This window comes from Aythya fuligula, chromosome 2, assembly GCF_009819795.1.
Source record: "Aythya fuligula isolate bAytFul2 chromosome 2, bAytFul2.pri, whole genome shotgun sequence".
Classification (NCBI taxonomy): Eukaryota; Metazoa; Chordata; class Aves; order Anseriformes; family Anatidae; genus Aythya; species Aythya fuligula.
Genome location: NC_045560.1, coordinates 67,669,194 through 67,741,282, shown reverse-complemented (window position 1 = coordinate 67,741,282; position 72,089 = coordinate 67,669,194). Strand labels below are relative to the sequence as shown.

The 72,089-nt window shown below is 40.0% G+C and overlaps 1 protein-coding gene across 2 annotated transcripts; it reads left to right on the top strand.

The window, feature by feature from the left end:
* The first annotated feature begins 29,092 nt into the window (after positions 1 to 29,092).
* PDCD6IP (programmed cell death 6 interacting protein) lies at positions 29,093 to 61,966 on the top strand. 2 transcript variants are annotated; one of them, XM_032180922.1, is made up of 18 exons: positions 29,093 to 29,383; positions 38,913 to 38,967; positions 40,726 to 40,795; positions 42,282 to 42,409; positions 42,954 to 43,107; positions 45,850 to 45,950; positions 48,384 to 48,515; positions 50,444 to 50,666; positions 51,427 to 51,550; positions 52,249 to 52,426; positions 52,894 to 53,005; positions 53,781 to 53,950; positions 54,784 to 55,032; positions 56,307 to 56,441; positions 57,337 to 57,431; positions 59,810 to 59,942; positions 60,327 to 60,538; positions 61,312 to 61,966. In XM_032180922.1, exons 1-18 carry the CDS (start codon positions 29,178 to 29,180, stop codon positions 61,478 to 61,480), a joined length of 2,646 nt encoding a protein of 881 aa, XP_032036813.1. In that variant the 5' UTR covers positions 29,093 to 29,177; the 3' UTR covers positions 61,481 to 61,966. The 2 variants fall into 2 exon arrangements, with proteins under 2 accessions (XP_032036813.1, XP_032036814.1); XM_032180923.1 differs by having other exon boundaries at positions 29,094 to 29,383; positions 48,399 to 48,515.
* Positions 61,967 to 72,089: the final 10,123 nt, after the last annotated feature.

Below are 72,089 nucleotides of genomic sequence, written 5' to 3'. Positions count from 1 at the left end.
CAACAAACCTTTAATCTGATTGTAAAACAAGTCCTTACCTATAAGTCAGACTTAATTCTGAAAGTGCAAGAGGAATGAGTACTGATAGCCATCTTCCTTCTGAAACCAAGCAGTCCAGTGTGACCCCTCTGAAAACCCAGTACTGATCAGCACTGTAATCTAGATGAAAATATGCAAGTACAGCTCATTAAGAGATTGTTGCCCCTAACTTTGGAAGTCCACATGAGATAAGGAGATGGTCTCTGCTAGTGAAGTCTCAGAGTTAGTGAAACAGTGAGCCTCATCCAACTATGAACACATATATTTGAGTCTTCAAAGAGTATCTTTGCTGTTTGGTAAAGTGGCTATTAGGAATTTTAACCTAAAAGTATGCAAGATGCCCCCTAGTGTAAGGCTTCCTCAGGCTTTGTTTCTGCAAATTTTCCTCAAAGTGTTTGACATTGGTCTCCCTTGGCTAATAAAGATTCAAGCTACTGATTTCACTCTACACCTAAATAAAGTATTTAGGACTGAATATATAATAGCCCCATGGGGGAAAAAAAAAAAAAGCAAAACCATGGAGATGGTGCTGCACCTTTGTGAAACTATTAGTGTATTAGTGACTGTAACGCTGTTTGCCCTATTACTTCATCTGAATAATAGATGGATCATAAGCAGGTTATATCATCTGATCTTTTCAGCTACTCTTCCGTAATTGTCAGGAAACTTTTCTCTCCAGGGTCGGTTTCACAAACATGCAATTTAATAGGGGCATGGTCAGATTGCTCGGCTTGTACTGTTACATGAAAGTGATGGCTGAGAGTTTATGTAAGTCTCAAGACCCTAAGAGCATGCACCATTGGGAGGATGGGTTTGGAAGGTCATAGCATTTGCATCTAGAACATTGTGTAGAAGAGCCTTGCTAAAAGTGAACTGGATGTTAGTTTTGTTCCTTTCCCTGGCGGTAAATACTTTAAAATCTCCGCAGTGCTTGCATAGTCTCTGCTCTTTTGTAAACAGCACAGGGTCCTAAAAGGCTGATAAAGCTTTAGAACAGCTTTATGAGTAGCTTGCTTCTCAGTACTTTCGATTAACTAATAAAGTGTCACTCTATTGTCTTGTCATTCACAGGTTGTTGTGGCTATTGCAGCAGCACTGCAGGAAGGCTGTAATTTACCTGCACTGGTCTCTATTCCTATCTGGTTCTTCTGTCATTCTGTAACTTCCTTGTTACAGTGAGTATAATATTAAGTAAGAATATGGGATGTATTTCTTTCATTTCTGTAGTCAGCTGAGGTATACAGGTACAAAACTGCTCTAGGCATGCACTGTCTCATATGCATACTTACTAAGGTAATACAAGCTGGAGTGAAGGCATAATTCCTCATTAGTACTGGTCTCTCAACACACAAGTGCAATCAGAAGCACAATGTAATTAAGAATCCTGGAATGTTCTTCCTTTCCTCAGTTCCCAGAAGGGCACTATGGGCTGTGCTTCTCCTGTTAAATCTCAAGCTGCAACCCGTATTTTGTACATGAATGCTAGAATTTTGTCTATCATACTCGTAAAGGTGGTTTGTTTTGGTCTCCTGTTCCTTCCCCCTCCTCTCCTGCAGGGTACTTGGCCAGTGAGCCAGAATAAATAATTAACAAATAAATAATTAACAACAAATAAATACTTGCTGCAGCCATTTCATGATCTGTTTGTTTGCACAGACTAGTCACTGAACAATGGCTAATAATAATAATAATTAAAAAAAAGTATCTTGGGCTGTCTTGTACTCAATTTATGAGCAACAGTAAAGGGACTACTTATCTACAAAAGGCAATACAATGCCTAAATGAAAAGGGTAAGACGCCCAATTTGAAGAGATGGGTTTAATCTTTGCAGCTAGTGGTTAACACTACATCCAGACAAGTAGTTATTTGTAATATACAGCAAAACAACTTGTTTGCCACCTCCCTTATTTTGTCATTTACATTATTTTCAATACACTGTGAAAGCATGAATGTTTTCTGCGTATTTTGTTTTTAACCAGTTAAAGAATCTTACAGCTACTTTCTGCTATCATTTTCTTTAGGGTTAGGTTAGTCCCTCTCAAAATCCCTAACTTGCCTGGTTTATTTTCAAAACATTGAAAGAAGTAACAAAACTTGCAAAAATCTTTCATATTCCTTGAGACCACAGATGTCTAAAGGAGCACTGCTTTGCAGGGACTCTTGCAGCTTTTGAGTCCTCAGGAACGTGACACATTGTTATTGCAGTTGCCTAGGAATATTTTAGTTGCAGGTTTATCTCATACATGAACTACTTCCCTGGAGACCACACTGCATTCTTGATTTGCATGGTGTCTCATTGCTAGCCAGCACTGTTAAATTCCTGTCCTTTTGGGATCCTGTCTTGGAGACTGACTTTCTACTTTCCCTTAGTAGCCATTAAGTTGCTATTGAAAAAATGCTTGCTGTTCAGAAAGGTGCACAGTGGTGTCTGGCATGGGAAAACAGCACTGTAGTCTACAAAGTTTCAGTGATGCATACACATATATACTGACAGTCATCTCAGGAAAAGCAGAGATGTTTTTGTTCCTGTCTTTGAAATCACAGAATCATAGAATATCCCAAGTTGGAAGGGACCCATAAGGATCATCAAGTCCAACTCCTGGCACCACACAGGTCTACCCAAAAGTTTAGACCATGTGACTAAGAAAGCGATTGGACTGTGTGCTAAATTCAGACAGGCTTGGTGCAGTGACTATGTCCCTGGGGAGCCTGTTCCAGTGTGCAACCACCCTCTCGGTGAAGAACCTCTTCCTGATGTCCAGCCTAAACTTCCCCGCCTCAGCTTAAAACCATTCCTGTGGGTCCTATCACTGGTGTTTATAGAGAATAGGTCACCTGCCTCTCCGCTCCCTCTCATGAGGAAGCTGTAGACCACAATGAGGTCCCCCCTCAGCCTCCTCTTCTCCAGGCTGAACAGGTCCAGTGCCCTCAGCCGTTCCTCATACATGTACATGTACATCTTACTCTCTAAGCCCTTTACCAGCTTCATCGCCCTCCTCTGGACACTCTCCAACAGTTTAATGTCATTTTTGTACTGTGGTGCCCAGAACTGCACACAGTACTTGAGGTGAGGCCACACCAGCACAAAATAGACCTCCCTCAACTGACTAGCGATGCCGTGCTTGATGCACCCCAGGACACGGTTGGCCCTCCCGGCTGTCAGGCCACACTGCTGGCTCATATTCAACTTGCTGTCTACCACGACCCCCAGATCCCTCTCTGCAGGGCTGCTCTCCAGTGTCTCATCGCCCAGTCTGTACATACAGCCAGGGTTGCCCCATCCCAGGTGCAGGACCTGGCACTTGCTCTGGTTAAACCTCATTTGGTTGGTGATCACCCAGCTCTCCAATATGTCCAGGTCTCTCTGCAAGGCCTTTCCACCCCTCATCCGAGTCCGCAACTAAAGAATACAGAAAAATTCCAAATGTGTACAGTATAAGACAGGTACAGAGGAATGCAGTGGCACACACAAAAACAACACGTAAAACCCCAGCTTCCAAAGCACTTGCTGGATTTATACTTCGTGAAGTGCCAAGTCATAATTTGTTTCCAACATACGTTTAGGCAGATGCCGGTGTGTGGTGGTTTTTGTTTTTTTTTTTTTTATTATTTATTTATTTTATTTTTGTCTCTTTTCATTTTTAGTTTTTTAAATCATTTGTTTCTGAGATGAAGAAAACTCTCTTTTTGGAAATACACTGCCAAACAGTCAAGGTTTCTTGCAGTTCTTAAACAGTAGTAGTGTAGACCTTAATTAAGACACTTGTAGGATCGCTGTAGAACAACACTTTTAATCCAGTGTGAACTTTATTTTAATTGAGGACATGGGTAAAGCTGCATTACACGTTTGGAAACAGGTGCACACCATCTCTGCATAGAGGAGTGACCCTCTGAAAGTTATGCTGTTAGGAAAAACTCTTATATTCGCAAGCACCTCAGAAAAAGTGTACAAACTGCAATTTTTCACGCAGGAGAGTTTTTATAACTAGCACAAAAAAAAACATTTATTTTAATCTTGCATTCATTAAGCTGTCATTCCAAACTAACCATACAGTCCTGCTTGAAAAAGTAGAACAAATTTCTATGACAAGGTGATACTCTTAGTGGATGAGGGAAAGGCTGTAGATATTGTCTAAATTTATGTAATGTCTAAATTCCAAACCATATTTTTTTTTCCAGCTATTTATCTTCAACACTGACACTGCCTATACCAAGAGCCAGAGGCTTATATACTCAGTTATGTATTTTTTCAGTCCTCTGTCTCTGCAAGTTTTACAGCTAAATGGCACCTTGATGCTGGTGGCCAGTTTTGCGGGTGGGAAAGACTTTTAAACTGCAAAACCTTTCCCTGTTTTAAGAACTGGAGGGCTCCCAGCATTACTTTTAAACTGTTTTTCATATTATTACTAGCTCTTTGCTTCAGGTACTAAAAGGCAGCAGTGTAGTTTGCATACAATTGGACATGGTTGTATCCTCACATGCTGACTTCTATGTTAATCCTCTGTTTTTGGTTTAACCATGTAGGTTTATGCTAATAATAAACTCTTAAGATAGGAAGGCTGTATCTAAAGGTCAACTATCAACACTTTAGTACTTGGTAGTGGTTGCTCTGACAGGTACCCAAAACGTACTATTCAAACAAAGCAGTTCTACTTTCTCATTATTGAAAATAAAACAATAAATTGTCAGTAATTCCCTTTTCCCTCTCAGGAAGCGCTTAATGGATGTGAGTTGAAGTTTGCTTTTAATGCCATGACATTTTTGTGCTTGTTAAGTAGAAAACTGTAAGCAAAAAGCTTAAATATAATGTTGCTGAAAACTTCTGGTAACAATTTTGATATTTAAAAAAAAAAATGTTTATTATTTGAGAATTAAGCAAAAATCAAAATATTTTTCCAAAAATTTTTATACTAAAAGCTTTTCAGAAGAAAGCATATAAATATTTTCATACTACTTGATTTTTAAGTAATATTAACAATAGGAGTTCAGTCTGCCCTAATTATTACTACAGCCATTGATTTATTTTTTTTTGGGGGGGGGGGAGGTAAGTGGGGACAAGCATACTCAGTGAAGAGAATATCCGAAACATATTGCAATTCCTTTCTAAATGAACTTCTATATAGTAATGAAACAATTAAAAAAAAAAAAAAAAAAAAACAGTTGATCTGAACTTGTGAGGTCCATTGGTAATTAGGAAGATAAAACTAGCTGATATCAATCACCTCGATTACACTGGGAAACTGCTGATGGTAATTTAAAAACAAAACAATAAATACCCAACTGGACTAATCCTGGCTCTGTGTACAGTAACTCTGCATTCCTGACTAGTTAGATGATCTTTCCTGGAGCAATTTTACGTTCATCTCCCCAGGGACCCATGTCCTCATGTAAGTGTTAACACACGTTCCTCCCTAGAAGTTTTTGGGCATGACCAGCTGAGGTCATGGTAATCAGAGATAAAAAGACCCTTTGGATCACCATGTCTTTCCCCCTGCCAATACAATTCTTTTTTTTTTCTTTTTTTTTTTTTTTTTTCTCCAGAGATCTATTTTTCCAAACTTTTGTTTTGTGAAAATAGTTCTCAACTGCTTAGAGGCAGTTCTGTGTGTGGGTCTACTTCTCTCAGCTTCCTTTCAGCAGCTTGAGCTTCCTTTCAGCTTGCTGAGTTTGGCCAAACCTGTATCTTCATGAGGTGATCAGTGTCCCTGTTCCTGCTCATTCGTTTTTTTCTTCAAGCCGCTGCTCCATTAGCCTGTGCCTGTTAGTTCGTTTTCTCTTCAAGCCCCTGTTCAGGTGCCATTTGTGGCATAATGACCACATACACACCAGGGTTTCTTTAACGATCAATAACTTTTATTGAGGACAGGCTCCCTTCTTATACCATTAGCTAGACAAGCGGTACTTTCCCACTAGCTATTCATTGGTTAACGAATTTGTCCAGCAACAGCAAACATTTAGCCACTTCCGTGTCTTAAGGGTTGGAGAACAAGCAGTTTGAGACAGCAAGGGTCTCGTGTATTGCCCTTCTTTGTTCCTTCTAGCTTGCTTACATCCCTCATGGGTTCATCATCAGGAATCCGATGTCATCATCAACCACGGGGCTTGTCGATCCCCATGGTGATACTCCCACATCCATGCTTGTTTCAGATGAAATAGGAATTTTAGATGCCAACCATAGTTCTCCAGAATATTCTTAATTTTTATTTGGAAACATCAGATGCCGACCAATACTATCATAGACAGGGACACTGATCGCAAACAAACCATCCAAGACTTTATGCTGTTGCCATTAACACTGCGTATACAATATGCTTTCAAATGCAGTTTTGTATGTATAAAGAGCCACCACTAGGTGACATGCAGAAAAGGAGACTGTAATATAGTAAGAACTATAAGAATGGCTATAACCCTATAAATAGATTTCTATGGCTTATAATAGTTATTAATAATTATAATTCCTATATTATAACAAGATTTTATAATAACCTCGTTTTGACTGAGGCTTGTGAAGGTTATCTGGCCTATTTAATGTACACACCTCCTTTGTTGTACAGTCCTAACAGCCAACATCACTGTCACCATGCATCAACGGTGAGCAGAATGACTTGCTTTACAAAGATAAAAAGAAACAACCACCACAGCACCTTGAAATTTCCTTCTTAGTTCCTACTTTCATCAGTTTAGAAGTGCAGGAAACAACTTTTATGTTGTCCTACTGAGGTAAGTAACCAACCAGTCCCTCTTTACACCAAAGGGTGTTTTAAAATAACTTGCCTAACTTTGACATTTATCAACTGCCAACAACTATCCTCAGATTAAGAATTCAAAAACAAGTACATCATCTTTATCCAACCCATACAGGGAGTTAGTTACTCCCTGTAACTAACCTGACCTTTAGGAACAAATTTGCTCAAAAAAAAAAAAAAAAAAAAAAAAAAGTGAGATACATGCAAATACAGCTGAGCCTGATCACTTTCAGGCCTCAAACTTAGAAGTGCTATGTGCAGACACTGCCAAGTACACAGCATTGTCAAATCTAAGGAGTAAAAATAAGTATTTCACGAACACACTGCCTTTGCAAGGTGTTCCTTTGTTTTCCTCCAGAGATTACAGAAATAGGAAAAAAAAAAATACCATAACCTCCATGCACTAAGTCTAGAGGTCCTAAGGACAACTGTCTTAGGAGACAAGACAGCAACTCTGGGACCCTGCGCAGCAGGAAGGGTGGCTCTTGCCCTGCTGCCAGACCCGAGCTCAGCAGTACAGATCAACACTGCCACCAGATGACGAGAGCGCAGACCAGCGACAGTTACATACAGCAGGAAAAAAAAAAAAAGAAACAAACAAACAAACAAACAAACAAAAACACGCAAAGACGAATGCGATCGCGTTTGGTAATAAAGCTACATTGTCTATCGTTATCGGCTGACCAACAGCAGAAAAATTGACAAATATTACTCCCCCCACGTGTCCACCGTAAATACTGTTTTCCTGTATGTCAGCCAAAAGTGCACCAGGAAAAAAAGCCAAACATGAGTCATCATCGGGTAGCTATAAAAATACCGTGTAACTTCTCGTCTATGACAAAGTCACCTAAAGGCGATAGAAAAACTTTAAATTTACAACTGGAACCCGAAGAAGCAATTCAGTCATTAAGCAGAGAGAAATACGAACACAGTGAAACAGCACTCTTTAGGGCCTGCAGGAAATCCTGGGAATCCCAGGAAACGTTACACCAAGCAGAGAGCCCAGCACGGGAAGGGAATGGGAGGGGTAGCAAAAAAAGAATTACTAGCTATGTTATAGCTATGCTATTTCAGGCTAAGGGAACAGTTGGGGGGGTGTCCCCCAAGAGGGAATGTGCTGCCATGTTCAGGCAACGATAAAAGGAACAGAAAGCGAGAAGCGTTAGTCAAAGCCAGGCCAGATTCCCGACTCTCCGGGGGAGGAAGGGCTGGAGGCCGGGCCAGACGCCGGCCTGTCCGTGTGGCCAAGGAGCGCCCCGGCCCCTCCCCGCCCCGCACCTTGAAGTTGCTGGAGTTGACCCACGCCGCCAGCTCGTCGATCACTTTGTCGAGCCGCTGCGGGTCCTGCTCCACGTCCGGGGACGCCGCGGGGTCGCGCAGGTACTCGAGCAGCTCCTGCCCGACCTGCAGCCTGCGGCCCACGTCCTTCTGCTGCACCTGCTGACAGAAATGATCCATCCCGGGCGGCTCCGGGCCGGCGGGACGGGGCGGGACGGGGCGGGGCGGGGCGGGACGGGACGGGACGGGGCTCCAGCTCCTCAGCGCCGCAGGGCCCGGCCCGACCTCCCCCGCGCCACGCCGCGGCGGGGCCGGCCCGCAGCTCGCATCCCCTCGGACCCCGGCAGCCCCCGGTCCCCTCCGCGGGGGAGCTCCGTGCCAACGGCCGTCCCCCCCTCCCCGCGGGCCGGGCTGGGCCGGGCCGAACCGAGCCCCGCAGAGCCGCCGCCGCCGCCGTCCCGGGCAACTTGCGGCCCCGCCGCGGGCCGGCGCCGGACTGACGGGGCGGGGCCCGGCACTGGGCGGGGCCCGGCACGGGGCGGGGGCTCCTCATAGCCCCGCCCCCTCAGCGAGCCCGCCCTCTCCCGCCCCGCCCACCGCCTCCACGCGGGTGGTGGCCCGCCGGAGGAGGCGCAGGCGCAGCCCGCCCGCCCCGCTGTCCCCGAGGCGCTGAGGGGAGGGGCCGGGGGCTCTGAGGGGGTTTGGCGGCCGCAAGGGGGGCGGGGGCCTCAGGGAGGGTGCGCGGAGCACGCCTGTGGGTTGGGTGCCATAAGCTCCGTAGCGGCTGGAATTGCTGTTTCGGTATCAGTTTTAAATCACAGACCCACAGAACCATAAAGCTTGCAAAAGACCTCCAAGATTGCCTACTCCAACCACCACCCTCCCACCACTGTCACACACTAAACCATGTCCCTAAGCACCACGTCCGACCTTTCCTTGAACACCCCCAGGACACCCCCAGGGACACCCCTGGGCAACCTGTTCCAATGCCTGACTGCTCTGCTCTTTCTAAGAAGAAATGTTTCCTGATTTCCAACCTAAATGGCACAACTTGAGGCCATTCCCTCTAGTCCTATTGCTAGTTATCTGCGAGAAGAGGCTGACCCCCAGCTCCCCACACCTTCCTTTCAGGTAGTTGTAGAGAGCGATAAGGTTTTCCCTGAGCCTCCTCCAGACTGAACAACCCCAGTTCCCTCAGATACTCCTCATAGGACTTGTGTTCTACGCCCTTCACCAGCCTCAGCCCTTCTCTGGACACGCACCAGGGCCTCCATGTCCTTCCTGTATTGAGGGGCCCAAAGGTGAACAAAGTACTCAAGGAGCAGCCTCACCAGAGCAGAGTTCAGGGTCTAGGTCCCACCAGTGTTGTTCTGCTTAGGCCCAGTCTGTAGCCTGTGCCAGCTCCTGCGCTTACAGACAGGATTAATTAACAGGTTGAATTAACAAGCTGAGTGACCATTGGTGCCAGCGAGCTGGGCTGGCCACAAGTCCTGAGGGCAAAAGCAAAAGACTCAGTAGGTTGGAAGTAGAGCAACTCCTTTCAGTGGCAGAAAAGGGTGCCATCCCTCCAGTGCTTGGAGACATCACATTACACTAAAATGCAAGCTGCTGTTTGTATAGGCCATCCTTTTCTTCCCGTACTATCACATATAAGGTCCTTCCCTTGTTTTTACACCCCAGTTGGTGTTTATTTGGCCTTACGTAAACAAGGTCAGGGAAGTAATATTTTCCTTTTCAATGATAGTCGTTGTGTCATGAAAGCCCAACTTAGTTTCAAGACTACACAGTCTGGCTGTCTAGCTTGCCTCATTCGTGCTAATACTGGGGAGGGGTGAGACTGCAGGAGAAAGAGGTACTCCCTTCATTTGGCTGCAGGATTTAGACAGGTAAAAAACAAGTTTATAGCAACCACACCTCCAAGCTGAGGAGCCACATCTCCAAGCTGCAGTTTCACAGCAGTTTAAACCAAACTAAATTGGTGCTACAGTGGTCCCACTTGCTTGCATCTCACAAATCCCATTTTCAGGAATGTTGCACATCTGTTCTGTCCCATGCGCTGACATCTGCATGACCTCACAGAATAGAGATCTACATCCACAAGCACAACAGAAGGCAAGACTACAAGCAAGCAACCCTTTGCTGATTTTGGTGCGATCTAGCACATTTGGGATCCCTTCCCTGATTGGACCCTAGGCATTGAAATAATAAAGACGAAGGCATTGAAATAGTAGATACATTTAAAACAGAAATGTATGTGTTATGCTTTGAGCCTATTGTAATTACACCAAAAGATTATCAGTCCCTCAGTTTGCTTTCACAGCTAGATTTCCCCATGCACATATAAAGAACTATAATTTTGGATGCAACTGAATAGTTCTTGTCTTGTGTGTGCAATGCCATTTTCTAAGAAGGGCTGTAAAATGTTTGCATATATTTATGAATTTCTTTTATTGAAAATGTGACCTGTGAAACAAATAGAAATATAAAAACAAACAGCAAAGAATAAATGTCTGTATTGTCATTTTTTTTCAGTGCATTAGAAATCTGATTCTGCGGTATTGTCAGTTTAAAGAGTAACTTTCTCACTGTGATTTTCAAAAGTAACTGCCGATTTAATAAGCTTAACTAAACAGAAAATAACTGAATAGATTGTACTGGCCTCTTAGAATATCAAGAGCTGTAAACAGTTTCAGTCCACCAGATGAACTTTGCAGAAAAACAGTGAAAACAACAAAATGCCCCCCCAAAACAAACAAACAAACAAAAACCCTTTCTTGTCATCCAAGTTAATGTCAGTCTCTTAAGATAGAAAATCCTGACCAAAAAAAGTGGTGGAAAGCTCATGGCAGTAGCTTCTCTGAACTTCTCTTGATTCAAAGCAAATAAATTGATTAGATAATCTAATAATCCGTGAATGGCACTGAAGCTGAGGGGGAGGGTAAAGTATAATCAGGTACACGCTTGAAATGTGTCAGACCAAAGACAACATCGCACATCTATGTTAAGGGTAAAAAGCCATGCTGGGATATGTGGCTTTTGTTTTTCTCCATTTTACAGCCTTGCTGTAAAATCAGAAGATTAAACTACTGCATTTCATCAACAGCACCCATGCCTTTAGATACTGGATAGATGTTGATATAACACAAGAAAAATGGTAGCCCTTTTACTGCTGAGGTACTCTGGTACAATTGTGACATTTTCCTTTGAAACCCAAACATTGGATAGATTTTTTTATTATTTTTTTTTTTTGGTGGGTGGGGGGAACAAAAAAATGTTGGTTCATTTCTTTCTCTGCAAACAAACGGTATTTTCAATAGAACTTCTGGTTTTGCTTCTGGTACACATTTGCTTTTTTGGCAAGGCATGAGCAGCACTCTAACTCTGCATCTAGAGCAGAACTCCACGTTGGACAAAGAACATGGTTTTGTTGTTTGATATTCTCACAAAGTCCTAGTGGACTTTATACACAGGGATGTGGGCTAGGCTCCAAGAAGAAGGCATTTTTTCATTCAAGCCAAAGATCTTTTAAAGCCTCTTATTTGCAGTTAGGGGGATTGCTTCTTTTGGAACGCAATCTTCTTTTTGATATACAAGCATGTGAGGGTAACTCCACTATTCTGGTGTATTTGTAACAATGCATAATATTTTGTAAAGCAATTAAGCCCCGTAACTGAATGCTGAATTGAAATTTATTTCAATCTTCTGAGTATGACTGGCTAGCAACAAGAGCAATTACATTGGGAGCTGAGGTAAATGACACTAATTCACTGAGGCACATTTCCAAGCTGAACTGCACACCAAACCTGTTTCTACGCCCCCACCTCATACAAGCATGCTGCACAATTATTGCATGTAATGTACTGTTCTGAAAAGGGCAAGAATTATCAAGAGAAATAGGCTGAGGAGGAAGAGCGCTGTGCTCTTCATTCCTACGGCTGATAAGAAAGTGTGTCTCATAGTCTGTCTCTGCCCTTTCTTTTCCTAGCAGTAGCTTCAACAGGCCAGGACCTCTTGCAAGCCAGTTGTTGAACTCCTTTTGTGTGCCTGTTGGTCATTCTGACAGTCAAGATACTTCCACGCATTGACATCTTCTGAAAAACCATTCCTATACAGAAGATGTAATCCCATCAGTGAAAGAACCATAAAAATCCTTTGAAAATCCCTGTGATTTAAAGTTCTCTGTCAAAAATAGGAAGTGCAGGCCATAATTATAAAAATAGAGTAAATTTAAATATGAGTCATTGAAAAAGTTCCTGTAAATTACAGTTGACGTGGTCTCAGTTTGCACTGAATATGTCTATGAGAAAGTTGTCCTTACATTCCCGGCAGATTCGTCAGCAGCTGTGACAGAGCTTCTGCACCATGTTCCAGCCCCGGGGGGCTTGAGGTCGACGTTGGGATTGGGTCTTGAGTGGAGTCCTTTCATTGTAAACTCCCTTCTCTTAGTGGATGTATTCTGGAGCCACCACATGCTTTTACCTGTGTATAGGTCAGAGATCATTTCATCGAGGTTTGTCTTAGTGCTCTCAGGAGGTAAAACGGTGCCATATTGTGCACTTCGAATCTCAAATATGTCATTTTTTGCTGTCCATGTTGTACAGGTATTTATTTCACACCTTTTCTTACATTAATTTTAAAATGATGATGTGTTACTTTTAAAGGTGAATTTATCACTGTTGATTACTTCTAAGAATCATTTGAATTCCCCCCTCCAAGATGAAGAATATCAGAATAATAAAGTAATAAATATCTTCTGAATACCATTCAATCAATGCACTATGGAAAGTTCTTCTCGTGATGCCATATCTGTAGCAAGCTAGTTAAAGTATTAAAGCCCATTTTTGTCACAAGGCCTTAATGGTGAAATCAGTTGTATCTGTGCTAAAACTGTATTCAGTGCCTTCTAACTTTTGCTACATTTTGGGCTGTGCCACAGATGTTTTTGAAATTACACATTTAGTATAGATCATTTTCATTTGCCTGTTTATGAAAGAGTCAGAAGTTTCAACTAGAAGTCTGGTATTTTTCTTATATATCCTAAGTCAATTTGATTGCAGAAATAGGAGGTGAGGGCATGCAGGCTGATGCCTGATTACTGGATTACTCGAAGACATTAGTTTGTTCTTTTTTGTTAAATATGTTTTAACACATAGATGCTGCAATTATATAATTCAACCTGATAAATCTTTTATGATTCATTTGCTAATTTTCTAGGTATGTGTGATACAGAGAAGGGAGAATAAATTAAAAGACACAGGTAATGAAAAAAATAATAACATAGATCAAGATAATAGTGTCAGAGTTAACCTGTAAGTGGCCATTTCTCTATTATCGTGTCAGTCTGTGACATCTTCGGTAATCACCCAAAGTACTGCTACATAACTTAGTGTCCTGTATTTCCTTTCTGTACAGTGGCAGAGATATTTGTCTCTAGTGGTAGGGATACCTAGCTGTTGTTTGTCAAGAGTTGTTTGTCAACATGCCTCTGCTGTGTCTAATACATTTGTGTAATGTTGCTCTATAGTAGTTGCTGGAAAAAAAAAAAAAAAAAAAGGTGATGCAATAGCTCATCACAGTGGTCCATCAATATAAAATTTTCTATCTTGTTAAGCTAAAGAAATTGTTGCAGGAAGCACAGCCAAAAGCACGACAGACACCAGTAGAGTCAGATCATGCTCCATTTTATTGCCCGAATAGCCTAACTTTTATAGTGAACTTAACAGGGGCGGACAGTGTTTCACACAAGATTATTGGTCAAAAGCACTCAGACGAACAACTACAAGAAAACAACCCCACCTGCAAGAAAAGAACCCCCTTGTGATTAGCAGTCACATAGACCTTGTCCTTGAAGCCAGCTACTGGTAACAATATTTTTCTGAATTCCTCAATTGGGTGATGTGGGAACACTGTCATGGGAACTTCTCATAGTTGCCCTGGTAGCTTGGTTTGCTCAGCTACAGCAAGCCATGGGATTTTTGCTGTTTCAAAAAATCCTTCAACAAGAAATTAATTAAACTTTTAGTTAAAATACTTACAAGAGCTTTTTCAAATAGATGCAATTACCTTAATACTGAAATATTACTGTTTCAACAGCAGTACGAAAGAACTGGAAAGGGATCCAAAGCACTTGATTCATCTGACCTGAAAAGTAAAAAGTAGCCAGCACACAGTGTACTGCACAGCAGTATCAAAGGACATATATAGCTGGGTATATTTTGGCCTTGGACTGGCAAAATCTCTATTCTTGCAAAACAAGTCGTGGCATTTTTATTATCTACATGAAACTTGCAAGACAGCAAATGTGCTAAACAATATGAAAAAAATAGTGTGTTGACACTCATCCTGATGACACCAACACGGCTGCAGACTGTACTCACATTTACACAAAGCAACCACTTCTCACTGCATGGGAATTAGAAGAGAAAGGGGAAAAAAAATATCTGCTTTCGCTTTCTTCTCACCCTACTCCCCCCATTATTTGTTTTTCCATCATGCAAGCCCTGCTGTAAACAGAACCAGGTCCAGCAATCACTTATTACTTGAGTAATTCCTACGTTACAAGGATTGATCAAGAGAGTTTTTGTTACACAAGTAGCCTGCAGCGTTCTTCCTCAGTAAGAGAAAGTTTTCCTTACATACATATAGTTTGATGAATACCTAAAGTTTCAAGCATATAGCTTGTTTGTCTGTTTGTTTGCCATAATGGATTGTATGCATTTAGATTTTGGAACGAATGTGAGCTAGATGAATTTTTTGGCAGTCGCATAATTTAGTAGGCTTTTTCTTTAGTAGGTTGAAGAACCTTGTCTGGTTGCTGGAGAGCTCCCTCTAGTGGTGAATTTTCCAGGTAGCTCTTAGCAAGCATTCCTGTCCAGAGGCACGCAGTTGAAACTTTACCTACCCTATCTGTTACTGATAATGATGTGCAGAAAAGGGAAGAAGCCACGATAGCAGTTGCTAGAAATATTTTTTTATTGGCTGTTCACCCTTCTCACATAGAAACCTATTAGGTTTGCATGGATGCAAATATAAATTGGTATTTTGGGGGGATATCTGTAAATGAGCCTGCATAAGAAAAATTTTAAGCACTAGAAGTTCTAGAAAAAAAAAAAAGTTCATTTGCTGTGACCAAATGCATGATATGAAGGATCTATGCAATAGAAGGGTGTGTGTTTACTAAATCACTTTACAGTTCAGAACTCAGGTTGTCTCCCACGCTACAGGAGCACAAATGGCTTGAAAAAATAAGTTCAGAACATCCTCCCTTCCCCCAAGTCCCTACATTTTGTTCCTCACCTGTGAAAAAATGCAGATCTACAGCATCAGGGACTGAAGCAGCAGCAACAAATCCTGCAAACCTCTTTTGCAACGTGGTGGAGTCACTGGAACCAGCTCTGTATGTCTCCTAGGAGAGAGGCTGAGTCACACTTTTTGGTACCTCTGCATCAAAGGAGTGTGGAGGTTGCTTCTAAACATACAGCCAGTGCACTGATTTCCTGTGGTTGAAGTTAAAAGGCTGAAGATGGCTTGTCCAGATCTTCCAAGCTAAAGTAAATCATACTGTTTTAGAATAAAAATTAAAATGAGGTAATAGCCATAAAGTGCAGCTATAAAATAACAGTGCCATGAATCAGGTAAAATAGTCAGAAAAGTAAGGTGGGTTACAGGGGAATATAGTAAAATTGGTTTTGTGTATGTGTCTTGTGCATTCTGAAATACTGTTTAAATATAGTTGGACTCATAGAGTTGCAATGATCAGATGAACAGATAGCTTGCTTCATCAATAAAATATTTAGTCCTAATAAAGTATTTAGTCATATATCATCAGAAACAGGTAACAGAATACTTGAATACAAACAACTCAGATTCAGGCAATTTTTGAAAACTAGGGCTGGATTCAGATCCTATGGTGCTGACCAATATCAAGATTTGGGTTTGTTATTTTCTGATCTTTTTTTAGAAGAGGTTGAAGTAATGCTGTGGTATGTACTTATGTGACCTTTTAATAAAAGTATGTGCAAATATTTATTAAATGAAATAACAAAAATGAGTAAGAGTAATATAATTGTCAGAACGTAAATGATATATTTTTTATATACATGCAAATTACCTTAAAAACAACCTGTTTCAAACAACTGTTAATAACAACAACTGACTTTTCTTTGAAATTTTCTAAATCTATGTAGATCCTCAGTTTGCTTTCCAGTAAAATCTACAGCCACTAATTTATTTGATGTTTGCAGGTGCCTTTTGACACCCACATATAAGGAATTTGATATTCATTTACCTTAATGCATAAAGTTGCAGTTCTGAGATTCATAAAACATTTAGATGCCAATTTAGCTGTATTTTAACAATAAGTTTAGGTATTTTACCATTCCTATACTTTATAAGAGAAATGAAGATACAGATTTGATACATAGGCACTTTGAGCAAACAAGATTTCTTAAAGTCAAATTATGAATAAGATTTCTGTTCCTCTTTTAAAGCCTCTATCTTTCCAATGAGAAAAGTCACTTGTCGTCAGTCCAGGGCTGGGGAATTATTTCATTATAGACAAATCAAGAAAAATATATGATAATACTTTTTGTGTAAAATCCCAAGTAATATCATACAAATTCATGGCAGCAGAAGTAGACTCTTTTTAATCTGCTTTAATTGAGTAACCATAGTGTCTGTGATGCCTCAATGAAAAATTAACTTTTGTTCTCTTTTTAGGAGTTTATGATTCATAGCAGAAACATTCTTGTATTCACTACCAGTGTTTAAACATAATAACTGGACTATTTAGAAGTAAATTCCTATGGAAATAAAAATTATTGCATGCCAATGTATCCTGTGTGCTCTGGGTTTTCCAGAACACATGCCCAGTGCATAAGTGAGCATGGGTGTATCAGTTGTCAGAATGTCAACAGATACGCAGCACTGTCTATCTCCAGCACACTGCATGTCCACCTATGCAGCAGATGCCTAAACCTTCCAGTCTATTCATTCTCACTGATGTCATACCAAGCACTCAAAAAGAATTGAGGCTGTATGAAAATGGGAGTGATTAGCCAACTGTGGAGGAATGGTTAAGTGAAGTAGGTCATGTGAATGTTGAGCAGCTAGGAGGTCGCGAGCTAACAAAGTATCAAACACAGCTCATATGAGCCTGAGAAAGTACGTAAATGCGGCCTGGGAAGGAATGTACGTTCTGGGAGGTTTCAGGGAGGTTTCAGGTACAAGGACATGATATCTGTTGGTGGTCTGGGAAAGTACTAACTGTGTTATTTCGGTTGATGGGAGTGAGAAACTAGCTGATAAAATAGAGAAATGTACTAACCAATCATGAGCTTAGCTTTTGCAATATGTATGAGCTAATTATATTGAATTAGATAAAAGACGACTGAGCTATCCAATAAATCGAAGTTCACTGATCACTCATATTGAGCGTCTGTGTCTTCCTTCCGTCGACAACAAATGTCCTCGCAACAAGCCAACCATCATCTACAACCAGACTTAAACTTAACCCAGTTTAGATACCTGCTTGTTTTAAACACATCGGCTGATTTTAAACTAGTTTATATGGCAGTCTACAGCCCAATCTTTCAGGAAGGAAAAGACTACAGAGCCTAAGCTAAAATAATAGCAATTTGGAGACAGGGGCCAGTTTGTGTAATAAACCATCTTTTAATTCTCCATTTTGATTTTAATTAATTTTATTTCTCCTTTTTTAGGTCTCAATAACATACCAAGCATCCTCATACCAAGCAGATGCTCCTCTAGGTTGACCAATGGCAAAGCTACGCAGGCCCATGTGATGGAGCAGTATAAGCAAAGCAGGTCCCGTGGCAACACCCAGATACATCCACAGCCAGACAAGTCTGTAGTCACAAAGCAGTGCTGAGGTCAAGCCAGTTGGCTGGCACAAATACACAACTGGGGCGCTGTCCTGGTTTCAGTTAGAACAGAGTTAATTTTCTTCCTAGTAGGTGGTAGAATGCTATGTTTTGGCTTAGGATGAGAAGAGTGCTGATAACACCCCGATGTTTTAATTGTTGCAGAGCAGTGCTTACACCAAGCCAAGGATGTCTCAGCTTCTTGCTCTGTCCTGCCAATGGGCAGGCTGGGGGTGCAGTAAGAGCTGGGAGGGGACAGACCCAGGACAGGTGACCCAAACTAGCCAAAGGGGTATTCCATACCATCTGACGTCATGCTAAACAATATATAGGGGTGGCTAGCCGGGGGAGGGGGCCGGACTGCTCGGGGTTAGGCTGGGCATCGGTCAGCAGGTGGTAAGCAATTGCATTGTGCATCGCTTGTTTGTACATATTATTAGTAGTACTATTATCATCATTGTTATTATTAATGGTTATTATTATTATTATTGTTATTATTATTTTCCTGTCTTATTAAACTGTCTTTATCTCAACTCACGGGCTTCACTTTCCCATTTCTCTGCCCCATCCCAGAGAGGGAGGGGGGAGGGAGAGCGAACGGCTATGTGGTGTTTAGCTGCTGGCCGGGTTAAACCACGACAGGCGCAAGCACAGCTGGGGGTGAGAGCTGGAGCTGAAAGGCCTCTTCCAAGAGAAGAGGAGAAGAAGCCCTTAGCATGGCTCCTCGCAGCTGTCTAACCCAAGGTGACAAAGCTACATCCCATCAGTGCCGGCCTCCAGCACCAGCAGTCAGACCCCTGTGGATTTAGTGGCAAATTTGGAGTCTTTGGTTCTTTAGCCATAATTAAAATAAGCTAATTTTATTTCCCCAACATATACTTTCTCTCTCTCTCTCTCTCTTTTTTTTTTTTTTTTTTTTTTTTTTTTTTTTTTCTTCTTGAGTGTAAAAATACATGCTTCTTCATGTGTACAAGAATGGCAGTGTTGCTTTGTCTTAAATGCTTTACATTCCTGGTGTTGATACAAGTATAAGCGCTTGTATCCCACTTCAGTCCCAGAGCTGTGTGGTAGAGGAAGAGTAAGAGCAGTAGAACCAGTCCTCACGAACTATTCATTTAATTTTGAGATGGACCTGAATGACAACATCTAAAATTTCAACATAGAGTTTTACACCCACAGTTCACTTTTGTTCATCTCTCTGTTTTTGCTGTGGACCATTTTAAGTGTAAGGAGCAGCTTCATGACTTGAGCTGTAGACTTGGACTGAAATTCAGAAATCCAGCAAATCCTGCTGTGATGAGGCTTAGTCTCAGTCCTTACCTAAGCACAACTTCCCTTGATTGCAGTGAGTGTTCCTTAAGAATGAATTTCAGAAGTATGCCCAAAAATAGGAATGAAGGACATTTAGGCTATAGCTACAGTTCCCCTTATTTATTCAAGCAATCCTAGGGCATGATGACATTTTCAGAATTAGCATCCAGTTATATGTATTTTTGGAAAAAAAATCAAGACATTCTTCAACAGAGGATAAGAATGTGTTACTCTCCCAGTCCAATTTGCCTGAAGTATGTATGATGAAAGGAAACCACTTCTGGATTATCCATTTTATTTCTTCAAGCAAATGCTTCAGCCAATGAGATCTTTCTATTTGAGAAGGCTTTTACTGAAGCTGCAACATTCCTGGCATTTTGCAGCACTCCCTTTTTTTCTCTGGGATCCTAGGAGTTTCACAAGGACCATGCTCTCTGGATTTCAGTGGGTCAGACTACAAGGGCGATATTTTCCCTCTTTGGTACAATGTAATTGATATCTTGATGCTGCTTTGAGAAACGTTAACTTGAGCCTAGAGAATGAAACATTTATGTTGGCTATACCTACACTGTGTTTGAGGTTATTCTATCCATGTTCACGCTGCAGAGTGCTTCCAGACTATTACAGGGATGTCCACACATGTGGATACACTACAGGTATGTCAAAAAAAGATGACACATCTTTGGGTTTTGAAAGCATTTTTGGAGTATTTATGCAACCTCATGCATTTAAAGATGAGAGAGCATGCAAAACAGAAGCTGCCTCCAAGCCACCATTTCTGGAAACATGGTATTTGTGTGGTTTTGTGACCGTGTTCCTGGTCAGGCCCAAGAGCAAATATTTTTCAAGAAAAAAATACTTTTGCTGTCCTTACTAACATAAGCTATACCCAAACAGAGGCTATCACAGTCAGCTCTAGAGAACAATGCTGCGTTGATTTGGTCCCCTGTTCTTCTTCAGAAACCACCCAAAACCTAAACTATGCCTCCCACTGTCCGGTTTTAGAGTATCTTGCAGATACTTAGAAATCTGGCACCTATCAGCCAGCTGGCCACCCATGTGTGTATTAAACAAAGCACCCAGGCACACTGTGCTACTGCTGCAGGCTCTGCGGCAGCATCTTGCTAAGCAGTGCTTGGCATCCCAGGGTTTGGTAGTCAGTCAGCTGGCATTGCTGGAGGAAGGTCTGCAGCTATGGGTGAAAGCCAAAGTGTGAGCATAGGTATAGCTGCTGTGGTTGTGCTTGTCTGCCACCAGCGTGACTTTTTGCTTGTTATCATAGGCATAAGGCAGACTCTGCACCCACTGGTCACCAAGCACTTAGACCTTCTTTAGCTGGCATGTGGAATGAAGTCCTCTCTTGTGTCTCATGGACAGTGTGGTCAGCACAGCAAATGAGGGGGAACACCCCATCTGTGTGGCAGAAAATGTGAAGAAGCACATCACGGGTGAAGGTATGTGTTGGTGGTGCAGGCTGTGGCATGGTCCTGTTGCCATACATTGTCCCAGCAGCAGTGCTCTTGAGACCAGATTGGCCTAGATCTCCTGGCTGTGCATACTGGTGGGCGCTGCCAGAAGGATGCTGTGCTGGCTTCACTGGGTTACTCTCTCTCAATGCCTTGGACTGTACAGAAACAGTGAACAGTGGGGAGTCAGGGCTTCTGGTAGTGAACAGTGTGATTACATGATGCAGCTCAGACCACAGAACCTGTACCACAAAATATAGTTGCAGGTAGACTCCACTCCTTCCCTGCCAAGACATGTTCATTGCATGAAAATCCAAGAACAGAATTATTGCAGAAAGTTTTCCTGAGATGTAATTTTTTCCAGAACTCCATGTAAACAAATAATATTTTTCATTAAGAGGCACCCCCCACCAAAAGATATTGCAGACAGTATCATACAGAACTATGCAGTGGCTATGTAATACTCGCTTGAATCCAGACTGTCTTTATTGACTTCAAAACATGTCTGTAATCTCTCTTTACCAGCGTATGGATATCAGTAGGTGTCTTGCCTGAAAAGTTGTACAACCATGGGCCTTCTGAGAGTAATCAAATCAAAACTCAACATATGGTTTCAGCATAAAACTGTTATAGATAGTTTAAGTATCTTCTAGCTTGAATTAATTAAGTTTAACTGCCATTACTCAGTCTTATTTAATGTACCACCATTGTAGTTTAGTTGCAGATTGACTTTCTTTCCATAACCACTAACTAGCAGTTGTTTTTAAGAGTCCTGTTTTTCTCCCACACTGACTTTTATCCCACACTGATAAAAGTCCATTATACAATAAAATCTGGCTTAATTTCAAATGACTTCTGGTCACTGCATTTTATTTCACATCAGCAGTCATAAATACAGAGTTGATCCTGCAACAAAGAGAAAATCAGATATTAAATTAATACACCATAGCTTTATACAGTGTAATTTCTTTACTCTGAGGTGAATTTTGTCACTATGGCATTTGCAGTTGGTAGTAGATTCATAGTACACACTACCACTCTCAGGAAATAAATCAAAAGCCTGGCATGAATATTATTACTTTTATCTTTACCTTGTGGCTAGAAAAAAATGAGCTTCCTGTCACTTTTATTAGTATGCCCTATCTATTTAGGCAGTGCTGAAGGTGAGGGTGGAAACAACATTTACATGATAATGGTCTTTAAAAACATTTTCATTCCCTCCTATAAATGATTTTTTAAGATAGAAGGGGGAAAGTGCATTTTGTTCACGGACAGTAACAGAATTGTGGATTGCACAATGTGGCATTAAAGCTACCTCTGTGCTGTAACCCTCCATAGACTATGCTGAGATACAAAATGAATTGGCTTGGGGCTGTGCTTGTACAGGTTTCTAGTTTGGGAACTAGTAGTTTGGGGCTACGTCAGGAATCTGCATGGTGTGTTAGATAAGTAACCTTGGACCTTTTTGCCTATCTTCATCTGCTGGCTCTTTGCCACTGTGTGTTGTTTCAGACAGTTTTGTTTTGTTTTGTTTTGTTTTGTTTTTAATTTGCATGTACAGTACTTCAAGCAGCAGTCTTGTGTCCCATGTCTGAGTCTTCTCTGCAGCACAGTAAGAGAAACACAGGAAAACTTAGACAATGTCAGGCAGGTTAGATCCTCTCAGATACAAGAAATATGTAGTTATCTCCATTCTGAAGTTGCCACAGGCCTGTTTGGTCCCCGGAAATGTTCCAGCTACCTTAAGAGTTGCCCTAACTTGTACCATAATTGCTGTTTCCCATAGGCCTTTTCAGCACTATGCATGAGAAGTACTGAAGAACATCTTTGCCACACCTCAGACTGCTTTCATGCTGGCTTACTCACTGAAAGGTCCTTAGTAAATACTGCCAGCCTCGTCATTTCATTAGTTAGGAAAACCTCTTGTGGTTTATGTGTTTTCAGGAACGTGAAGAAAAGTAAAAGGGGATAGACAGTGACAGCCATAATATATTAATGAAATCTACTCAAACAGAAGTCCCTGGTTCTTCTCCTGGGCCTGGAATGAGAGTTCTTCCAGCAAATTGCTTCTGTCCTATATTTAAGACAGGTCTATTAGTGTGTAATTGCTTCAATTATTACCTAGTTTAACTAGCATTTATGAAGTGTTCCTAAATCTTTGCAGAGACCCCTGCAAGTACCTATAGTAATATAACAGGTATTACAGAAATACAACCACACCCTCAATGTCCCTCACTGAGCAAGTAGAAGCTGGAGAAAAATTGAAGTTGACTTAACTGGGACACCTTGAATGTGATGCTTTTTCACAACAAGTATTCTGAGTCATTACCTCAGCCTGCAATGACTGCCCAACAGTCCTCCATTCTTTGCAGCATTCCCTTTGCCATTTCCTAAAGTGACAACATTCACAATTCCTCTGTTTCTCTGCATGTAATCTGGCTAATGTGCTATTCTCAGACATGATTTATTATTATGTGTGAGTACATGAGGAAATAAGAGGGGAAGCAAGTTGGACCAAACTTTGTATTTGCTGGTGACGAGATACAGTGTTGGCGTGCTGCCCTAGCTCCAGAGTGTAAATTGCTGGGTACAACTGCAGCACTTTTGAAAAGAAGCCTGAAGGCTTCCACTTCTGTGTTTTTTTTTTTTTTTTTTTTTTTTTTTTTTTCCTCTTAAACAGTACATCACAAGTAAAATTTTCACTCTCTCACTGAGCCGTTTTTTGGACACAATGGGTGTGTATTTAGACCTTATGCGAGTTCTGTACAAACAGGCATGGTTACCGTTCAGTCACTGCACAAATTTCTGGGCAATAAAAGAGAACATTTAAATAATTAGCATATAAGCACTAAGTGTGTTTTATGAAAATCATATTGAATCATCTACATAGTAAAGAAAAAAAATATTCAGCTGTTTCATCCCTGAAAATAGGTACCTCATTAATGACTGATAAATTACCATGCCAAACAGGTAATACTGGTGAGACTGAACTGGAAAAAATGACAGTCATGAGATAAAGCAAAACATGCCATGGGAAAATGAACTGATCTGCTATGATGACTCACATTCAGCTAACCAATCTGAGTGTAGTCTTTGAACTCTATTAAAAGTGGAAGACACAGATGCTAGAAATAAATGTAGACATAGAGGTGGAGACAGAATATACAAAAACACAAGCCTGAAATTAGACAAATGCATGCATATCTGGTGTTACCCATAGTTACAGAAACGTGAAGGATTCTGCCAGTAAATAATCTGTTAGTCTGCACATACTTACTTAAGACACTGTGAAATTCACTTGCTGTCCCAGAGTGACTCCAAGGACAATTTTATGCCAGTTATGCCTAGTCATTTTCAAACACCTAGCTAAGTAGCTTGTAGGTAACGCTGGCTGATTGCAAAAGTGGCTGCTGATAAACCTGTCATGCCTGCATGAAGAATGGCTAGTAATTAAACACTCATTTAGACATACTATTTGAAGCAAGAATATAATACCTTGTATTTCTTGAAATATCTTATTTGTGCACGTCCACATCTCTGTATCTGGAAGGAGAGGAAACAGTGTTAAGCTGCCAGGCTTGCTGGTTTGAAAGGAATGCTACGTCACAGTTCATACCAATCAGCATGAATGAAAGAAATGTTGCATACACAATTCTGATGAATATCTATCTGATTTCACAGAGAAAAATATTACAGTTAAGAAAATTGATTTTTTTTTCCTCTAAAAGCGACTCATTACACACGTTTCTGTTTGCCCACATGTCATTAAGAACTTCCAGGAACATCAGAGAGAATGCAAGGCAGACAAACCTGGGAATTCAAGAGGTGAGCACTAGGGATAATCTCCTGAGTTTTGCAGAGCATAATTTGCATGATGAATTCCTTGCAGTAACATTTTACCTGCTGGTATTAATCAAGGTATGTCCAGATACATTATGCCAGGATGAATCAGATATGTGACAACTAGTGGACTAGAATCTGCCCTAATGTATATAACTTCTGCAAAGGCGTTGTTGGCTGAAATGCAGTCCCCTAGCACAAGCTGGCTCATCCAGTATCTCAAACTCTCTCCTTTAATATCTGAGTCAGACTCCGTGATGTCCTGCGGTTGTCCTACAATGATTAAAAGCAACTCTAGTCACATTTATCTCCTTTTATGGAAAAAAAAAAAAAAAAAAAAAAAAAACGATTTAGAAAAGGACATGTACTATAAGAATGCCCTTGATTAAACCATCCTCTCCTTCACTTTTTCCATGCAATTCAAGCACTCTGCTAATGCTGCATTTTGCTGCCTGCCTGCACCACAAATGTCCATGTACAGCCAGTAAAACAATCAAATAGATTAAACCACATTTTTTGCATCTTACTTTTTGAAGTCTGTGCCAGTCTGAGCTTGGATTTCCTTTCTCCTTTGAACATTGCAAAGCAAGCATTTTTAGGAAGAATACTCTGGCAGTGTTGTTGGCAAATCCTGTTGCCATTTCTTCGTCCCGATTTTTTTGGCTGAACGAAACTTTGCAAAAGAGCTGTCTGTGCTGGCTTTTGTTACATTATGTAACAGAAACCTTGTTCTGATTCATTACCTTTGGAATGTGTAAGATAAAATGATCACTAACTGTGATCACTGTGGCAGTTAGTGAGGCTCTCAAGGAGCCCATGCCTCCCAGGAGAGGGTACATGGTTAGTTGTGCTTTGTTAACATATGAATTATTGTCTGGAGCTCATTCTTCCCCAGAACACACAACTGGCTTTGTTAACACCATCCTGGTTTTCCTCACTTCTTCCCCATCTTCCAAGCAGTGTGTAAGTCTGGTCTCTGCAGCTGCCAGGCAGAGAGCAGGGGCAGAGGGTGATGCTGCCCAGGCGACTCTCCCTGCAGTCATGGTTAATAAAGCTGGTGCCTGACCTCTCTTACATCACACTTGTGTTGTTACGTGCTTGGGGTCCTGATACACTCTGTCAGAATTTTACATTTGCTTTTAAACAGGCAGCAGGACTAGATGGGTTATTTGGATCCAGTCAGAGCCTTTTCTGCAACTTCTTTGCTTCTTCTGAACTTCTTTCATACAATATATTTTCTGCATTCCCCCATTTTAGCAAGATCATCACTCTTGAAACTCATAGTCAAAAGATAATGATGATAAAATTTTCAGGATTACCTTTTGTCACCAGAAGATTATGAGTATCAAAATGGGGAGGCACCTGAATGATAAAGTGGCATGATCAGAAACTACAGAATAAAATCTTGCCTCAGTGAAATATCTTTACACAGAATTTGTTAACAGAAAGCAAGCATGTAATAGTGAAGGGATTAACGACACGGACTCTCGATGGCTCTTGAACAGGAGACCTTTATTGCAACTTTTCTCCACTACATACACTTTCCCCACAGCCCTATATGCTGTTCATGTGCCCGTATCTGTTACACAATTGGTCAGAGAGCCTTAGGCACGGCGCCTCAAGACAGTCAGCAATTGGCCACTGCACAAAGCTCAGCTTTAACACTGCAGCCAAGTTATTTATCTCAACCTTGCTCAAGTTCTTGTTTCCACCACTTACTTCCTTATTATTTCTAGTTCAGGGACATGTCAAACAACACAAGGCTACTTGCGAATTCCTTCCCCTCATAATAGGATACCAGAATTCAGTGAAAACTTTTCTGTCCAAAAATCCTAGACAAAATATATGAAGCATGCAGGAAAGCCAGTTATGTACTGAAAGCAAATTTGGCTTTTAGAAATACTTTTTGCAAAACTGTAGTGCCTACATATACACAGTGGTTGTTTAGGAAAAAAAATAAAAAAATAAAAAAAGAGGAAAACTGGTGACACCTAATAATCTGTCTACACCAACATTAAATATATCAGTGACCTTAGTAGTGCTTAAATACGGCTAACTTGTTTATGCTGCATTATTTCAAGCATTTTAGGGGAAACACATTTTAAACTGGTTCCTTTAGACACTAGCATAAATCTGTTGAAAAAGGAAGTATGGTCTGTTGTTTAAAGCACAGGACTCAGAAGACGTAGGTTATGCACCCTGCACTGCTAACTACCGACAATGTGGCTTCTTGACACTAAATGGGGAAATAGTACTTAACTGGTCAGAGGTAACACGGAGACAAGTCATTAAAACTTATAGTGATTGTAATAATCAGAACAAGAGCATTGGGGGACTACTGACAAGAAATCCATGGGAAAGAAGCAAATTACCTGTATGTTTGGAATTCCGGTAACTTAGAAACAAAGTGAAATTTCTGTGTTGTGTTGGTAGATGGTTTAGGAATGCAAAATATCAGTGGTTGAATGTGTTAAGCAACATCATGTAAAGGTCACAGGGCCTCCAAAGTAAAACTATGATCTCATGGCTGCAATTTTTGCCCTTCCCTGTTCACACCCTTCCCGTGTTTCTGACTGTTTATACTGGGAAGTGTTAATGGCCTCTGTCTCCCATGTATAGGCAGCTGTGCATCATGTAATGGTGTGTAGGCTAACTATACCTAATAAGGTGTTGATGCTGGAAACAGAGGGAGGCAACAGACCGTCTGACTCTGTCTTGAGGCTGATCAGGATCTGAGCTTGTGAGGGTAGAGGTACTCTCTGGGAGTGGAAAATGCCACCAGGGCAAGTCTGACACAGGCTCAGAGATTGAATGCTTACAAGTGCATGTGGGGCAATAAAACCTGGGGGAAAAAAGCAGTGAGGAAGTCACATACCAAGATACGACTAAGGTGGGACAGCTTACTTTCTGTATTCATTGTATGATAATTTTATTTTTTTTTTTTAATGTAAAATCAAGTCAACTACTATGTGTTTTGGATTCAGGTGTGTTTTGGATTCAGCTATGAGAAACTGATTGAGGCGTTTACTCTGTGTGGGGCACCAACACAAATATATAAAAATACACCAGATATAACATATGTTAACATATATATTGATTTTATTTATTTATTTATTTATTTATTTAATGCAGTAAAGGTTTGCAGCAGAAGCAAGGTGGCAAGGTTGTAAATACCTGGCTCACCACTTGGGCCCATGCAAGCAGAAGCAGGAAGATAACTCCATCTCCTCCTTCCCTGTGCCAGTGACCTGCAGCTCTGGATTGTGTACAGCAGCTGCTAATGCTGGAGGAGCTACCCATTGCAGTGGCAACAGCAGCAGCTAGGGCAGACTTCCCAGGCTCTACCCTCTTCCTCTGACATTCATCAGATAACAAAGGAGGTTGCCTTCCTTTTCCTAGCTCATCTCCAAATAGGAAACAATCACTGACTTTATAGCAGAACTCGTGATCAGTTTGTAGCAACATGTGAGATGCAGAGCAAAACCATTAACCCCATTTTAAAAATACTTTTACCACTCCCTTTTATGGTATCATCACTCATGGCTTAAGCAGTACAAAAATAGCAGGCTCACAACTTTAGCTGTCTGAAACAAGAAATGAGGAAGAAAAAAGATCAAACATTCCTTTTCAGCCGTCATTCGAGCAAGCCTCACGGTCTGCCTGCCTTGTGTATTTGAGTCATACAGGTCTGATTCAGCAGAAAGTGAGCACAACGTGCATGACATATCCCCAGCCATAGAGACACGTGAAAATGCCCTTTAGCACCAGGAGAGAGATTTCACGGAACTGCTGATGGTTTGAGGTGGGAAGGGGCCTCTGGAGGTCACCATGTCCAAGCTCCCTGTTCAAACAGGGACACCTGCAGCTGCTTGCCCAGGACCATGTCCAGGCAGCTTTTGAAGGTCTTCAGGGAGGCTCCACAATCTCTCTGGGCAGCCTGTGACAAAGCTCTGTCACCTGCACAGTGAAAAAGTGTTTCCTGATGTTCAGAGGAGCCTTCTTTGTTCGTTTGTGCCCACTGCCTCTTGTCCTGGCACTGGGCACCACTGACAAGAGCCTGGCTCCATCCTCTTTGCACCCTCCTTTCAACTATTTATTGGTGAGATCCCCCGGAGGTATTTATATCCCCGAGCCTCCTTTCACCCAGGCAGAGCAGCTCCCTGACTCTGTCTCCCTGACTGCAGAGGTGCTCCCGTCCCTTTCCCACCTCCACCACCCTTTCGACAAATGCTTCCAGCGCCCTTTGATGATTTTTTTTTTTTTTTAGTGAGTGATGCCACGACCCTTTTGGAGCGCCTCCAGCACTCCCTACAGAGAACTAATGTATGAATTTATTTAAAAAGACAGTTTTCACCGCGAGTTGCACACAGGACCCTATCCCTCCCCTCATCCCGGCGGCGGTTCGTGCCGCTGGGGCGGGGAACATACGCGGGGGGAGGGGGGCAGGGAGAGGGCTGCGTGCGTGCGTGCGTGCGTGCGTGCCCACGCTGCGTCGGGAGCGCGCGCGGCGATCCCGGAAGTGCGGGTTGGCGCAGCAGCTTTGGAGCCGCCTTGGGCCGCGCTCCGCTCCCCTCCGCTCCTCTCGGCTCCCCCCCGCCCCCCCGAGCCGCCCGGCCATGACGAACTTCATCTCGGTGCAGCTGAAGAAGGCCTCGGAGGTGGACTTGGCCAAGCCGCTGTGCAAGTTCATCCAGCAGAGCTACCCGGGCGGCGACGCCCAGGCCGAGCACTGCCGCGCCGCCGAGGAGCTCAGTAAGCTCCGCAAGAGCGCGCTGGGCCGCCCGCTCGACAAGCACGATGCCTGCCTCGACACCCTCCTCAGGTACGGCACGGCACGGCACGGCCCGCCTCGGGGGGGCCGCCCGCCGGCCTCGGGGCAGGGCCGAGAGAGAGGGAGGGCTTGGGGGGGTGGGGAGGGAGGAGGAAGCAGAGGAGGAGGTGGAAGAGGAGGAGGAGGAAGAAGAAGAGGCCGCCACACCGACTTCCCCTTTTGAGTGCCTCCAGCGCAGCGGTGACCCTTGGTTCTCTGTCGAAGTCAAGGGGCCGGCCGCTTTTCTTTCAGCCGCCCCTGCCATCGCGCCTTCCTTCAGCATGCACCGGCAGTGTGATGTTTTTGCATGGTCACGTCGGTATTTTCCGCTAAATGTAGTGTGGTGAAGGGAGGCTGGGTGGTGCCTCCCTCTTGCAGGGACTGCCAGAGGTTAGGTGAGCAGAAGGTGAGGCTGAGCCTTGTTGAAGTGTGTCAAGGCTGCTGCTGTGGGACTAACTGCCCCGTCATCTATAAAAACATCCTATCCATCCCATCTTTGGAACATTAACGGTTTGTATCCTCGATTTACTGTGTTAATCCCATTCTTTGTGCAGGAAACATTGCAAGCCCATCATAGCTCAAATCACTGAAATCACTGTGATTAATCTAGTGAATGAATCCCCAGTACAGACTTCACTTTGCAAAGTTGGAATCAAAGATTTGTAGTACCAAAATAAGAGTTTTTACATGGTGGCATTAAGTTGTGTTTGTTTGTTTGTTTGTTTTCCAGAAAAATAAAAGTAGATGGGTTTCTTAGGGTGGAGTGAAATGCCAACCATAAACTTGACACGCTTCTGTAACATTATCATGAACAAGTACAAACACGTTTGATGTTTGCCACTAGAATTTGATTAATAATTATTTTAAAGTTAGGAAGAATAGAAAAGAAATCAGTTGATACTGAAGAAAAGACTTGTATTACACATTACTCCTTTTTGTTTTTTTTGAGGGCTTATCAAGCCCTCGCTGGGTGTTTGGACTATAAAAGCTATGACTGTGCTGATCATGTTTTACAGTATCTCTGTAGTTTCCTGTTCTATTCCTGCTTATTACTGTGCGTGCTTTGGAAGGTATTACTGTGTATGCCTTTTCAAGGTCAGGGAAATAACAAGAATCTGTGAGCTGAAAGATTGATTTAGCCAGCCAAGTTGGAAGGCTTAATTTTAAATTCTCTTGAATGCTGGAATTGAGCTCCCTTTCCTGTTGATGACAGTCAGGTTTGTGATTAGTTACTAGCAGAAATCCTTGTTTGGCCCACCTAATTCATATGATCTCACAATAACAACTTCATACAGCTGAAAGGAAAAAGCCCTGCAGTATCTCTTCAGTTCTGGTCATCATAGTCCATTTCTGAAAACCAAAAGATGTATGTGGCTTTCTAACATCAGTGAGTTCAGTGTGAGGTCAGATCAACATTAGAGCAGGAGCAAAAGAGGGTCGACAGTGTGTGATTGAAAGTCACAGGGCTGCGCGGGATGTCCCTCTTCTGGTGTCAGTAGGTCATTAAATTAATTCAGGTTATAGTATGCAACTTCACCATAGGTTTTCTCTCTAAATAATGAAGGGAAACTGATTGCAATGGTGTAAGTAATCACTTTTCAAGTCAGTTCCATATGCAGAGACCTGTTCTCTCTGCAGGTGGCTTTAACTTGCCCAGGTGCTGTTGTCAGTAGTCAGAGGTTGAATGGGGCCTCTCACGGGTGCCACAGGTGGGAAAGGCCATAGCTGCTGCTTCACACAGAAGGCATAAAACACGTGCATTTAAAATGATGTAGTTTGAGATTGTTCCCTCTACAGTGGAAGTGAGATACAGTGGTCTGAACTTAGTCATTAATTCTTATTTTACAGTTAAAAATCTTTTTTTTTTCTTCAGTATTATTCATGGGAACAATAGAATAGGTATAAAATGTACTGAAATGAGGGAGGAAACTATCAGATTTTAATTTCTCTCTAATGAAAGTTGTGGTTTGTCCCTGTCTGACTGTCTATATTAATTACAGTTGTTGGAAAATAGATTCTTATTCTGTAAAAATACTCTAAGTTTTTTGCTCATGTTCTGGAAGGTGCGGGCACCTGCTGACAAGTTTGAATAGAAGTATCCAGCTGAGCTTGTGAGTGCAGTAGCACAAGCTTCAGACTGCCTTGTGGTTCCTCTGAAAATTAATTTCCCTTTCCAACTTTCAGTATTTTCCTGTTGCTATTTGGGTTGTACTAAGTCTTGTGTTTCACTAACAACTTTAGCAAGATTTGTGTTTAAGTTGGATTTTTACACTTGCTGTATTTAAATCTGGTTTGTTAGTGCAGTAAGGTTGGAAGAGTTCATTTAAAATGTGGATGCCCTCTGCGTACATTTACTACTTTGACTTTTTATAGACCATAATACCTCGTGGAGCACAGTAGACTACTTAACTGTTAAGAAATGAGGGCTTAATCTTCTGCTAATTAGTCTAGGGATGCCCACCGTTTTTGCAGTCTTTTAGAAGTCTTGCTTTGATGAGTAATTACTGCAGAACTTTTAGGGAAGAAATTTACTCAGTTGCACTTCCATTATCTAGGCAAACATTGAGCAGTAAAACTTTGAATGTGTGAGACAGGCTGCTGTTTGGCTGATCAGTGCAAATGCTTCTTGGAGAAGTACTTGAGATACCCTGACAGAAGGGGGAAAATGAAATTCGGGAAAAAAAAAACAACCTGCTTGCTTCCAAGCTTTCTTTGTTTTGTGAGAATTTAGCTGCTCTGAAGGTGACTAAGTAAGCTTGGTACGCATTTCTCCTTAAATTCTGTCATACTAAATTTGATTCAGTGCTCTTTTTTTTTTTCTTCCTCTTAGCCTAATTATAGCTTCAAGGGATTTCTTGCTTCCTCCCCTAATAATGATAATAACCAGGACACCCATTTCCCTTTTCTGGAGTGGTGCTGCGCTGGTATGAGTTTAATTGGCCTAATAAGAAGTGTGTGGCTTTATTTTGAGTGGTCAAATTCTCGGGGCTGAAATTCGCAGCTCTGGTTTCCAGCTACAAGTTCAGGATTTCAGTTCTTATCTAGGAGAGTGAAGACAGATCTTGGTCTCTTTTATCTTCTTTTGAATGATTTTTTTTTCATTGTGATTCTTTGAAGGAGGAAGAGGATTTCAGGCTCTTAATGCATGGAGCATATAAATTCTAGTTTAGACCTTGACTTCCAACTCATTTGGCTGCTGTAACTCATTTTTGTCAGCATTTGGGAGCATGTAATGCCTGTTTTAGTGAAAGAGTCCTGTATTTAAAGAACCAGGTCTGTGTTGCTGTCATCTGTTCTCTCTTGTTGCTGTAGTTGGAACTCAGGCAGTTGATATGTTTGTGTGACTTTCTTTAGTTCACCACATCAGCAGAGTCTAACACACAATGCTTGTTGTATTGTGCAGCAACTTCTGTTCTTTGTGTCTTGATACTTTGAAATTACTGTAAATTTTAAGTAACACCTTTGTTACTGGCTCATGCAGCAGATGTGGCCTTTAATATTTTTGTCTTTGCTGGCTTTGTTTTTACAGTTAATGTCTGAGTTTACCATTATATTAATGTATACTTACTGCTAAAGCACAGTAAAGGACTTCAATTGATTTTTTTTTTGGTCTAAAGAGTTTTAAAGAAATCTTAGTCTTGAATAGAATTTCAGGTTCTTTAGTATAAAGAAACAACATTGTATACTTGAAATAATAAAGAAAATTGTTATCTAGGAATTTCTGTGTTCTTTTTAAATAAAAATCTCCGTGTTGTTCGCATTCATAGGTAGTAAATGGGACAGTGTGCATTGGTAGGAACATAGACCTGTTTATTTTCTTCAGGGTCCTGCCGCCATACAAAGCATAGTCTGTTGGCAAGACACTGACTTCCCAAGGCCATTTAGCAAGCTTTGCATCTTGATGTTGCCCTGATGGCAGTTGGTGACTGGGTAATTGTGGAATGTGGAAGGACAGCTTGGCTTTGTTGGTGTCGTCTGGTTGGCAAATTAAGTTGGGTAACAGGAGGAGATAAAATAGGAAGTCCCATTTTCTGTGTAATACTAAATGGAAAAGACTGACTAGACAGCAGACAATGAAGGTGTTCAAATACATCAGTTGAAGTGGTATTCTGTGCTCTTATTTATTGAAGTGATTGTTTGTACTGTTTGTGTTAGTTTGTATCAGTAAAGTTTATTAGGAACTACGTGTGTGTGGAGTGTGTGACAAATCAGACCAAACTTAAACTGGAGAGCGTAACAATGCAAAATTGAACTTGACCTACAAAAGGGAGGCTGTTTTGTATGACTTTTGTATATCAGGCCTGGGGTGTAAGGTCACTTAAAGAAAATTGTACTTGTTAGTATTTAAAATGAAGCAGTAGTTAAATGTGCTTTCAAAGTATGACCATCTAATGAAAGATGAAGAAAACAGACAACAATAAAAATATTTTTATGAAAATAAGCAGATGTTTTTGAAAACAGTACCTTTCATGTGCTAACTTCATAAATAATTACAGAATCACAGAATTGTCTAGGTTGGAAGAGACATCAAGATCGAGTCCAACCTCTGACCTCACACTAACAAGTCCTCCACTAAGCCCTATCGCTAAGTTCAACATCTAAACGTCTTTTACAGACCTCAAGGGATGGTGACTCAACCACTTCCCTGGGCAGCCTGTTCCAATGCCTCACAACCCTCTCGGTAAAGAAGTTCTTCCTAATATCCAACCTAAAACACCCCTGGCACCACTTTAGGCCATTCCCCCACATCCTGTCACCAGGCATGTAGAGAACAGACCAACCCCCACCTCTCTACAGCCTCCTTTAAGGTACTTATAAAGAGCAATTAGGTCACCACTGAGCCTCTTTTTCTCCAGGCTGAACAATCCCAGCTCCCTCAGTCGCTCCTCATAAAACTTGTTCTCCAGACCCCTCACCAGCTTGGTCGCCATTCTCTGGACTCTCTTGAGCACCTCGATGTCCTTCTTGTGGCGAGGGGCCCAAAATTGAACACAGTACTCGAGGTGCAGCCTCACCAGAGCCGAGTACAGGGGGACAATCACCTCCCTAGCCCTGCTGGTCACATTGTTTCTTATGCAAGCCAGGATGCTGTTGGCCTTCTTGGCTACCTGAGCACACTGCTGGCTCCTATTCAGCTGACTATCCACCAATACTCCTCTGCCTGGCAGCTTTCCAACCACTCCTCTCCCAGCCTGTAGCTCTGCTTGGGGTTATTGCGCCCCAGGTGCAGGACCCGGCACTTGGCCTTGTTGAACTTCATGCAGTTGGCCTCAGCCCATCGGTGCAGCCTATCCAGATCCTCCTGCAGAGCCTTCCTTCCCTCGAGCAGATCGAAACACGCACCTAGCTTGGTGTCATCTGCAAACTTACTGAGGGTGCACTCAATGCCCTCATCCAGATCATCGATGAAGATATTAAAGAGGACTGGCCCCAGTACTGAGCCCTGGGGAACGCCACTAGTGACCGACCTCCAGCTGGATTTGACTCCATTCACCACAACTCTTTGGGCCCGGCTATCCAGCCGGTTTTTAACCCAATGAAGCATATGCCAGTCCAAGTCAAGAGCAGCCAGTTTCTTGAGGAGAATGCTGTGGGAAGCGGTGTCAAAAGCCTTGCTGAAGTCAAGGTAGACCACATCCACAGCCTTTCCCTCATCCACCAAGCGCGTCACTTTGTCATAGAAGGAGATCAGGTTCGTCAAGCAGGACCTGCCTTTCATAAACCCATGCTGACTGGGCCTGATCGCCTGCTTGCCCTGCAAGTGCCGCGTGATGACTCTCAAGGTAATCTGCTCCATGAGCTTCCCTGGCACTGAGGTCAAACTGACAGGCCTGTAGTTTCCTGGGTCTGCCCTCCAGCCCTTTTTGTAGATGGGTGTCACATTTGCTAGCCGCCAGTCAACTGGGACCTCCCCTGATAGCCAGGACTGCTGATAAATGATGGTAAGCGGCTTGGCCAGCTCCTCTGCCAGTTCTCTCAGTACCCTTGGGTGGATCCCATCCGGCCCCATCGACTTGTGCACATCTAAGTGCCGTAGCAGGTCACCAACCAGTTCTTCATGGATAGTGAGGGCCACATCCTGCTCCCCATCCCCTTCCACCAGCTCAGGGTACTGAGTATCCAGAGAACAACCGGTATTGCCACTAAAGACTGAGGCAAAGAAGGCATTGAGCACCTCCGCCTTTTTCTCATCTCTTGTAACTAAATTCCCCCCCGCATCCAGTAAAGGCTGGAGATTCTCTTTCGTCCTCCTTTTCGTGTTAATGTATTTATAAAAACATTTTTTGTTGTCTTTAATGGCAGTAGCCAGATTGAGCTCCAGATGAGCTTTGGCCTTTCTAATTTTGTCCCTGCACAGCCTTGCAACATCCTTATAGTCCTCCTGAGTGTCCCACCCTCTTTTCCAAAGGCCATAAACCCTCTTTTTTCTCCTAAGCTCAAGCTGCAATTCTCTGCTCAGCCAGGCCAGTGTTCTTCCACACCGGCTCATCTTTGGGCATGTGGGGACAGACCGCTCCTGAGCCTTTAAGATTTCCCTCTTGAAGAGCGCCATCCTTCCTGGTCTCCTCTGCCCTTCAGAACTGCCTCCTAAGGGACTCTACCAACCAGTGTCCTGAGCAGCTCAAAGTCGGCCCTCTGGAAGTCCTAGACAGCGGTTTTACTGGTCCCCTTCCTGGCTTCTCCAAGAATAGAGAACTCCACCATTTCGTGGTCACTCTGCCCAAGACAGCTTCCAACCACCACATCTCCCACCAGTCCTTCCCTGTTTGTGAAGAGGAGGTCTAGCGGGGCACCTCCCCTGGTAGGCTCACTAACCAGCTGAGTCAGGAAGCTATCTTCCACGCTCTCTAGAAACCTCCTAGACTGCTTTCTCTGGGCTGTGTTGTGCTTCCAGGATATATCTGGGAAGTTGAAGTCCCCCATGAGAACAAGCGCTGACAATTTCGCAACTTTTGTCAGCTGCCTGTAGAACTCCTCATCTGTCTCCTCATCCTGGTTTGGCGGTCTATAACAGACCCCCACCAGGATGCTTGCCTTGTTGGCCTTCCTGCTGATCCTAACCCACAGGGACTCAACCTTATCATTCCCAGCCTCGAGTTCCATGACATCAAAACTCTCTCTGATATAGAGAGCCACACCACCACCCCTTCCATGCTGCCTGTCCCTTCTGAAGAGCTTATAGCCAGTCATTACAGCACTCCAGTCATGAGACTGGTCCCACCACGTCTCCATGATGGCAACCAAGTCATAGCCTGCCTGCCGCACGATGGCTTCCAGCTCCTCCTGTTTGTTGCCCATGCTGTGTGCATTAGTGTAGATGCACTTCAGTTGGGCCATTGCCTTCTTCCCCGGCCCTGACACTGTTATCCCTGGCACAGCTCTAATGAGCCTTATTTCATCCCTGTCCCCCTTCTTACCTAGTCTAAAGCCCTCTCAATGAGCCCTGCCAGCTCCTGGCCCAGGATCCGTTTTCCCCTAAAAGATAGGGACCCGTCTGCGGCCATCAGGCCAGGTGCCGAGTAAGGTGCCCCACGGTCGAAAAACTCAAGATTTCTGTGTTGGCACCAGCCCCTGAGCCACGTGTTTATCAGGTGGGCTTTCCGTGTCCTCTCTGTACCCCTCCCTGCCACCGTAGGGATGGACGAAAACACCACCTGCACTCCCGCTCCCTCCACTAACTGTCCCAGTCCCCTAAAGTCCCGTTTGATAGCCTTGAGGCTTCTCTCTTCAGTGTCATCACTGCCCGCCTGGACTATTAAAAGAGGATAATAGTCAGGGGGGCGAACCAGGTTGGGAAGCTTTCTGACAATGTCCCTGACCCTGGCCCCAGGGAGGCAGCAGACTTCCCTATGGGTAGGGTCAAGGTGACAAATAGGGCCCTCAGTTACCTTGAGAAGGGAGTCGCCCACAACAATCACCCTTCTTTCTGTCTTGGTGGAGGCAGTTCTGAGGTGTGGAGTCGACTTCCTTGCCCTAGGCATCCTCCTGGGTAGACTTTCTACCTCTTCCTCAGCTACTGGTCTCTCAAGCTCCAGGGCCTCCAACCTGTTCTGTAAGGGCACCTGGGAATGTGGGGCCGGTAGGGGGGGACAGCGCCTGTGATGTCTTAGTTCTTACCTTTATCCTGATCACATAGCATAAATTTTAGTTCTTTTGGGAAAACACCTTTGATTTATAGAGTAGTAGGTGTCTCAGTGAGGCACATTTGAATTCTTACTTCATAATGGCTGCCCTTGTAGTAGCAATCTCATTGCTGCAGTGTGATAAGGTAGAATACAGTTTTATAGATTCGTGTAGACAATAGAAAAATTGCCACAAGCTTTAAAATCCATGCTAAGTGTCTTTAAAAAGCCTTAAGTTGCAGTGCTTCTTCTGAAGCCATAAACCTGTACATCAGCAGATGTAATTTACTGAAGAAAGTGCTAACACAATTGTATATTAAAAATGCTTCCTGAATTTTTAAACAAACATTCCTTGCATGTGGGACATAGACCTTGTACATCTGCTTCATGTTTATCAACAGTGGCGAATAAAGTAATCTGAGGAAACAGGAACAAGGTTAACTGTTTCACAGGTTGTGAAACTTGCTGCTACTAGGTGTTTTGGATATTGGGAATACAGAGTGTTTTTTAAGGAAACAGAACTTGACCAATGGGCATATAGCCGACATTATGTATGGCAGTAATTGCAGGAGGCATATACGAAACAGGCTTCATATGTTAAATGTTTTCATTTGGCAGTTTAGTGGGTGTCTGTTCTGCATGTAGCCTATCATGTTTAATAAGTGGTGCAGGTCTAGTGCATAACGTGGGAGAACTTTGAACTGCTAATTATTGCTTGGATAGATTGTGTGGGGGACTGTGATGTACTTGCCATCTTGCTGACACTCATTCCTAAACATCTTCCACCCAGGAGACAAAATACCGGCACAGGGAAACTTCTCGTTTTAATTCAGTGACTGCTATAATATGCTGTAATGAAAACTAAAATTGGAACTGGAAAAAATTTATCAAGGATTAAGCTCTTCAATTGATATGTTGCGAGGCAAATGTCATCTATTTCAAACACATTAAAATTTAAACAGGTGTCAATTTGTAGGAGACTAAGTTATAATATTCAGATCAAGGGACCATAGAGTAGCCTGTTAATTGTTAAATGTACTTTAGACATTAAGTCATGCTCCAAAGATGATGTGCTCCTTTATGTTTAGGTATGCAGGGACTCCTTGCCATAACACTTTTCTCATCTATTGTTCATCAGAAGGTGACAGGTGACAGCTTATTCTGTTATGCTCTTCTTCTACTTCGGATTGTGACAGGGTTCCAACATTATCATTCCATCTTAACTTTTTCATCAAGTGAAAAGATCCCCCTAGACAGGATTTCTGTCTGTCCTCCAGATCCTTTATAGCTATGAGTGAACCCCATAATTTATTGGGTGATGGTGGGGAGGTTGTTGTACTCTCTTCTTTACTTGTCAGTGTAAGAAACAAAACTCTTAATTTGATTTAGCTCATGGATCTCTTCCTTTTTTTTTGTAGATATTATGATCAGCTGTGTTCAATTGAACCAAAGTTTCCGTTCTCTGAAAATCAGGTAAGAAGATGTGTCAAACCATTAAACTGAATTGTGATCGTGGCGACTAGGATATGACTGCCAAGCCTGTACCTAATCCACTAAACAATACTTCTCTCAGGCAAGACATTTAAACTATGAGCCTTATTTTCCCAACGTCTGTTTATTTTCAGTCTGTACTCACGAATAGTCTATACTGAAATTTCACCTGTAGTGGCCAGGATTACCTTCATATTAAAGATTCAGAAAACTTCTGCTGTTGGCTGGTGGTTATCGTGCTCTAAATTAGAAAGAGTGTGCTTTGCCAAAATATTCCTCTTCTACTCCTTTCCTTTTCCCAAGAAGTCTATTTCAGACTACGTTATAAATGCTTTTTAAATAACATAATTTATATGGGAAAAGCTTTAGTTAGTAATGATTGGAATATGATGCTTGTTTTTTTGAGGTAGAACAGATGTTTCATTCATAGCTATAACAGAGTAAACCCACTGGTTTACTATTTTTCTGCCTCTGCATCAATAAATTACGTAGTTTCTCTATAGATGTTTTAATTTTTTTTCTTCCCCTAACACATTTCTTTAGAATTTTATGGTTTTGAGGATGAATTCAGCTTAAGAAAATGTCTTTCCTCAAGTGGAGACTGAAGTAGATCTCTGGGCTCCTATATTTTGGGAGGGAAAGATGTAGATTTTCTTTGGAGGCATTTACACGTAGGACAGAAATTCAGTTTCTTTAGCAGATGATATTTGTATGGTAAGGTTATAATTTAAACATTTCTTTCAGACTTAGGGGATTGCAAGGGAGTGGTTTTGATGCAATTCAAACTGATTTTAGTTTTCAGTGTAGCTGCCTTCACTTGTTTGTGAAGTAAAGCCAACCTACACTTTGGTTTTAATGTGTAAAAGTTTTGATGTGGTGCTCTGCTAACTCTGATATGTGGAGAACTGGGAAACTTTAGGAACAAGATTTGCAGATCAGTAAACTGTTCTATCAAATTGAAGTAGTCAGTGGAAGCAGGAATGAACAGTTGGGACCAGAAATTCCTGAACTGGCATTTCTGCTAGAGAAAAATGTTACTGCACAGTACTGTGTGCTCTCAGGTTATTCTCCGAGGACATTTTAAAATGAGGGATTTTGTTATCTTTCCTGGGTTCATACATGGCCTACAACCAGTTTTATCAGCTGAATCAAATTGTGGAACTTCAAAGCAGGTTCTGTGAAGTATTTGCATTGTCTATGGAATGTATGCTAGAAGTGTAATATAAAACGCTTTTTACCTGCTTTCTCTTCCCTGAGTGCATTTCCTGGCAGTGGTGCTATTGAATTCACTCTTAATATCATGTTATAAATATTGTATCAAAAAGCAGTGCCAAATATGCTAGTAGTTTGGAACAATGGAAACTGCCTGGTTGGGTAGTTTCATTTAATTGTGAACACCATACCTGTCTGTCAGACTTCATGTGAGAGGAATATCTTAGTTTGGAAGTAATTTTTTCTGTCACTTAGAGGAGGAGTGGAGCTGAAGGTCTATTTTGAGAATTTATCTTGTTTGCTTTAAAAAAAGATTTGAAAAAACTAACAGGAAGAAAAAAAAATATAGTAATTTTTTAAAGTAACTCTTGATGTTTTTCTGACGCTTCCAGAGTGTTTGTAATGTCACTGGTGAATTAAATGTTTTATATTGTTAGAATTAAAAAAGGATAAGTATGTAAATTTGGGATATTTTCTGAAGACTTCATTGTTTATTTTAGAAATAAAGATGTTTTTCACAACTTTCAGGTCTGTGTAACATTTACTTGGAAAGATGCTTTTGATAAAGGATCACTTTTTGGAGGCTCTGTCAAACTGGGTATGTAATCACACCAAGAATGCAAGTGTTAATGATAAAATGTGAGAATATTTTTTTATAGCTGAAAGGTTAATAGTGTTTCTAGTACTATCAGTATAACTTTACACAAGTCCTGCTACATTACTAAGAGATAAATCACTTCTGTTCCTTGGACACCCCCAGCTGACTTTAGTGAAAACGGTTCAAGATGACAAGTTTCAAAGGTAGGCTTTTGGTAAGCCATCTCTTAATTGCTTTTTATAAGTCAGATCCTTTTGAAAAGTGAAATGTCTAAGTGAAACAAGTCCCCTACGGAAGAAGAGTGTTTATCTGGCTTCATTAACATAGTTAGACATCACATGCTCTTCAAGAGACTACTAGAAGGACCTGCCTGCCAATGCACTGAAGTGATTTTTCTGTTACTTTATAAAATGTGTTCAAACAGATCTGAACACTTCAAAAAATAAATTAAATTTGTTTTCTGCAAATGTAAGGAGTTTGAGTCTGTTTCATTGTACTTGCATGGGGACAATTCTGCCCTGCAATTTCTGGGTCATAAAATGGATTTGGAACACTTGCCAATGCAGAAACGAAGACTAAATGCTTTTGAATTAAGTGTAAAGCTGTCCAGTTGTTGTCATTCTCTGTTTCTGTTTATACCTGAGTGTTCATCATGGTTAATGCTGAAGGATGACCATTGCAATTTTGAAGCTGTAGACAAAGCCTGGAAAATCTGTTGCATTAATTCTTTTTTTTAAAAAAAATAATAAAATAAAAATCCATCTTGCATATAGTTTTCTGTTAGCAACTACTGAAAATCTATGCAACTTCCATGTTCTGAATACAGGTGCTAGAGATATGCTTGGGTGAACTATAAGCAGAACAATATACCACATCACTATGCATAAGCAAATGCTGCACAAATTTCCTCGCTCTAATTTTAACTCTTCTAGAAAGTTCTTCTGGATAATCATAGAAACCCATGGTTTGGGTTGGAATCTGAACCATGTAATCTGAAATATGTTGGTTTAAGTTAATAGGTAGAACTATAAACAGATGAGTCTAAGGAAAAGTAATATTGCTAAACAGCTGTTCTCACTGTAGTAAATCACAGTTGAAAAGTAGTCCAAAGTGTAAAATAATTCTAGATATAAAGTATTTTTGCACTTCAGAAACTTTGAAATCGTATCTTCTTGTGCTTTAGTCTTTTGAATGATGTGTAACCTCTACAAGATGTTTGAAAATACACTTCAAAAGAGATTTCCAAATTATTTAATGTATTGTGTAGACCTCTATACTATGGTCTTTATAGTTCCTCACTTAGAAACATTTAGTGGAAGTATTAAACAAGGCTCTGTTCAGCCTTCGGACTAAAGAGGACTTCAACTTTAAAACTTCATTATGATTTGCTTTATTTTTTGATTTGAAACTGTGATTTCCTCTGCAGGATGCTAAAGTACTGAGGATTATTTTCTTAAGTGTGGGTAACTGTCTCTCTTGATTGCAGCCCTGGCGAGTTTGGGGTATGAGAAGACCTGTGTTTTGTTCAACTGTGGAGCACTGGCAAGCCAGATTGCAGCAGAACAGAATCTAGATAATGATGAGGGACTGAAAGCTGCAGCTAAACACTATCAGGTACAGAGACTCCCTGCTTATGCTTTTGAATTCTGTTATTGATCTTAGAACATCAGTTTTATAGCTGCATGTGGTTTTTTCCCTTAATTACAAAGGTAGGTTGACTAATTACCTAGTGTTTTCTTGTGCATATTTGCTAGTTTTGAAGGATTTCATTGCATAACAGTTCCCCTCTTCCCCTACCTCCCAAGAGTGTTGTTAAGTAACAACCTTCAGCTTAAGATTTAGTGACTTTGGCTAATATTCTTGACAAGTTCTATAGCGATAGTCTCTTGTATTCTTCGTGGTAAAATGCAATACATTTTCGCATTCTTACGTGATTAGCCATAGCCAATATGCTTTTACTTGTAGTCAGTCTTCATAAATGTCTCAGTGCAAGTTAACTTTAAGAACAAGAAGTTGCAAGGAATTTTTTTTGGTAGCTAAACAGTAAATGGGATACTGAACAAGTTCTATTTTTTGAAATTATTTTATGTATTATATTTGTAAAAGTAAAAATCTGTTTGAGAATGTGAAGGATAATATATTGTTTTGTTTTGTTTAGTTTGCAAGTGGTGCTTTCCAACACATTAAAGACACTGTTCTGTCAGCATTGAATCGAGAACCCACGGTGGACATCTCTCCCGACACAGTTGGAACTCTCAGTCTTATTATGTTGGCTCAAGCCCAAGAAGTGTTTTTTTTGAAAGCAACAAGAGGTATACTTCTTATGCTTAGGTTAAATATTTAAGTGCTCATTGCAACTTCCATAAAAATTTAAAAGCATATTACATTACTAAGAGCTGGTAAATGGCCTTTCAAATGTTTTTATTTTTCCCATTACGGATTTCCACACCATGCCCACGTGCAAATGCGGGTCATTAAACACAAACTACAGATGTCATTTTAGAATTTGTCTAAGGTTCATTTGACAGTGCATTTGTTCCATTTGTTTTTCCTTCTTGTGTTCAAAACAATTAACTTTGGTTTACAAAGGATTTTGTTGGTTTACATATTTTTCCTTCTTGAAAACTAAAATCGTCATCTAAAAGAACCAAGAGTACTAGAAATAGTGCACAGGAGCTTTACCACTACTTCCCTCCTATACATGGGGGATGATCTCATGAGAATTTAGAAAAATGACTGTACAGGGAAACAAAGGACATTTCCTAGGAGTTTAGTGGAATTAAATTGTTCCATTGCCCTTCATTTTTAAGAATGGAACTGTCTAACCTTGTCTAACTTTGAGAATGCCCAGTTTATCTCTGAAAGTGAAATTCTGCAGGTAGAACAAAAATTGGGTCCATAACTGTTAAAGGCTGATTATGAAATAATCATTCAGCAGCAGCATATTTTCATGCAGTTATTGAAGAACATATGCTTCTAGGATCTTACCTGTGGAACACTACCATCTTCAGTACTAGACTGTTTTGCTTTTCTGCTCCTCTCTCTTGGAACAAACTGTACATCTAGAACTTAAAGGTACCCAAAAGTAAAACTAAGGACCTAAAGGTCAGATGTGATGTTCACACCCCCCTATCCCTGCTCTCCACCGTATTGTTTGCAGTACAGTGGAGGAAGGCGAAGTTTATCTTATTTGTATGCTGCTTCACAGGGAAGATTTCTCAAAAGCCTCATAGCCTTACTGCCCTAATCTTAAAAGAATCTTAACCAGAAACTAATGTCCTTCAGCTAAATGATAAACCATGATTATGTTCTTTATTAGGCTGTTTAGCAGTATTTTGGTCTCTGTATATTTGAACATTGCTTTTATATAAGTCCATGACTTGGTCTCAAAACTCAAATGCAGCTTCTTGGTGCACTGACGATTAGCATTACATGCAATTTTTCTGTTTTTCGTCTAGCATGAGATGGTCTGTTTAGCAGCCTTACCCAGCTGAGCTTGTTGGTTCTGATGGAACTGAGTTTATCCACAAATTGAAAGCAAAGTTATTTGACAAAAAACAAATTGGTCTGCAAAGTCAAACTCCATTGCAGAACTACAGATTAGTTCCAGAGTTTCTGAAGAACTTAACGTTTTAAATGTCTCAAAGTCTGAATGTTTGCTTGTCCATCTCTAGGCTTGCATAGTAGCTTTGATATTTTAAGGATACATGAATGAAAACAAAAGCCTCTAATGGTGACGGATCCGTTCCGAACTGTTTACATGGACAAATGAATGTCTAATGTTTCTGTTGTTAATGTGGCTAAAGTACTAATATTTTTTTCTCTGTTTAAGCTGAGGCTCTGTGAAAGAATATGTAACTAGCACACACACACACACACACACACACACACACACACAAACACCAGATGGGGTTACAAGGATGTTCTATTTAGGTGTTTTGTTTTTATTAAACATTTAGTGTACTGGAAAGAAACACTAACAAAAAAGTTAGTTGCCAACTCCTTTCTCTCCGTATGTCTGTACCCTTTTCCATGGTGAAAAGATCTGTTTGGCATATCTTAAATACATTTATTTCATAGAACATAGATACATCATAGCTCATGTCTGCAGTGTTGTAGATGTGTGTGTGGGCTGGAATGAGCAGCTCACTTGGGATTTGATTTTAGTGAGTAAGTATGCCCTGAAGGCTTCTTACCTCCCATACATCCCACTAATGCTTATCAGTCTGGCAGTATACAAAAATCACCTGAATCAGGAAATGCTTGTTTGTAAGCGCAGCTATTTAGACGGCTGACACTTGCATTGTTTGCCTGCCTTGTCTGTGCAGGCTGAATTGCTAGTGTACGCCAGAGGCCATTATGAAAGGAGATGAAAATTGATAGTGTGTTCCCATTTTAACAGTTCTAGCTTTAGGAACAGGGTGAGAAAAAGAGGCGGGGAATGCTGCTGAGGATGTGGCTCTGCTGTGAAGTAGTGGATGCCAGTTGGAGGAACTCGAGTTACTGATGTTAAAGAATGCCTCCTATAAGTTGACTTCAATGTGGGCCTCTATGGAAAGGACCAGTCCCTTCTCTTCTGCTGCACTTCAAGTTTTTGAGTCTTGACATTGAGTTTGATTAGGGAACAGATCCTGCTGAAAATTGAATATATTTTTTCTGACTATATTTTGCCTAAATTCTTTGTGAGTGACTGCACAAATGCATGTGCTGGCACAAGGAAAGGTCTGAGAAGGAGCTGCCAAAGCTAGAGTGGAACTCTGCTTGTTACTGGCAGCTTGCCCTTGGTACGAGGTGAGGCATCACTCTTAATCCTGCATAAATGCTAGTGGCTACTGAAAGCTTTGTCTTAGGACTGACTGAACTTGCAGTTTCATGACTGAAGTGAAAAAATCTGGAAGCTGCAGCTGGATATCGAAAGCAGAATGGGATTCCACCCTTGTAAAATTATACCCTTGCAATACAGTTGCTGCTTAAAAATAAACAGGTAAATTATGTCATCTTCAAAAATTGATGATAATCATAATTGTTCTTTGTTTTTTCTTCTCCAACCCCAGATAAAATGAAAGACGGTATCATAGCTAAACTAGCTAATCAAGCTGCAGATTATTACGGTGATGCTTACAAACAATGTCAATATAAAGATACTCTGCCCAAGGTTAGTAACCCTCATAGAAATAACATGGGATCTGCTGTTGTTCATAACATGCTTGATGAAGAACACGTAAAATGTTATCCTCAAGAAAAGTTGACTGTGATTGCTACATTTATGTTGTATTTGAACCTGTAACTTAAAAAACAGTGAAGAATCTAGGAAGAAAAATATACTGTTTCTTAAGCAATTAAAAAAAAATGTGATGTGTTTACTTGTGACATTTGTTTAAAGGGATCTTGGGATATTTGATACAATTAGGGATGCCTTAACACACTAAACCTATTTTTCAAACTAACACTTCTTAATGGGGTTTAATTGGCTTCTAGTGTTCAAGTTTTCATTTGAAATTTGTTGTCTTGGTGACAGGATGAATATAGTATCGTTGATCACCTATCTGTTAATGTAAAATATGGCTGAAAGTGTGTCCCCTGTCTGCTTCCCTGCCATCTCCTCTTCTTCTACCCCAAAACAATTTTGGTATTTGTAAGTTATCTCTGTTTAGGCTTGACTGTGTGAGTGGCTTTGATTTTGGCATATACAGGAAGATTTTTTTCCATTCTTTGAATATATACTAAATAACCGGTATTTTAAGAATGAGCAAGTGAAGAAGGCTTTACCCATGATATTCAAATCATAAGACAGTAGAAATTCTTTTGTGCAGTGTGAGTTACTTTAAACTTGGATAAAAGGTACTTTATTTTTTGGTATTGACTCCTGACAGTTATATCAAGCAAAGTAGGAGATCGGTTTACATAGTGCTTTTTGGTTGAATATCTGTGGAAAGCATCCCACACTGCTGATTTTCAGTTATTTCTTGTTCATTGATAGTTTCAGAACCCTAAAATAACCATTCCAGCTTGCAGTGGTTGGTCTTGTTACAAAAGTGAAATATGCTAGATTTACTAAAACGAAGCAAAAAAAATAATGCCTTCCCTATTAGAAAACTTGGTGGAAATATTTTGACCATTGATAAATGAAAAAGGTCAAGGTCTGGTCCTTCAAGTTGATATATGTTCTTAGCCAGATAAGTCTCTTTAATACTTCGGCAATTATTTTCTCTGGAAAAAAATCAGGTCATTTTATTCTTTTCTTGTACTGTAGAATAGAATCTTGATAGCTATACAAACTGTAAGTGCTACTGTACTAAAGTAAAAGCAGTATGCATTTTTATTTTTAAGCAATAAATCTCACAGAAATGCCTTTGCTGTAGGCTAGTTAGTGATATTTTTAACATATATTTTTGGAAAAAATAAAGCCTAATTTAACTTTAAATAGATATTTTACCTAGCTGCAACTTTGGGTTCTTTTGTGTGTGCATGTATTTCCTCTTGTACGTTCACTGGCATTTTACAGATTGGGCCAATTTCTTGCTTAGGTACTGTGGTTGTAATTGAATTCGGAGGGGTGATGAGATTAAGTGAAATTACTGCTTTGTCTTTTGTGCTTGTGAATCTCTCTAAGCAATAGATTTGCTGCCTGTTCCAGTTGTACAGTAATTTGTCAATTGATTATTTGAAATAACATAATAAGGTTTGCTGGTTCTATGAGTTAACATTGGCTCTGAGAGCTGTTACATGTTTAGTTAGGAGTGTGAAATAGAAGGTGATTTGATGTGTCAGGCTCCAGTTGCAACCAGCCTCCCTGGCTGATTTTCTTTAAAATTAGTCCTCTTTTTTTCATTTCTGGTGGGGGCAGTGAGGTTGCACAAATGTGAAGAAGCAGTTTTTATGTACTGAGGTCTTTAAAACATCACTCTGCTTTTCCAGTGCTCCTTGATTTAAGAAATAAAACAGTAAGGCCAAATCCTTGATCAAAGACCATGCCTAATGCTGTGGGGTGCAGTATAATGTTTTCTTCATGTCTTGGTTGGTACTCCTGTGAAGATAAGTGCATTTATATAGAAGTCTAAAAATGACTTTTTAATGGCTTATATCTCAATATTTGTGGTCCTTTTATTTGTTCTTTGTTTTCATGATTCTGGAGTTACTTTCTTGATAGCCTTCTGCTGTTATAAGTGTAATTGCTTCATTACATAAAAAATACCTGTTTTCATCCCTCCCCTTTCTCCCTTCTTTTAAGAATACTGTCTTGGCTTTGTCTTGGGGGTGTTTGGGTATGTTCTTGTAACTATCCTTTCTAATATGTGCATGCACTTCTAATCTTTGGAGTAAATGTTGCGACTTCATGGCTTGAATTTAAATTGTAGTTCATCTAATATAATAGCCATTAAGAATTTTGCAGCAACGTGTTGTTATTTTAAAAAAAAAAAATCTGGATTCAATCCATGCTAAGTTGCATGTTCTCTGACATTTACCTCTAATATTTTAACCTATCTAAACCATTAATTGGGTGATTCTAATTTCCTCTTCTTCCTTTTTCTTCCTGCATCCCATGTTGTCTGTGGTGGTTTATGTGGTTGGACTTTCCCCTGGTCAGTATTTTTATTTCCAGGAGGTGTTTCCTGTTCTGGCTGCAAAGCACTGCATTATGCAGGCCAATGCAGAATATCATCAATCTATCCTGGCGAAACAGCAGAAGAAATTTGGTGAAGAGATTGGGAGGTTACAGGTGTGTAAAATGTATACTTGTTTTCTCACATTTTTCAGAAGAAAAAGTTAAATCATGTTTATCAAATGAATCAAATTACTAGCAGCTGCCAAGATAAATATCTCTGGACTTTAATGATTTTTGGACAGTTTGATACTGCTTGACATATTAAGTCTGTGTTTTTGTATTTACATACGCTTATCTCAGAATATTAGCACATCTGTTATGTTAACTAAATGTTCCTAAGTAATTTTATTAAAATAAATGAAAATTTTCTTATTCTGTACTTAAATCCTTTCCTGCATCCCCAATTTAAACCTTAATTATTTTTGAAAAGCACAAGGGAAGTTTTCAGATGTAGGATTATTACGTTGACATTTTAAAAGTTACTGTTACGCATTTATAGCTTGCTTCTGGATGGAGCTTCACTTTTTTTGCATGTTTGTATAACAATTAAGTGCCTATTATGAACTTCTAATAGCAAATACTATGACTGTTACTGGGTGATGGATGAAGATATATACCTGTTGTTCACTCTTGATTTTGAAATCTGTCTAGCAAAGCTCTTTCTCTAGGATATCACTGTAATGGACTATTAATGCCTTCTTATGTTCAGCCCACATAATGCTCTGTTATACGAAGTATCCCTTCATGCTGAGTAGTTAAGATTTTTTTAGTGAAGTCTGAAGAGAAATATGACATTACCTATTTTAACACTGTCATGAATGAGATGTAGTCAGAAGTTAGTCCTCTCTTTTTATTTGAATATGTTTAGTAAAGTAAAACTTAAATCCTGTCCTCCATAGTTACTACAATGCTGCTTCCATAATTAACATATATGAGAGATCTAGTATCCTTCCTGATGAGCTGCTTTGAGAAATTCAGGTGAAATAAAGTAATACTTTTTTTTTGTTTTGGTAGATCAAACTAGATCAAAGATGGATTAGGCAGGGAGTAGCGTAAGAACAGTTGTTGTAGACTTCCAAATTAAAGTATACATGACACACTCCTGTATCTTCTCCTGTCACCCTGTTTCTTGCAAATGCTAATTAAACGTATAGTATTGGGGGGGAAGGAGACAGAAAAGAACAGAACTGCTATTGAGTGCTTTTTGGCACAATGGAAAATAGAAAAAATGTCAGCAAACTTTAAATATATTTCTAATATCTCTTAGGTTCCACTTCTCAATCCTCAGAACCTTGAGTTCTTGAACTGGTGTGAGTTTACATAAATCTTGACTAAAATTGCTTCTTACATGTTTTTATGTATTTGGAACACAAATGTGTACATGATGAAACAGATACAATCAAAGGATGGTGTTGTCCTCTATCACTCTGAAAATAAATTGGGTGTAGGAAAGCCAGATATATCAGGGTTGTATGTAGATGCAGCAAATGGAAGTGAAGAAACATTGGACCTTGTATTTTATTTTAACGTGCAGTAGGATTTCAGCAATATTTTTCTGCAGCTTCTGAGTTTGAGATTAGGTGTTGGTAGCAGGTGTGAAAACCAGGACTCTGTTCTAGCCTCTTCTGTGCATGTGAGCAAGATTTGAACCTTATCTGCAAAAATGAGCTTTTGATTTCACAAATGAACATGAAAATGACATGGTGACTTTTTTTGAGAACGGGTTTTTGTGGTGTTACTGCCTCTAACCCATATTTGCTTCTTTTTGGTTTTGGGGACTCATAGTGAAACTACTGTGGGATATTAACTTGCCCACTGTTTTTTTTTTTTTCCACTAAACTATTCTAATTGGTAAATTATTTTTTCAATTTTGATACCCAAAAAAATATCCGCCCCATCATTTACAGAAAAGAAGAATATCAACCATATGCTTTGGAAGTATAGTCACTTGGCTAACTGGGACACTCATCTGTTTTCCTAAACAAATATAATGGAGGGAGAGAGAGAACATTTTAATTTTAACTGTGTTTTTTATTTTCTAGCATGCAGCAGACTTGGTTAAAACAGTGGCGTCTCGTTATGATGAATACATAAATGTTAAAGATTTGGTTGACAAAATCAACCGTGCACTTACAGCTGCCAAAAAAGATAATGACTTCATTTATCATGACCGTGTTCCTGACCTGAAAGACTTGGAGCCCATTGGAAAAGCCAGCCTTGTGAAGTCTACTCCTGTTGTTGTTCCCCTCAGTCAGAAATTCACGGGTAAGCAAAGTGGGCGAAGCTTGTCATAATTACTATCTTGTGAAACGCACATGGTCACTAATGCTCCTCTGTGCCATGAAAATGTAAATGTTTACTTCTGAATCTATGAAGTTTACCACAGTTTTTGAAAGTATCATTTTTTTCTAAGTTGTTGTTTTACTGCTTGATGAGCAACATACTAGGAGATTAAATGACAGGTTGAAAGTCATTATCTGCAATGTTATCTTTAAGATATTCTCAGATTTTTCTCAGCTGCTGTTCTTCGATATTAAACCAATCTTTTTAACTTCAGAAAGAACACTAATATTGGGGATAAGTATCAAATCATATAATCTTCACTAATCTAGTTGCTGGCCTTCGTAAAGCTCCAAAATATCAGTTTGTTGTCTGAACAGGGAAGTTCTGAAAAATGATCTGCTCTTGTCTTTCTCCTTTCCTTCCTTTTAAAAAGAGCCTTAAGGAAGATATGACTTGTAGTCATACAGATGTTCTCAATGTAACGCTTTTAAATTACTTCAACTCAATTTCTGCCTTAGATGGAAATCTAAATATTTACAGCTATTGAAATATCCACTATATTAAGCTAGAGAATTGTAGAAATAGATTTATTTTTAACACAGCCTGGGGAGCAGAGAAGAACTATCTTACACTGCGTAGATCGGTCTTCTGTATTACAACCTGTACTAAAGAGCCATGAAGATGTTTGTATCCTTTTACTTTCACAGTGCAATTGCAGTAATTTATGCTCCTTCCCTTGTAGACCTGTTTGAGAAGATGGTTCCATTGCAAGTTCAGCAATCTGTGAGTGTTTATAACCAGAGAAAGGCAGATCTAGTAAACAGGCTAATAGCCCAGATGAGAGAAGCCACAAATTTGGCAAATGGGTAAGTATGGCTTCTTGTTAACTTTATCAAGATGAGTTATGGAACAGCCTCTCAATACTAGTTCCCTTGCAGCCTGTCAACATGCAGATTATGGTAAAGTTTTTTATTCCTGTGTAGTAGGCTGGCAAATTTGAGGTCTATAGTGGTCTAAGTGGAACTACTTGAAATACAGTTTGTTCTTTAGATGCATTCATTTTCTTCAGCCTTTCATCAGTCTTTAGGAATCTGACACTTGCTCAGAAAGAGTTCCACTACCATTAATCTACAGGGATTTTCATGTTTCAGTGGTCAGCTTGATTGAACCAGTGATCCACTATATGGTATTTTTCCCCCAAGATTTTGTTCTTTAATAATAATAAATCTTATCAACCTGAAAGATAGGAATGTAACTCAAGGCAGTTGGTTATTTATTTACCAGATAGTTGTTACTGAAAATGTTTGTCACTTTTGTAGGAGCTAGAAGACTAGGATTTGTTTAGCTTTTAAGAGCTTTGAAACTCGCTTTTAGAGAGGTGTAGTCTAGGAATAAATTTCAAGTATTCAGTTTGATCTTTCTGTCCAAACATATGTTGTACAATGCATTCATTCTGATAATGGACTGTGTGATCATTTATTTGGATAGCAATATTATTAACAGGGTATATTACAGGTATCCAACACATCACACAAGTTGCTGTATAACATGTTGACTTTTTCAGTGTGTTGGCTTCCCTCAATCTTCCGGCTGCAATTGAAGATGTGTCTGGTGATACTGTTCCTCAGTCCATTTTGAACAAGTCCAAGTCTGTGATTGAACAGGGAGGAATTCAGACTGTTGATCAGCTGATCAAAGATTTGCCTGAGCTGCTACAAAGGAACAAAGAAATCTTAGATGAAGTAAGCTCATCAACTGCTAACACTCAAGACATTCTTGGGGAAAAAACAACACACTACCTACCGCTCAACTTGTTTTCTTTAAATGACAATAGAAAAAGTGCATGGTTATACAAAATGCTTGCAACTTTAATAGCATTTTAAAACCACAGTGCTTGTAATAGCACTAAAAATACTGCTTGTAATAGTACTTAAAAAACATGCTGTTTAAGTGTTTAGTCCACACATGCCAAAACCAGGCTGTCACGTATGAATGTTCACTTATGAGTATTTTCTTTTTTAAGATTAAGCTGGGGGAGGCAGGGAAACATTCTGTACAGATTTTAATAATTTGTCTTCTGTATCTTTTATTTACCAAATTAAATTTATACAAGATATTTGTGTTGGTGGTGTTTTCTACACTAGGTATATACTATAGCTATTGCATGTTTACAAGGGGTTATAATGCATGTAACACTTAACTCTTGCAGTCCCTACGGTTGTTAGATGAAGAAGAAACTACAGACAATGAACTCCGAACAAAATTTAAAGAACGCTGGCAGCGAACGCCATCCATTGAACTCTATAAGCCTTTAAGGGCAGGTAAAGTTAATATTTCTTGGCTTGGATCTTAGGAATGTTCTAAAAATGTTCATTTTCATTGTGTAAATATAAGTAGTGTTCAGTATTGTGACACTGTCTTTAAAGATACAAATCAGTTTAGGAGAGGGTGTGGTAAAATATCTTTGTTGTTATCTGTGCTATTACTCAGAGTTGAGGGTTATTGTAGAGGAGAGTTTGTTGCTTTTGCAACCATGGAGCGCATGTGAATGCTGAAGTTTCAGAGATGGTACATAACAAAAGATAGCTGCCCTCCTAAGAACTTGGTTTCAATTACCACTTACATGGGTCTTTTAGTTTAGTGTGTCTTTGTGTGTTAATACCTTTTTCTTTTTTTTTTTTTTTTTTTTTTTGGTTATTTCCTAAGGTGTTCGTTTGTCATTGATTTTTCTTTTTTTGCAATGGTTAGTTAAATTACTTACAATCATCACCATATCAGGCTTTCTGTATACTTAGTATGTATTGTTTTGAAGATAGCTAGTACCAGTGCCTTAGTGAAGTGCCTTAGCACAGGCCTTAAAATCTGAGTGGCTCAAACTAGTGTGTATTAATACGCTGTCATATGCCTCTTTGAATAATAGAGATGCTTTGCTTAAGCCGTACTTGTATAGGAAACTTATGATGTTAAGACTTAAAACAAACATTTAATGTGCTGGTCCATAAAAATGTATGAAGACTTGCTGAAGAACATTGAAAACCAGTCTGGTGTGAGACAGGTTTTGAAATGTTAACGCCTGTTTTCTCTGTCCACCACCAGAGGGAGCCAATTTCCATAGTATCTTGAATAAAGCTGTGCAAGCAGATGGGCAAGTTAGAGAATGCTATCAGTCTCACCGGGATACAATTGCACTTCTGTGTAAGCCAGAGGCAGAGCTCAATGCAGCTATTCCTTCTGCTAACCCAGCAAAAACATTACAAGGAAGTGAGGTAAAGCATGGAAATTATTCTCTGTTTTGGATAGAAGGGCTACTCATCTAACAGAATAGACTCAAGTTGACCTATGTGGAGGCTGATTCTTAATTGCTATTGTTTCTATCCCAATTTATGCAGGGTGGTAACTTGTACTTCCAAAAAACTTGCTTGCTTGTTCTGTTTAAAGTTTGCTAGAGTATATTTTGTTATGCTTAATGTAAGCAAGTTCAGTTGCTAAGTACAGCAAGACTGGGTGACAAACAACTGTAAAAGGAGCAGTATTTGATGAATACTTTGTATAGGGTGATAGAAAGTAATGCTCAGGCTCTTGGGCAATTAGATTTAAAATAAATAAATAAATAAATGTTTTCCTGTGTTTTAAAGTATGTTTTTAAGTTTTAAAGTATATTTTAAATCCAGTATTTTAAAGGCAATTACACCAATTTGCTTTCTGAGGAAGTCCTGGCTCATGTTGTAACTTTTCTCATGAAAATCAAATACATTTACTTCAAACCAATTCCTATGTTTACAATATTGTGAGATGCCTGATCTTTTTTCGAAAACAAAACAAAAAAAAACATTGTATTTGTAGTAATTCAATGTTATTAGTGGAAGCAGATACTGTAGAGGAGAATATAGCTTGAGGAATGCTTGAAGGTCTTTGTTACGTTGCATTTAGTTTTTAGTCATGAATCCTTAAAACGTCATCTTAAATACATTTGTAAACAGAAGTGCATGCAGCATTATTGCTGGTACCTGTGAGGAGTGCAAGATAGAAACTAATAATGGATTTTTTATTTTTGCAGTAATTCTTCAGAACTCATTAACTTGACAATTTTATTACGTAGGTCGTTAATGTCTTAAGAACTTTGCTGGCTGGTTTGGATGAAGTTAAAAAGGAGAGAGAACAACTGGAAAATGACATGAAAGCTGTAAATTTTGACATGACGAGCAAATTCCTGGCTGCACTTGCACAAGATGGTGCTATAAATGAGGAGGCTATCTCTGTGACTGAGTTGGACAGAATTTATGGAAGTTACACACAGAAAGTGCAGGAGTCCTTGAAAAAGCAGGAAGAACTTCTCAAAAACATTCAGGTACCACCACCTGTCTGTATGTTGTCTTTGCTCTCAAACTATAGCAGCAATTCCTCAACATTTCCAGTACAGTAGAAATCTACAGCTTTTTTTTTTCTGTAGATATGCTTTCTACTCCATTTTGCTTATGACTGTCATAGAACAATTGATACTCCTTTATCCCTCTGATCACGGAAAAATACAGGGTTTTGGTTTAGTATTCACTGGAAAGAAATGTAGATTTCTAGCAGACTCTGCCAGAGCTCCAGTGTCAGTTCTCTTGGCCCAATTCTGCAGATGGTTTTGCCCTTGAAGAAACTTAACTGTGCATAAGAAGTTTTGGTTTGGTTTAATCTTTTTTCCCTCCTCCTGTCATCCCATCTGGATAGTTATTTGTGGGATAACAAGCGACCTGTAAGTAAAAATTATTGAAAATTTCTTATACTGTGACTTACCTCAGTCTTAATTTGTCAGTAACACTAGGGACAGGTACCTGAAACATCTGGCAAAAGAGTCGGTCCTAGTGCTTAGACAAATAAGAACAATTGTTTGAGTGATGATGGGGCCTATTTGTGTGCAAGATTACTTGTGACTTCTGACTACAGCTTGCACTTATTTTTTCCCTTTCTGAAGAGTTATTGCTTCTAGATGACAATATGGGCACTGCTTTTATCAGGGATCTTATATTCATACATTTCTTAACATAGATACTTCTAAAATCTTGATGGATATTACTTTGATATTTGAGTGTCCTGGAATACAAGTTTGATTGCTGCTTCTGGCAGCTGAAGTAGTCTTTTAAGTTTTTTTCCTAAAAAAATGAGATGCAACTGAGCCTCTTGTCAGTTTTCTTCTTCTCTGGCCTTTTAATAGCTTGCCAATGTTTTGATTTGAGGTAGATTTGAGGTAGAGCTTCTAAAAAAAATTGTAACTTTTGAGATGATTTTATAAATATCAGTGGAGTATAGCACAGCAGAGAGCCTAATTAGTATATTATCTGAAGGAATCTCTATAGTAGGAACTAAAGAATTACCTGGAGGTCAACCAAAGAGAACAGATGATTAGTTGATACCTCCTGCCTGTCAATTAATACACGTTTAATTCTGAAATAGCCACTGCACTTGGCAGTTATCAAGTATCAGAAGTACATTGTGTGGCTGGAAGGTGATGAAGGTAGGCATTGGGAAAAGGGGGTAGAAGCCATGAGTAAAATTAAGAACAGGAGATGCAGAATCTTACATGGAACCAGGCTGCATTATTATCATTGCTCATTTTTTTCCCTTCTTCCTTTTAAGAATGCACATCAAGATTTTTCAAAGATGAAACAATCAAACAATGAATCTAATTTAAGAGAAGAAGTTTTGAAGAACTTAGCTGTGGCAAATGACAAATTTGTGGAACTTGTAGCCAATTTAAAAGAAGGCACAAAGGTAAAGTAATTCTTAAAGAACAGGAAGAATGTTTTATTTACACAGTGAGATGTGAATCTAAAGTCATAATAAACGTCATAGTCAATGCTAGATAGGAGGTACGTTTTTGAAAATTGTACTGCTGAAGTGAGGACAGTGAGTTGCTTGAATTTTGTTTTGACAGCTGTGAAACGCTTTGTTCCTCTCTGAAAAGCAAGCTTTTTTGAGTGTTGATTTATATTGAAATAGGAACAGGTATTGATTACAGCTGAGTAACTAATGCTGAAGGACCCAGAAAAGCCATTTTATATGAAGAATTTTCATTTGTTCTCCCATAATAATTAATCAGTTTATCAAATCCATGTTTTATATACTGCTGGTGCATACATGAGGAAAGATGAGGAGGGCTTTATTTAACTTGCTTTTTTGATCTGGGCTTCTGGAATGTGTCTCTTATTGCTTCAGTACTAAATGCTTTTACTGATTTATTGAATTGGTAGTCTGCTAGAGCAAAAAAAAAAAAAAGAAAACAAAGCTTTGAAATGTCAATGAAAATTGAATGCATGGAACTGACTGAAGGCAGTAAAATAATTACAAAAAAAAATAAAAAAAAATCCGTATAGTTCCTCACTAAGTGACCAAGTTTTGTTCTGTTTTTAAATAGTCTTTCCAGTCTTGAACTATGTATGTAGTTTTTAATCTTATAAGTATGTACAATTGTACAATATTAGAGGTAAGGACAAGAGCTGGCTAGTGTCTGCTTTGGAAAAGAATACAAATGCACTAGCAAATTTTACTGGAACAGCAGGTTCTGGGCAAAGTAGTAATGTAATGCCTATAACTGGGTCAGTATGTAGAAATACACTAGCATAGAGTCTGAAAGTATTGATTGAGCATGTTAATTTTTCTTTACTAGTTTTACAATGAGCTGACGGAAATCCTTCTGAAATTCCAAAACAAATGCAGTGACATTGTCTTTGCTCGCAAGACTGAAAGAGATGAACTGCTCAAGTAAGATTTAAATACTTTAAGCATTGTAGAAATTAAGTATTTATCAGAAGGTAATCTTTGGACAAGTTTATTATGGTACTTGATGACACAAGAAAGGATGAATGTGTTGACTATATCCTCTTTGCCTCGTGTGTTAACCCTACTCTCCTTCCCTTGAAAATCTACAAAAATAATAGACATAAATAGTGAATGCTACTTAGAAGTCTGTTTTCCTGTTCCCATATAGTGTGAACATGTGTCATCTTACCATGATTTTACTCTACTGCGTTTTTTGGTGTGCGTCTGGTGGTATTTTATTCTTTTTTTTGAGGAGCTTTTGATTTCTGCATCTTGCCCTTGCTGTCAACTTGGTTTGAGAAGTTATCTAAGTGCTTCAGCATATAATTGACTTCTGTGTCCCCCAGTGTGGTGGAGGGAAAAACACTGGTCTCTGCTCTGTAGTCTGATCTGGTCTGTTTTATGTTATTATTTAGATTATGTGGGTTGCCTGTGCTACTGAAGAAAGGGAAGTAGTTTTTATCCTTCCTGTGAAGGGAACAGTTGTGTTGTTTTTGTCCCTAGCGTGTGATCAAGTTAGTGTAGTATGCTTCAAATGTAATTTTTGTGCACTTGGTGTAAGAAGAAAGGATAATTGAAAAGGCTTGCCTTTTCCAGTTTTCAGCTTTCTTCAGCAAAGCGCATTGCCTTTAATAAAAAGGGCTAGTTTTTAGTAAAACTATAAGTGGTGAAACTGCAGCTGTTCTGTGCATGTACCTTGTTGTGAATGCTTAGCTCTCAAATTTTACCTTGTCTAACCTCATCCTTTTTGGAATTGCTTTTTACCACTTGGTTATTGTGTTTTAAAATACTTGGCAACCATATACAACCCCTTCCACCTCTTTTTTTTCCCCTCCCTTCCTTCATACGTGAAGTTTGGAAGCTGTAAGCTACTGAACCAAGGCTTAGGTCTGAATATTTCATGTCTCTAATATGTTAGAATTCAGTGTTAAAGAGGTAGGTGTAGTGTTGATATAACATTCAGCTGAATCTTGCAATGATACTCTCTTTTACTTCCTCATGTGTTAACTGTTCACTGACATGAAACTCTCAAGGTTTGCAGAAATGATTGGATTTGGGATATTTGTAGTATGTCTACCAAATGTATTTCTTAGTATGCTCAGCCTATGTTTTTTGGCTGAAATGGTCTGTGTTGTGCACTGTGTCCTACCTGCCCTTCCGCCCCATTAAAATCAAAATACTGGCTGTGGGTTCTGTCTTGATATAGCAAAAATGAATTTGGGGAACTGGTATCTCATGTAGCGCTGGCGACCTTGTTTCATGATTGCCCGTTGGATGACCAGTTTTAATAGTGTTTTAAGCTCTACGTTTGATGTGCTTGGTTGCTGGTTGGCCAAAATAGACTTCATTCTGAAAGCCACCAATCTTTACAGCTTAGTTTTAAGAGAAAATTGCTAACTCCTTCCCTTAGTTATTTTTCTAAGATGGTAGATACTGGTTTTGATAGTTTCAGGATAATAACAGCATTGAATTATTACTCCACTGTCTGCAGCAAGTAGTTTGACATACGTGTATGTAACAGTGTATGTAATGGTGCACGAAGACAGTATTTCCAGCTCTTTATCACCATTCTTTTTTCCTAGTGATACAGCAGGGATAGTTTTCTTGCAAAGGCATTTTTTTTGGAGCTCTTGTTTGTCTCTTTTTTTTTTTTTTTCAACCAGTAAAGTTGCTAGTTTTGTTCTCTGGAGCTCACCTTTGCATGCTATATAATAGAAGCCTGTAGTTTGTTGCTAACTAGACTGTATGCCTTTGTCAGTCTCCCTTGTCTTCTGTTTCAGAATACCAGGTATGAAGTTCTAGCTGTTATATGTTGCTATGTATCTTGTATACTATATTTTTATGTGAAGTTTTTTGAAACTTTAACTGCTTCCTGAAGTGTTTTGGAGGAATCTGTCGAATCTCAAGTATTAAATCTTTTGCATTGAATAATATACTCTATCCATCTGAATATGTAACTGCTTCCTCAGAATTTTCATGACAAGCTGACTGTAAAATCTGCTCACTGTTTAATGGAAGCTAAAACATGACACCAAAGCCTCCTTGTATCTTACCAAAGTCATATCCAAGAGTAGTGATCTATACCTAGTATTGAGCTGGAACATAAAGATGTTATTAGAATAATAAATGTAACATTTAATCAAAGATTGGCTGGAGGATTTTCTGTAATGAAAGTGATTTGCACTCTAAATTGTTTGAGCTAGCTCACTGATTAGGCTTTAAATATTAAATTTATTTTGTCACTTTTTCTTAATATAGTTTGCTGAAGTGTATAACAATTTGTAAATAAAGCTGTATGTTTGCTTGTCTGTTTTTAATAGAGATTTGCAGCAAAGCATTGCTAGGGAGCCTAGTGCACCCTCTATTCCTCTGCCTACATATCAGACCACACCAGCCGGAGGAGGTAAGCCTGCTGCATCATCGACTCCCACTCCAGCACCCAGAACCATGGTGGTAAGTAAATGCTCCAGAATTGGTGGGTTGGAAATAGAAGGTTCATACTCTGGAAGTCTGATCTATATCTTGTTTATATAACTCCTTAATGTATTGGTGTATTTAGAGAAGGGTAGGAGTGAAATAGAGGGAGAAGTCTCAAAACTTCATGGAGAGTTAGTGGTTTTCATAATTGTATATCTGAAATGGAAAGTTCACTGTTTTCCAGATGCAATGCATTATTATCTGTATAAAGGGAATATAGAATGTCTCTCCTTCTTCTTCTTCTTTTTTTTTTTTTTTTTTTTTTTTTAAAAAAAAAAAAAAAAAGTAAATCATAACCAAAGCTTTTAATTCCATGACTTTCTGAAAGAAGCTCCAACTTAATTCACCCTCTTTTGTTAGGGTGCTAAACCACAGCCACCAGCACGGCCACCACCACCAGTGATTTCCGCAGCAAGCAGTTCTACTTCATCTGCACCAACTGGACCAGCTGCAGCTCCTGCGGCTCCTGCTGCAGCTCCTCCTGTTGCTCCTGCTCCGGGAGTCGGTGCATCCAGCACTGCACCATCACAAGCACAGGGACCTCCTTACCCAACTTATCCAGGTTTCCCAGGGTATGCTATTGGAGTACTTACGCTGTTGTGTAACCCATAATCTAAAAGCACTTATTTGTGACATATTTAAATTGTTTTTTTATCACTGAACATATGTTTAGTGTTCTTGAGATGTGGTGATTTTTCAGTTTTAATTGTGTAATTCCTGTTGGAATCATTTGCTGACAGTATTTATGGGGGGGTTCATTTTGGTTGCAGGGTTTCTCCTTTTTTTTCCATTTCCCCTTTTTAAAAGGAGGAGATAGGACTGCAGTTCCTTAACCATGGTTTGTGGACTGTTGCCATCCCTTGCATAATTAGTTGGTTTTTATCTCCTAAGTGTTGGCATATCATTTTTTAAATCCTGGTATCTTGCTAAAGATGCTGAAGTACGCAGAACAAATTGCATTTGAGTAGTGTACTTTATTCTGATGCTTTTTCATTTCTTTTGGAGTCAGGACAAGGAGTTGGAAACAGCTGCCATCTTTTTCAGTAGCAGGCTCTGAAAATGTTAATATATGTACAATGATGTTAAGCATAAGAGAATCAGTTTGCATCAGTTCTTCTAGTTTTAGCAAGTTACTTTGCTCTACTTTCGCTCTCCAGTTATGTTCCATGCATTATACTTTGTTTGGTCCTTAAAAGTTGCCACACTTTCTGTTGCACAGAGTAGTATGAAAAGAAAGCTTTTACTGTGATTGCATTTTTTTTGTGTCTATCAATGAGTTAAATTACTTGCAAACTAGTGTTGTCAATGTTTTGCAACTAAAACATGCTTTTTTTTCTTCACACAGGTATTGTCAGATGCCAATGCCAGTAGGCTATAATCCATACATGTATGGCCAGTATAATCTGCCATATGTGCCATCACCTGTCTTTCAGAACCCAGGACAACCACCATATCCAGCATCTCAACAACCTGGATACCCTTTTCCTCAACAGCCTTATTACCCTCAGCAATAGATCTGCACAGAAGCTCTGCTTGTTAAAAATTTGGGAGAAAATTGCAATAAGGATACTAAAACTTCAGCTTCAGTTAATGTACCATACTGAACTGTAGGCAGTCTATAACTCTTGTTCATTGTTAACTGCTCAAAAGTGTCTAGATCAGTTTTTGATTACATGAAACACTCAAAGATCTGTGGCAGCAGTACAGACTGTAGAGTAAAACCAGAACTAGAACCTAATTCAGTGGTCTGAAATTGTACACTACATGTTGGCTAGACCAAAATGTTTCTTTGCAAAAATCCTATTAAAAATGGATTAGATGAGAAAAATGGAGCAGTGCTTGCACTGGGTGTTATATATTCTATGGAACTACATAGCATTTCCTTCTATACTCTTAATGGTTTGTATTTTTTGAGTTTAATTAAAATAAGCTATTTTGTCTAATAATCAAGGCCTTGTAAATCATCAGTAAAAAAATAAATTACGTAAGAATGGTTTAAACACTTGGCATTTTCATTACCATTAAATTATATTTTGTGTGGTTTTAGGTTCTTTCATTTGTCCCTTGACTTACACTTGGCTGTAATGCCAAAATAACATCTCAAATGCTTAGCCTTACAACTGAATTTACACCTCTTCTCCTTGAACCTCTATTTTTTTTGTAAGTCTATAACTAACCATTTTGATACTGGTAGTTGAAGTCTTGTGAATAGAATCCTGTACCTTTTGAAGTGTTTTGGACTAAACAATTTTCATTATCACTTTAAAAGAACAGTTATTGTCATCTCAAGAAAATGTTTTGAAAGAAGAGAGATCAAGATCCCTTTTAGAGGACCAATGGTTGGTTGGTTTAACCCATGTTTTTCACAGAAGTTAATCAAAAATGTGTAATTGATTAACAAAGGGCAACTGTTGATTGTTGGAGATTTTCAAATTGTTTTTATATGATATTTTTTCCCCAGTAAAGAGCTCAAACTTTATGCATTCCCTCAGGGAACTTATTATCTGTGGAGAGTTTTTTTATGGTAGAAAAAATTATCTTGTAAATTAAAGCACACTGAATATTTACTTTTGGATCCATTTTCTTAAGGGACTACCTTGCATTATGTTTTGCATTAAGATAGTGAAGAATATAAGCTTATGGCCAATGGCTTCTACCAAATATTTGCTAAACTTCTTTCATATTTTTTAAACATAATGTGTAGTCAGGGAGTCACTCCTCCTGTAGCCCTTAGTTCTGTAGGACAGTTAATTTCTTGAGTGCTTCATACAAGATGTTCTGGCCATACAGAATAGTTATCACAATACCTATGTTAAATGTTACTACTTTTGTTTTTCTATTTAAGTGCCTGATTAAAATAGCAAGGTATAGTTTAATGGAGGGGGGGGTTAGAGGGTGCCAGTTACTGTAGCATCTGGGTGTGAACCTTACTGGATCTTGAATACTCTTCCGCTTAAAGAAAGCGACATACGTATCCATGTGAGCTTCTTTCTTTGTCTCAAGTTCTTGCTATGTGATCACTCGAATTACTTCGTGAAGGCTACTCATCGTTAATGCTCCCTGTCCCCCACAGAAAACGTAAATCATAAAGTGAAAAGTAAACATCTCTCAGAACATGAGTATCTAGTTCTAAACAGATTTACCAGATCTGTAGAAGCTCAGTCATGTAGGGGAGAAGGATGGAATAGGTGAATTGAACACCATAGATGCAACGGTGTGCAAAGAGAGGTGCTTTGCGTTTCTTTATAACCATGGCTGAATGGGGTGGCACAGGGACATCTCCAATGTTTTTCATAATAATAATACTTAAGAGGCAAGCAAGGACAATGAGAAAAGGCTAGGAAGGGAACTGTTTTGAATCAACAATCAGAATCTGATTTTACTCTTAATTGGAAAAAATAGCAGTTTTCCACTAATATCACTGTGTTGATGTGAGCAAGTGCAAGTTTAACTCAGCTATTTTAGTTCTACATTTCTAGTACACTATTGCCTGTAGATTGTTCTGTTTGCACATGAGATGCATTTGAGCTATTGGGTAAGTTTTGTTTCTAGTGCCTCAATTTATAGGACTTATTTCAATGCTGTATAAAAAAGTAACTTGTTCAGCATAAGGGTTCCTAGAACTGAAATTTTAAGGTTTCCTAGATTTAAAATCACTGTTAAAACATTTTTCCAATCGTTACTGTTTGTTTTAGTTTGCTATTAGTTGAATATGTATAGAAATCTGTGCAGTACTTTCAGCTTTCATATGACCATTTTTCTTTTTTCTAAAAAGAACAGAAAAATCCAGAGACATGTATGTATCTGCTTTTAAGCATGCAGCTGTCATGACTTCAGTTGAAATGTTACCTTGTTCTTCTATAGTTTATTAAAAAAAAATCAGTTAGAAAACCTGATTTCATGGCTTCTCTCTTGAGTACTATGGCTTCAGACAAGTCTTTACTTTGCAAAGGATGGAAATAAATTATGGGTTCCCAAGTGAGTTTCTGCTGTGGTGAATGCACTTAGCGTATCAGCTACTGTGTGAAACAGTGTCCTGTGTCCAGCACCTGTAAAGCAGGTGCTTTACAGTACAGCAGCTGTTTTGTAATAACAGCTGTACTTAAATCATTGTAGTGATACTACTTTTCAAGGCTGATTGAAAATATTTCCCTTTGGTTATATGAGGAGGAAATCGTAATGCCCTTCTGCCTTCAGGTTAAAGTATGTTATCATTGTCTTGCATTAGGCTGGGTTTGATATGATTCATAGCAGCATGTTTTTACTGGGCAAAGGTGTTAACTTCACTCTTACAAGCCTTTAACTTACTCCGGCAGATGGGCGGGCAAATGAATGCTCCAAGAACATTTTTATTTGTTAAGAGACTATATAATATCTATATTGTAGTTGCTGTACGGAGACAGAAGTTTACTTTGTGCTCTTCAGAGATTTTGAAATTGAACATTTATTTTGTTTTGTATAAAAGCTTTCAAAGCAATTCATCTGAAAAGCAAGTCTTACAAAGCAAACTAATAATGGATCATCAGTGAAATACCAAACTATTGGAGGTTTAGTAGGTCTTTCCTCTTTTTTTTTTTTTTTTATGTGCTTTCAGGACATATGAAATAATTCCTGACCTCCGATTTCTACGTTGCCACCTTGTGCTGGTTCTTTCGCTACAGTCTTGAATAGGATATAGGAATTACTCTGACTGCTTTCAGGGCTGATCCGTGGGATTTAGCCTGAATTATATTGAAAGTAGTCCATTGCTACTTCAGGGTACCCTGAGGCCGGTATTTGGGCCTGGATATTCTGAAATAACATTACAAATTGTGAGGTAGCTGAAAGTCGGAGAGAAAACCAAAAATACCTCTTTGGGAAGCAAATGTTTTTCTATTAGCTGAGTCATATACTTGTTGGATATTAAAATGTACATAGTTCCGAAGTGACTAGCAACTCGCCACTTGTTCCTCTGGCATGTATTTATCCTAATAGAACGCTGAAATAGTGATGGAACACATCAAATTGAATTTTAAGTTTTAGTTCCATTACTCTTAAATGAAGTTATTTGAATTTTCAGAACTTTACTGTTTACATTTTTTTGAAAATTCTAGCTTTTGAAAAATGAGTTATGGCAGAGCAACACTGAGAAGTTCTTACTTGTGTATTCATTCGGGGGAGCATGGGAGGATTTGGGATATTTTTTTTATTGTCACTTCTGGATAGCATTAGACACCTGCTAGCTTTTTAGATTTAGTAATGACCATTGAAAGTTCTATTTAAAGTGGTCAGGGTTTTTATTTTTACCATGTTTTCATTGTTTGTAACTATAGTTTAAATACTGCTAGATCACAGAATTTATTTGAATATTATTTTCACCAAAATACTTAATCTTATACTTTTATTCTCTGACAAATAATGAAAAATGGTCAAAATTTTTGTTTTGGACTCAAATTTGGAACTATTACCTTAATTAGCAAGTTTTTGCTGTTAATTCCTAATGATTGCTTTGGCCTTGCATCTAATTCTCCTATATTGGGTGTAATAACCATTGATGGTAACAACTGTTATCTCAGTTGTACCTTTTTAAAAATAAAATGGTGTTTCTAAATCTTGGGGAAAGCTGGCCATCAGTTTATAAACTAGGTTGTAAGGAAAAGTTTCTGCAGTCAAGTGTGAAAGGGAAGAGACTTTACTGTTGTGAAATCAGTACCAGGCCATGATTATCACAAGACAACTGCTATCAGCTCTTTCAGCTCTCTCACCTTAAACCAGTTCAACTATCTCATGGCGCCATCATCGTGGTGGTACTGACTGAATTTGCACTCATAAATCCGCACATTTTCCTCTCAGTACATCTTGGAGTGACAGCATGTAGCATGCCTGTACTGTGTTATTGCGCAGTTACAGCCTGAGCCTGGCCAAACGGGGACTTCCCTTGTCCCACCGCAGACACTTCTAGCAATGAGCGCATCCCCTGGTCTCAACTTTGGCTGCAAGCTCCCCTGTGGAGCTAAAACAAGTGGCAGAGGAGGAGGAAAGGAGGACGGCCATTTGTTCATGTGAGCTATGTTTTATGGGCCTCGACTATATATGGCAGGCTCACTGGAAGCTGGTATCTTGGCCAGCACAGTGTTTATGGCTTATTGTGCTTAATTGTGATCTACTGACAGCCTGCCTGCTTTTCAGCATGTGATGATGTGTATAGCACACTGGCAGCAGAAGCTGTTATGTAAATGTCAGGTCCTTTTTCTCTGGAGAACTACCAAGAGCATTATCTGCATGAAGATGTCTGCAGGTGGCTCAGTCTCCCTTGTTGCTCTGTTTTGTATTTCCTATTGAGGATTTACATACTACTCGTCACACCTTGTTGGACCTCTTAATGTTTGTCATTGTAAACCTTCCCTGGGTCAAACATTCAGGTAAGGAAGGGCCAGGCCACGGTGTCAGCAATCTCAGAAAACATCACAATGGTGGGTTTGTGGGCTTGGTGCTGTGTGCTAGGCCTGCAGCAGAGGGCAGCCAGCCCTCACTTACCACACAAGTCCTCCATGTTGCCAACAGCTCCTCTTGGTGTGGCTGTAGGCAAGAGGAGATTCCTAAGCTTGCTTTGGTAGAAGAATAGGCGAGTTGCTTTTAATGAAGTACTGCCAATTTTAAGTGAATGCAGATACCAAGAAAAAGCCTTGATTGATGACCTAGAGCCTGAATTGTAGAGCCAGCATAGTGCAGAGACAACTATGTTGACTGCCCATGTCCAGAACCCTGACCCCACTAAGCTGAATTTAGGGTCCACTGCCGGGAAGGCAAAAAGATAGCCAAGATCACATGGTCACCCTTACCTTCCTTATTGCTTTGCAAGAGATACATGGCTTTTTTTTATTATTATTTTTTTCTTTTTTTTTTTTTCTTTTTTCTATTTCATACCTTTAGTCTGTGTACCTGGACAGTGTCTTTTTTAATCTCCCTGGCGTAAAAGATGGTGTGTGTGTTCCCTACCTGATGCAGTGCTGTGTTATCTGGTAAGGCTTATATCACTGCTGCAAGGAAGAATGTTGGAGTGAAGTAGCTGAAGAGTTTTACCATGACCCATCTGAGACTGGGAGCAGAAAAAAACGAGTGTGTGTTATGGCAGGAGAAAGGTGCATCAGCAGCTCTGGCACTGCAGGGTGGTTACAACAGGAACAGCAGATGTTGCATCAGGGAGGGGGGAGAAAAAAACGTGGAGAGGAAAGGTGTCAAGGTGGTCAGACAAGAGCCAGGTGAAGGCCTGGCATTTTGGCAGAAAGATGTTGTAAATCCCATCATTTGGGGTGGTGCGAGGAAAACAGTTAAGGTTGAAAGGATTTCAGAATTAATTGAAACAGAAGAAAATGCATAGCAATTGCGGTACAGGGAAGAATGAAAGGGGTGGTGCTGTAGCTGTGCAGGGAGGGAGAGGTTCCAGTGAGGGTTTTAAACGTGAAAGAAACAAATTTTTCTGATCCTCCTTCAGCAGGGAGAGAAATAGTGACAAGGAAAGGTATGAAGGTGATTTCCAGAAGCAGAAAAGGAACATGTAACTTAGCACCAACACAGATGTAAATCCAGCAAAGACACTGCATCTTCCAATGTCGAAAGACACAGCTATTTTCCAATGTCATTATATAGCCATGCTGAAATATTTTTTTTTCTTGTCAACAAAATTTTGCAGTGCAATTCCAATCCCCAAATATAATTACCACTAGGTGGCAATATATGGAAAGGCATCAGATGATCCAATTCATGCTGCACTGCTGTTAAATCTTTGTCTCTCGATGGAATCATCAGTTTTGTGTGGAAAATTTTGAACAGCATTGTTAAGGCTCAAGATGAAATGATACAGACTTATGGAAGAAAAAGTTTTGTTATGCTATAAAAAGATTGTTGTGAAGATATCAGAGAAAGCTAAACAGCACCTGTAAGAAGACAGTTTACCGAATTTAGAGTGTTTTTTTCCTTTTTTTTTTTTTTTTTCTTCTCATTTTTGGCTATGCTAAGCACGTGGTATTTGACCCTCAAGTTGCCAGTGGTGATAACAATGGAGGCACCCAGTTTTCCCTGAAAGGACACGTCATGCCCCTTATTCTCAATTAAGGGGTAGAAGGGCAGTAAGGTGTTTGATGTACTGATGGCAATGGCCTCCATTGTCAGTTAATAACCTTGATGCATAGGGTAATATAAAAAAAATCCCAAAATCTCTAAGGAGGAAGTGATAAAGGACACGTGTATCTTCTCCTTTCCCCCTCTAGACAAGGGCCACCACTTGGATAACTACTTATGCTGGAAAGTACCTGAAACAAAGTGTGCTGCAAGTGCCCATACTACTGGCCATGTACTGGTTTGTGCAGTGATGCAGAGCTGCCAGGAGAAGCTTCAACATCACAGTTACAGCAAAGGAAGAGCATGTGGTCAGGGTGAACTTAGACTGTACCACTCTGGGCTTTTTACCTCCTGTGGCTTCACTTCGTGTGGTCTATCAAACCCTGTGGAGAGGAGCATGACGAGATGAGCTGGAAGTTCAGGGTAACAGAAGTTGAAACCTGTGCCTTTGCATACTATTTCCTTGAGTTGTACTTGCTGTGTTTTGGTATCAGGAGAGGGCAATATTCCTACCATACCATGCATCAGTGTGGCAAAAATGGGCTGGCAGTAGACTTTACCTGATACTGAATGTTATTTATGCACAGGTTGTGAAACCTATCATAAGGCACAAACCTGCTATTGCAAAGGGGATAATCCTGAATTTCTGCTAAAATCACCATGGGAGCAAATAAAATTTATTTTTTTTTCAACCTGTAGCACATCAGTTAATACAGTTGTAGTGGTTTTATGTGGCTAACCTTAGGCACAGATTTTTTATTATTATTTTTTTTCAATCCTCTTTGAGGTAAGGCTGATGGGGTTTTGTGACAGATATCCTATGTGATAAGCTAGCCACTGAAGCTTTTGAATAAATGCCAGTGCTCCAGCCAGCAGGTGTCTCATTCAGCCAGGTTCCTCTGCCTCTGTATATACTCAGCAGTAGCTGGTATGGGAGCACTGCTTAAAATCCTGTACTTTAACATCATGCATGAGAGAGACCAAATACAGAGAATTTTCTGTGAGGATGACCTTGAATTCAGACTGAGAACTGTGCAATAAGAGCAAGAGAAAAATTGGGCTCTGTGGAAAAGCATCTGGTGTGCATTTCTGCTGACAGTTTGTGCTGCAGCAAGCAAAGAAATGGCTGCCAGTCCTTGCAGAGAGCTGATTAGAGATTGGGAAGTGCAGTAAAAGAGGACAAAGGCAGGGGCTATATGCTTGCAAGCCCTTGCAGCCTACTAGGGTGCAGTCTTGTATAACTTTGCAGTTGGATAACAACAGTAACAGAGGGGCATAAAATCTCTAAATATAAAGATATGCTAAAGGATTTTGTATCATTCTGAAATGAGAAACATGGTGACAGATGCTCAGTGTTTCTTCCTAATTTAGATTGATAATCCGACCTGTCCTTTTTCTTGCATGCATTACCATGAGAGGCAGTGTGGTAACTCATTTCTTCAAAATGAGATGAAGTTGGTTGACTGGTTCATCTTCTTTCTCTGAAGTGTTCATGTGGCAGGGCAATATACCCCCAAAATACGGATAAACAGGGAAGACTGACTTTGGTTATTTTGTTGGCATCCTAAGCCTTCAAGCTGAACTCTTGCATTTTACAAGTTTCTGAACAGGAACCTTGATTTCCAAATACAAGAACCAATTTCCCATGGACCTATGCTGTGTGACACAGAGTGGCTGATGTCCAAGCAAGGATGACCTTTGCCACTGAAGCTCTTGCAGATGCAACAGTTAAGAGGTGGTCTGGCTCTCCTTCTCCTCTCAGGCAGGCTCTCTACCATCTATTTAGACCTCTTTGCCTGGGAAACCGCAAGATCACTTCTCCCTTATGTAGATGCTCTCACATGCATCTCATTCTCCTTGGAACCTCAACTTTGCTGGTGAATTTGTTCAAAATTGAAGGAGGCCAGGAGAAGGATACGTGTATGAACATATACATGTGTGAATCTACTTGCTGCCTTACAGGACAGCATCATCACAAAAGCACTGTTTCCATGGAAACAAGGCTAAAACTACTGAATACTGGAAATTAGAGACAAGTATCTAACAAGTATTTTCTATCCTGAACAAGGTTATCCTCATCTATATACTATGATGCCTGTGTTTTTGTGGGTTTCTGAAAGAGACTGGATTTTAATTTTGTTTTATTGGCACTCCCTTCTGCTCTTACACACAGAGAAAGAACCTCAGCACTAGCCCTGCTCTGACTTCTTCTGAAGAAAAATGCTGCATTGCATCACTATGTGCTGTGGAAGCACCTTGATGAGATCAGAAATTCACATTAAACATTCTTCCCCAACTTAGTCACTTTGAAGCCACATCCCTGGGGTACTGCAAGAAGTGGCCCAAAGCAGGCTGCATGCTGATAGCTATTGGTCTTTGGATCAGGAGTAAGCACCTGCTTTTCTCCAGCACTGGGGGTGTTGGAAAGGCCTATCAGGCACTGCCCCATCCATGCCCATCAGCTCTCTCAGTTGGGCATTTGGGGCAGCTGGGCTCCGAGCCCGTGGTCTAACACATGCTGGCAACTGTCTGTATGTGCCCTGTGCCCTGCCCGAAGCGAGCTGCATGGGCCAAACAAAACCTTGAAAAACCTACAAAAGTGTTCTTGCTATTTGCATAAAAGCAAGACTCTGCACAGAAAATCTTACATTTTATTTCATAAACATAGGCATCTGCAGCTAATTAAAGTAGCAGCATATAATTGTACCCTTTCTTATTAGTAGATATGGAGTCTGACAGTTGCTTAGATACAAAATAAGCAACTACAGATTGTCTTCTGCAATTTAACAAGCAGAGAGAGATAGAACAATAGAATTGTAAACGTATTCTGCATTATCTTCAGTAAATGTGCCTGAGAAAAATGTTTAATCTCGTTGGTAGCTTGTAATTTTAGCTGTAAGGTTCTTCAGCTACCTCTGTGCTTTACTCAATAAAGTACCAACCAAAAACTTCCAATGGAGAGAGCAGCATATCTCCTTGGGGAAAACATCAGGTAGGAGGAACAATAGTGCAGCTAGCAGCCACCATTTTGCAGAGACCCCATTTTCTGGCTTTTTGTTTCCATGAAGTTAATTTTCTTTTTACTGATTAAAAAATAAAATAAAATTCAGGAGGTGGTGCAGCTTTCACTGCAGACCCCGACAGATAAACAGGAACATAATAAACCATGCACAGAGCATAGCTAATATTTTTTAAAGGCTAATGTTAGATGCTGCAAAATGTGGTTTTCTTACTTCTTAATGGGTTAAGTTCACAGTCAAAGCAGTCCGGATGTGACAAGATGGATATACAGCTTTCCTAACAAAATCCCTATTGCTTCTCATCAGAAAACTCATGACGCTATATTGAGAAATCACTTTTCTTGCCCCACTGAATGTCATCTGCATCCTGAGAGGCACATTTTAGTGCATGACCTTTTCTTTTCTCACATTCTGATAATAATCCCCAACTTTCCTTGCTCGCAAATCTAAAACTCTGTTGATACACCTACAGTCTCAGTGCTCATTATTAAACTGTAGGGAATGTAATCAGAGCAGTTAATGCCACAATAATCCCCCTGATCCATGTGGTTATCTTTGAAGATATCAGAAATGATGCTGCCTGTAAAAGGGATGATGTATGTTCCGGTTAATTCTGTGCCAGGAAGCCTTCAGAGGAATGCACTGAGCTAACCCTCAGGGTGTTAAATGCTCGAAGCTGCAATGAAATTTCAAATGTTTTTCTTACTGACTATCAAAGAAGTTCAGTATGCCTTGGTAGAAGCTGCTAGTTTATTCCTAAAAACATTTTTTTAAAAAGTTCATTTTGGAAAAGGTTTTTCTTCCTTCTCCAGCATGGAGGTAAGGGATGAGGCTTGCAGGGCTGGGCTGCGGGGGGGGGGGGGGGGGGGGGGGGGGGGGGTGGTGAATGCAGCAGCAGCCTTTCTCCTCTGGGAGAACAGTAGCAACTCAGCCCTCCTTCCTTCTCCCTTTGTGGAGAACCTGGGGCTGATGAATAATGTGAAGTTTCCCCTTTGCTTTGTTA

Bases quoted from the DNA above. Each gene is read 5' to 3' on its own strand.
- PDCD6IP (XM_032180922.1), top strand. From the start codon at position 29,178: ATGACGAACTTCATCTCGGTGCAGCTGAAGAAGGCCTCGGAGGTGGAC. The intron at 48,516-50,443 runs GTGTGTAAAATG...TTTATTTTCTAG, and splicing joins AAGAGATTGGGAGGTTACAG to CATGCAGCAGACTTGGTTAA. The intron at 53,006-53,780 runs GTAAAGTTAATA...GTCCACCACCAG, and splicing joins CTATAAGCCTTTAAGGGCAG to AGGGAGCCAATTTCCATAGT.